The 55,000-nt window shown below is 37.4% G+C and overlaps 1 long non-coding RNA gene across 1 annotated transcript; it reads right to left on the reverse strand.

Moving 5' to 3' along the window:
• Positions 1–11,217: 11,217 nt before the first annotated feature.
• On the reverse strand, positions 11,218–20,515 carry LOC106884154 (uncharacterized). The gene is made up of 2 exons (XR_001411206.3): positions 18,588–20,515; positions 11,218–11,462 (listed from the first exon to the last, which is right to left on the reverse strand). It is a non-coding gene; the product is annotated as an uncharacterized LOC106884154 (long non-coding RNA).
• Positions 20,516–55,000: the final 34,485 nt, after the last annotated feature.

Genomic DNA, 55,000 nt, shown 5'->3' on the forward strand with positions numbered 1-55,000 from the left:
AAAACATTTGTAGAAGTTTTTCCTAAACCTCCATGCTTGTTTTCAGATTTTTAATTAGCTATTTTTTAATTTACGCTTGTTTAAAGTTTGCTTTTATTTCTAACGAGTCGTCTCACCACATTAGAGGCTTTACTATTGGGCTCTGTTATTGTTTAACCCCTAGGTAATGATCAAGGACCAAAGCACTCCGACTTTAACTGCTTAGTCTTTTTAAATATCTCGATTTACATTTACTACAATAGAGTATAAGTAGAGGTGGGCAGTTTGAACCTTCAGTTTGAGGCTGTCTCGTTCTGTACGTATCATTGTTCTTGTACTTTAATCCCAAGTTTAATTATGATCAAGGGCATTCCAGCCGTAACCATCCAGTTTCTTTATGAGTATATAAAAAGTATGTCAGGAGAGTATAACTGGAAGGAGATTTGGCTGTTATTTCTAACAGTTTGAATTACCGCGTAGATCTACCCCTGTCGGGTTTATCCCGTTGACATCGTTCATTAAATTAGGAGTTAGCCATGATCTAGCAGAGCTATGAAAAAAGGCGTTATATCCATGACCATACCATCTTTTTCTTTCCTCCTGAGATGGCAGGTTGTTTTTTGAGGAACATTTAGCTGCTGTTTCTAGCGTTCGAGTGACAGCGTAGAGACCGCACTCGTTGGCGCACATTCCGGTTGTTGTTGCTGTTGATGCAGTGTTTTGGGGAAATGTAAATTCACTGAGAATTATGCTGGTGCCAACACACAAACACAAACATGCCCGCACACATATTTATAGTATGCATGACATAACTTTTATAGGCTTCACTGCATCCTGCCGCACATGTTAATATTTTCTTGTGTGAGTGTGCACTTGTGTGTGTTCGCTGCTAGAATCTGACAACATTCAACATGTGTGCAGTTATATAACCATTCTAAAATGATGTAATACACTCACACACACACTCTCTCTCTCTCTCTCTCTCTCTCTCTCTCTCTCTCTCTCTCTCTGGTTTAAGATTTTGTGGTTGGAAAGTGTGAAACCAAGAAGAACCAAGCACATTATTAAATACACTTTGTCAACAATTTTCGACAACTTACATCAAATTATTTCTTATTTCTTTATTGCCCACAAGGGGCTAAACATAGAGGAGACAAACAAGGACAGACAAAGGGATTAAGTCGATTATATCGACCCAGTGCGTAACTGGTACTTATTTAATCGACCCCGAAAGCATGAAAGGCAAAGTCGACCTCGGCGGAATTTGAACTCAGAACGTAGCGGCAGATGAAATACCGTTAAGCATTTCGCCCGGTGTGCTAACGTTTCTGCCAGCTCGCCGCCTTAGATTATTTCTGATGATGAAGGAAAGGCGCCTTTTAAGTTACCCGACGAACTCGGGCCTACCCTATACAATAACTGTAATCTCCTTTATCGTACTTTCTTTCCTATGTATCTTTCACTTGTTTCTGTCATTGGACTGCGGACATACTGGAGCACCGCTTTGAAGAATTTTTAGTTAAATGTATCGACCCCAATACTTATTGTTTTTAAAGCCTGATATTTATTCTATTGTTCTCTTTGCCAAACCGCTAAGTTAAGGAACGTAAGTACAACACCAGTTGTCAAGCGGTGGTGGGGGACAAACACGGGAACAGAGACTCTCTCTTGTATTTATATGTATGTGTGTGTGTGTGTGTACATATATATATATATGTATATATATATATCATCATCATCATCATCATCATCGTTTAACGTCCGCTTTCCATGCTAGCATGGGTTGGACGATTTGACTGAGGACTGGTGAAACCGGATGGCAACACCAGGCTCCAGTCTAATTTGGCAGAGTTTCTACAGCTGGATGCCCTTCCTAACGCCAACCAAAATATGTATATGTATATATATATATATATATATATATATATATATATACATGGGTACAGGACGTCACCAACTGTGCAAACAACATGAAATACGTAAACAGACAGGTTAAATATGTAAACAATGAGAGAAAAAAAATGGAAAACAGGACAAGTAAACACAGAGAAAGGACCCTTTGTCAGTTGTCAGCTGTCTATCTACTCCTCATTTCGAGCATTCATATATATATATATATATATATATATATATACATGAGAGGAAGTCAAAAAGTATCTGTACTTCTGCGATAACATATCTTTATTATAGTCACACTGCCGTCTGTACATGTGTGCTTATAGTTGGTACTATTGTGGTCACGTGATCGAAGTTTGAACCTGATCATGCTGTTTTTCTTTCTGGTTTTACTAGCATTGTGCACCATAGAAGAACAAAGAGCAGTGATGCGAAAGATAATAATGGTGAACCGGTTCACCATTACCATCTCTCGAGCTTGTTGAATCTTCTCATCAGTGGTGGAGGTTGACAGGTGACCTGCTCCCTCTTCGTACATCACGTTTGTCTGGCCACTTTTAAACATCTCAGTCCACTCATACTCATTTTTGTGTGGTAGTGCACTGTCCCCGAATTGTGCTAAAAGCTTCCGAGGAATTTCACCTTTCAACCAGAGAAACCTGATCACTGCTGTTTGTTCTTCTTCGGTGCACATTGCTAGTGAAGCAGCCATGCTTACAACTGTAAAGCCAGAAAGAAAAATGTAGCAACCAGCTTCGAACTTCGATCACATGACCACAATAGTACCAACTATAAGCACACATGTGGAGAAGGCAGTGTGACAATAATAGATATGTTATGCCTAAAGTGCAGATAATTTTTGACTTCCCCACATATATGTATAACAGGGTTCTTTCTATTTCTGTCTACGAATCCATTCATAAGCCATTGGTTGGCTTGAGGGTATGGTAGAAGAGACTTGCCCAAAGTGCCACGCAATAGGACTGAAAACCAGACCATGAGGTTAGAAGGCAAGCTCCTTACCACACAGCCACACCTCTGCCTATATGTATACACACAGGCATATATATATTCATATGCACAATTATACTATATAATATAATATTGTGATTGAAATCTGGAGTGGGCTGAAGGTTGATGACCAGCCAATAAATATAAAATTATGCAGCAGTAAGCAATAATAAAAATCCAGCTATCTATATTAAAGTTATTCATTCTAATAGGCAGGCACTCACACACACACACACACGCTCTCTCTCTCTCTCTCTCTCTCTCTCTCTCTCTCTCTCTCTCTCTCTCTCTCTCTCTCTCTCTCTCTCTCACACACACACACACACAGATATATGTACAACTACATTACAATGCATAAAATCTCTGTGTCGGTCTGCTCTTTCATCTTGCAGTTAGTTTTATTAGAAACTCAAGTTACCTTTTGTGTGGATAGTTATTAACTTCTCAATATATATATATATATATTATATGTGTGTGTGTGTGTGTGTGTATCTGTGTGTTATATATATATTGTTCTTTGACAAAAATAGTATTGACAGTGACTTCAAAGTTTTTTCCGGCTAAGCCATCATCAGACTGTAATGCAATTTAATTCATCTCTGCTTTATGTAGACTCTGTTAAATTAAAATTTTCTTGGGTAACCTGAGTTCTGTTAGACTGTATGGCAGGTTGTGGTGACAATATATGGAGAATTTTTAATGATTAAATTTGCAGCAGTGCTAATTGTTAGAAATTATTTATGCATGTTGAACTTTGTAACTAGGTGTGTATGTTTAGGTATGTCAGCTTCAGGTCATAAGAATTCACAAAACAATGTAGTTAGGTTGTTTGGTCAACAAATCTGTCACTTGATTTGGTTGTTATTTGTTTTGTTTAGATTTTTATAGGATATTTACCATTTGCTTTGAGAATGTAGTAATTAAATTATGTATTATGCAGTTTATTAGGTTTTTTTTATGCACATCATTCCCCATCCATGGAAAAATTGTCTTGCATAAAACTACTGTGCAAAAAAGTCTGGGGACTGCTGCTCTGGTGATGTAGGCTTTACTCTTATGACAGTGAATACAATATGACTTAATATATTGTAGGCAGAATGTTCCTCAGAGAAACCACTTAGTATATACCCTCTTTGTTTCAGTTTCTTATTTCATTATTGCCCACAAGGGGCTAAACATAGAGGGGACAAACAAGGACAGACAAAGGGATTAAGTCGATTACATCGACCCCAGTGCATAACTGGTACTTAATTTATCGACTCCGAAAGGATGAAAGGCAAAGTCGACCTCAGCGGAATTTGAACTCAGAATGTAACAGCAGATGAAATACCGCGAGGCATTTCGCCCGGCATGCTAACGTTTCTGCCAGCTCACTGCTTTCTTTGTTTCAGTTTCTGTCTACCAAATCTACTGACATGACTTTGGTTGGCCTCAGGCTATTGTAGAAGGCACTTCCTAAGGTGCCATGCAGTTGGACTGAACCTGGAACCATGTGGTTGAAAAGCAAGTTTCTTACCACACAGCCTTGATAGTTCAATCTTTTCTTTTTTCTTGCCTATGTCATAGCACATCCTTTTTTTTTTTTGTTCCTCTTTTCCATGCAGTTACCTTCCCAGATCAGAGCAGTCACATCCACCAAATAATTTTGTTTTACCTCTTGCTTAGACGAATTCACACCAATTTTGATCTTTTTCTTATGCATGTGTTTTCCATATCCGTGAAGAATTGTTGTTCTCTACTTTTCTCTACAATTCATCAATCACTGTTCTGCTATCTTTCCCAAGTCTAATTTCAACAGGGTTATGTATGTAGTTAATCTAGCTACAAATTCAACGTGTATTCCGTCTTCACTGGAAACCCCATACACAATAATTCTCACACAACTTCTTAACGTTTTAGCATCCAAATTACTCTGTCAAATGTTATGCTTATTCATTCACATTGTTTTGGGAGTGCAATGATGTGATTGTTTAATTTTTAGAATGGCATTGAAGGGTAGGTGTGAAAGACCAGATCTGGTCAATTTGAACACAAAACAGGCTTAATATTTTGAGCCAGATTTAGTCAGTTTGAACATAAAACAGATGAAATATTTTGAGCCAGATCTGGTCAGTTTAAATGCTAAAGTGTTAAAGAGTCCTCATGTGACCACTCCAAAATGCTTTCCCTGTGATGCCATCAGTTCTTCAATCAAAACTATTTTTGTCAAGCAACTGTCAACTTCTTTGTTAATGCAATATTTGGTTGGGAACACAAGCGCTTCCTCTAAAGTCACCCACACCTATTTGGACAATTTTTATTCCAATGTTTTATTTATTTATTTTTTCTAGATCTGTTTACCATACTTGCTTCTATGTAACTCCTACCTGTTTTTGTAATATGTGTTGTAATGTTCATTTCATTCATTGTTCTTGTGGCAAACAAAAGTGTAACTGGATGAATAAATACTACTAATATAATTTTAATATATACGTCATCATCATCATTATTACTATTATTAACATTATTTCACTATTTAAGGTGGCGAGCAGGCAAAATGCCACTAATTATTTCACCTGTCTTTACATTCTGACTTCAAATGCCACTGAGGTCAACTTTGCTATTCACCTTTCTAAGGTCAATAAAATAAGTACCAGTTGAGTAATGGGGTTAATCAACTTACTCCCTCTTCTTAAGTTGAAATCAATATTATTTTAGGATATACATCATCATTATTGTTATTATTGTCAAGTCACAACAAGGACCTCAGACAGAACTTTAAGCAATATGTGCAATATGCGTGCAGTTCCAAGTAATACTGACTTTTGAAATACATCTAGATTGTAGGGTATTTCTAAGGTTTGCAGATGATTTTTCAGATTGGGTGGTATTGAACCCAATTCTCCTATATCAATAGGGGTAACCTTTATATTCGACTCTTGTAGCTGCCACATCTTAGCAATTTCAATTCTCAGGTCTCCATATTTATCAACATTTTCTCTTTCTTCCATGATGATATGTTGATCTCCTGGCACTGCTACATCAATTATTATTAGTCACACTTGTTTGTCCCTCCTGAAGGTTACTATATCTGGCCTTTGGTACTCTAACACTTTGTTTTTCTGGAAATCAAAGTCCCAGAGGATTTTTGCCTTCCCCTTTTTGTCCATTACCTTTTCCGGTGTATGTTGGTACCAAGCACCCGTAACCTCATATCCATACTTATGACATAGTAGCCTAGCAGATTTGTTAGCATGCCGGGTGAAATGGTTAGCTGTATTTCGTCCATCTTCACATTCTGAGTTCAAATTTTGCCGAGGTCAACTCTGCCTTTCATCCTTTCAGGGTTGATAAATTGAGTACCAGTGAAACACTGGGGTCAGTTTAATCGACTTATTCCCTACCCACAAAGCAGCTACCTTTGTGGCAAAATTTGAAATCATTATTATTAATTATTATTATCATTATTAATATCTGGTGTTAGGTTTCTTGTTTTTGCCCCTTTTGACTTAGCATTTCAGCAAAAAACGATTGACAACAATATAAGTACCAGACTTCAAAAAACAAATTGTAGCAGGGGTGGGAATGGTAGTGGCAGTTTTTCTGACTGAACTTATCCCAGCATGGTCGCAGTCCAATAATGGAAAGCAAGTAAAAGATACAAGAATTTTTGCCTTCCCCTTTTCATCATCACCACTATTCTCCAGCCCTTTAGCATTGACATTATTCTATCGAATGTAATGCTTGTTTATTCACATCGTTTTGAATTAATCATACATTATTACCCTGTAGCTTCAAGACTTCAATGATATGATTGTGTATTTTTAGAATGACATTTTAGGGTAGGTATGAGAGACTGGATCTAGCCAGTTTGAACATAAAACAAATAGTAAATTCAGGCACGATACGGCTGATTTAAATGCTAAAGGGCTAGAGAAGACCTTTCTCTCAGTCACAATCCTGATCATTGAAATCCTTTGTAAATTATCTCTGCTATCTTTACACCAACCACCTGTATACACACCTGTATACACACACACAGCTTCCCTGGCCCTATTTTCTTTTCATTTCATACATACCTCGTTATCCTTTCTTACCCCCCCTCTCTCTCTTTAATAATTTGAATTAAATGATATGCAGGTTATTAATATTTTATTGCAACCCCTTAAAAACACTGAGTTTTTTTTTCCTTTTTTTCTTCTTTTACTGCTGTGTTTTCTTTTTTCTAATTTAGTAGGCAGGGCTGTGTCCTCATCCAGCTTGACAAGCAACTACCTAATAATATCACCTCCTACCTCCACCCTTCATTGTTTCTTCTCCTTTTCCTTTCCTTTCCGTCTATGCCAACTACATCCTAAGTTAAAACATCCAGCTTCTACAGCCAAATGAGGAGACCCTTAAGAAGTGATCACTTAGATAGCTAGAAATAGCAACTATATATACCTCTCAAATCACACCTGTTCATGCATGTACATACAGACACGCAAACGCAAACACACACACAGACTTAAAGGAAAAAGAAAAGAAAGGACACATTGGATAATGGAGTTTTAGATCCACCATAGGCAACCTGTGGCCCCATGGAATTCTCAGAAAATTTACCTTTAATTATTTTTTTCGTAGGTGCAGACCATCTGATAATGAGCTCGAGGGAAGGTTGCCCATGCCTCTTTTAGACATACACAGTATGTCTAAAAGAGGGTTGTTTTTGCTGTTTAAACCTAAGGTCAATCCTTATTGAGCAGTGCTGTCCTTCATGATCTTTAACATTCCTACCATGACCAATCCTTTGAGAAGACATGATGGTCATAACTAGGAATATCTTTGATTGTAGGTTTCCAAGATCAAGATGTATTGGCGGCAGAATGGTGTCTGTGCGTGTGTGTGTGTGTGTGTGTGTTGGACCTGGGAATTAACAGCCAGCAAAAGCGACATCCAACGTCCCTGCCCCTCTCCCCCACTCTTAACACCACCACTACCACCACCACCCCCGTTTGCATTAGACTAAAACTGCCTGAGGTGTGAGGACTAACATGGTAAAAGCAACACGAAGAACAATAACAACTACTACAACTACCACCCAATGAATGCTATTTATGATAATCACTATAAATACCTTCACTGCGCCCGCCCCTCCCCTCCTCCTTCTCCACCCCCAACCCTAACTCTTGATTCATCTTTAATTATCCATTTGCTACTTCAGCTCTTTGTCTCACACCTTTAAACTCTTTTTCTTCTTCTTTCTTCTTCAAGTCAGTCAGTAACTGTGTCACACCAACTCTTTCAAAAACACCACCCTGATTTACTTCCCCTTCCCTTCTTTGACTATCTGTCTGCCTGCTTGTCTGTCTGTCTGTCCGAGTCTCTTCTCTGTCTCTGCCTGTTTCTCTCTCTCTCTTCCTTTCTCTCTTTCTTGCTCATTCTCTCTGTTGCTGTTAATATACACACAGCTTATATTATTAATAACCTTTGCATTTCAAGTAAAGAAGAAAAAAAAAGAAAAAAAGGAAAGAAAATTAATGACAATTAATGATGGTTGATGATGTTTCTTAGTAGTGATGATGATGATGATAATGGCTAGAGTTGATGATAATGAGGGTTGTTTTTGCTGTTTAAACCTAAGGTCAATCCTTATTGAGCAATGCTGTCCTTCATGATCTTTAACATTCCTACCATGACCAATCCTATTTAGTTCCAGTCTTAGTGTATGGTTTGAAAGATATTTGGCTGCTATTTCAAGTAGCCACATAAACTGATTCTTTCCTTGTCTTATGACCATTATTGAGTTAGCTCCCAGGTTGCATCCTGATTGAGCAGACAGATGAATAAAGGCACTCCAATAACCCACCAGTTTTTTCATTTACATATATTCACCATATTTCATTCCACAATGACTACCTCTGATGAGTGCAAGGTTACATAATTGGACTGTTAACTAACACTCTGTTGAATCCCTAGCATGAAACTGATAGGTAAAATCAGCCATAATGAATATATAGTACTTCCATTGATATATATATATATATGTACACTTCCCACATTCGAGCAAGATCGTTGCCAGTGCCGCTGGACTGGCTCCTGTGCAGGTGGCACGTAAAATACACCATTTCGAGCGTGGCCGTCGCCAGTACCACCTGACTGGCCCTCGTGCCGGTGGCACGTAAAAGCACCTACTACACTCTCAGAGTGGTTGGCATTAGGAAGGGCATCCAGCTGTAGAAACTCTGCCAGATCAGATTGGAGCCTGGTGTAGCCATCTGGTTCACCAGTCCTCAGTCAAATCATCCAACCCATGCTAGCATGGAAAGCAGACGTTAAACAACGATGATGATGATGATGATGATGATGACTTCCATTGATATATATATATATATATATATATATATATATATATATATATATATATGTATGTATATATATTAGAGAGAGAGAAAGAGATCATTGACATCATTTAACATGTTTTCCATGTTGGCATGGGTTGGATAGCTTAACAGGAACTAGCAAGGCCAGGGGTTGCACCAGGTTCCATAGTAGGTTTTGGCTGTTTATTTATATAACAGGAACTACATGTTCTTTCCTTTTTTTTTTTTTATATATCTTTACACTACCATATTTCAACTGAAATACACTGCTTTCTTATCAATTAATTTTGTTAATTATGAGCAATTTAGTAAAATAATTTTGTTGTTATTAAGCTGGTGTTTAGAACACAAATTAACCAGGAATTTTGATGGAACGTTTTAATTTACAGAAAGTTTTGTATCACAGAATCAGGCGGAGTCCTCTTGGGCATCCAAAAGAGTTTTAAAACTGAAGGATGTAATTTGATGATTATTTTGGTATTGTTCCTGATTTGTGAACTTTTAACACCACCGCCTGGTCCTTGAGTGCTTTTAGCAGAGTCTGTTATGAGAAGTCAAAGCCAGGTTTCCAAGTTGAGAATACCTTTCTCTTACCTTTTGAAAGGTTCTGAAAAGAAGAATCACAAGGGAGAACACTTCTTTCTTTGACTAACCCTAACCCCCCACCAAAGAAAAACAAAAAAAACCTCACCTAACTAGGTTTGCTTGAAAAATGATTAATTTCTTTTGTAATGATAATCTTTTTCATTGTTCACCTTTGTCTATATCATTCATGCGTAACCTATGGCCTACATGTCTTTCTAAATGGCATGCCTTAATGGCACCTTCAATTTTGTTTAGTAGTGCGGTTTGCTCCAAAAAGGCTACTCATGCCTGCTCTATATCAATCTCCACTCTCATTTCATGTGCCAGGCCTCTTTTACAGGCTCAGTGATCATGGGCCGCCATGTTGGTGCTTGAAGATTTATAATTTTTTTCTTTTCTTAAGAAAGATACAGCATTGACTTTCTGTGTCATTTATCTTTTACTTGTTTCTGCCTTGAAGGATTTTTATAGAACAAATTGACCTTTGAACTTAAAAGCTTAGTACTTATTCTATCAGTTTCTTTTTGCCAAAAAGCCAAGTTACAGGGATGTAAACACACTAGCACTGGTTGTCAAGCAGCGAAAGTGGGACAAACACAATGACACACACGCGTGTGTGTGTATATATATATATATATATATATATATATATATATATACATGATGGGTTTCTTCTAGTTTTCCTCTACGAAATACACTTACAAGGCTTTGATTTATCTGAGGCTATAATAGAAGACACTTGCCCAAGGTGCCACATAGTGGGACTGAACCGGAAACCATGTGGTTGGGAAGTAAGCTTTTTCCCATACAGCCATGCCATCGACCAATTTTGTTAACTCTGCTAAGTCTCCTACTTGCTCAAGCTTACCCTGAAAGGACCCAGTATTTGATAGCTTATATGGTTCGCTATATATATCATTTACTTGTTTTAGTCATTAGGCTGTAGCAATGCTGGGGCATCACCTTGAATGAATTGACCCTAGTTCTTATTTCTTTTAAGCCTGGTTACTCAATTTATCAGTCTCTTGTGTCGAACAGCTAAGTTATGGGGGTATAAACACACCAAAACCATTGACAAACAGTGATAGGGGACAAACATACACATTCACACATGCATATATATATATATCTTCTTCTTAATCCTTTTTGTCCCTTGTGGAGAATAGGGCCTCAACAGTTATTTTCCACTTTTTGTGGCCATTGGTGTGTTTCTTGACTGCTTCTCATGTCTTGGCTGTCTTACCACACAGCCATGCCTGTGCCTAAAAAAAAACAAAATATGCTAGGAACTCATTCTGCATCTTAAAACATGCAGATAGAGGGGTTTTAAAAAAAAAAAAATTTTTTTTTTTTTTTTTTTTTTTTTTTTTGTTACTGGCAAGTGTTGGTTCATAAAATGGCCTGATAAAACTGATGCACGTTTTATAAGCTCATGTGGTTTACAAGTCGTCAAATACAATATCTTTGAAGTGGAAGCAAAGAAAACAACTATTGTCATCGGTAAATGTACGAAGGATTTTTACCAACGCCATCAGGGCTAAGTTAGTTGAAGTGACAGGTGAATTGACCTCTGCTTCATGGCTGGCCAGTGAATTTGTTTAGTAGTTTTTGTAAATCGTTCGTTGCAATGCTTTGTGTGTCTGAGTGCTGCTGGAAAGAGGAAGAATAAAGACAAAAATTATTAAAGATCTGATAGGAACCAATTCTTTACTGACGTTAAAATATTCTGACAATAAAAGAAAGAAAAAATCTATATACAGTCTGATACTAAAACTCGATAAAGCTTCCCCTAAGCCAAAACACGTTATAATTCTCCCATTTGCATGTACCATCACCAGAATTCTTTTTCTTCTGATGAAAACGTTAAGTCAAAGCTGAAGGGGTTGCTAAATTTTTCAATAAAATAAAAATATAAAATAAATCAAAGAAGCTGCTCTGTCAGTTACTTGATCAGCTAGAAAAAGTGACCAAATCTTCAAACTTTTTATCATTTATTTTTTTACTTATTTTAGTCATTTGGACTGTGACAATGCTGGAAGGGTTTTAGTTGAACTAATTGATTCCACTACACTTTAATTTTTTTTTTAAAGCCTGGTGATGCCACATAAAGAACATCCAGTCCACACCGTAAAGTGGTTGGTGTGCCATGCTTGTGCCATGTAAAGATCATTAAGTCCACTCTGCTGGGTGGTTGGCATTAGGAAGGGCATCCAGCTGTAAAAGCCCTGCCAAAACACACAGAATCAAGGTGCAGGCTCCTGACAAACCGTCTAACCCATGCCAGCATGGAAAGCGGACGTTAACAATGATGATGATGGTGCTTATTCTATCAGCCTCTTTCACCAAACTGCAAGTTACGGGGATGTAAACAACCTAACACCAGATGCCAGGCAAGGTGGGAGGCAAACACAAAGTCATATGATCAATGTTTTACACCTGTTTGATACCTGTTTAAAATTTTACCTGAACATGGTGGATTATATACACCATTTTGAGCGTGGCCGTTGCCAGTACCACCTGACTGGCCTTCGTGCCGGTGGCACGTAAAAGCACCCACTACACTCTCTGAGTGGTTGGTGTTAGGAAGGGCATCCAGCTGTAGAAACTCTGCCAGATCAGATTGGAGCCTGGTGTAGCCTTCTGGCTTGTCAGTCCTCAGTCAAATCGTCCAACCCATGCTAGCATGGAAAGCGGATGTTAAACGATGATGATGATGATGATGATGATGATGTACACATCAGTAAAATTCTACAAAAACAGTTGTAAATTTTAAACCCCATTCATCTCCCTTTTTTTATATCTACATTGAATGATGATGATATAGAAACACATAAAAGCAACCTTGAATCAGATTCCAAAAAGAAAAATCAAAGAAGCCTGCCTGTCAGTTACTTGATCAGCTAGAAAAAGTGACCAAATCGTCAAACCTTTTATAATTTATTTTTCACTTATTTTAGTCATTGGATTTGGTACTTATCCACCAACACTTACAATAACCCACCAACACTTGATATTTTCATTGTTGTTTGACCTCACTGTCAACCCTATGTTGTTATACCTATTGATGTGCCAAGATTATATTGAATCCTATAACTAATTTATGCGTGTGTGTGTGTATATAGGTGGAGGAGTAGCTGTGTGGTAAGTAGCTTGCTTATGAACCACATGATTCCGGGTTCAGTCCCACTGCATTGCACCTTGCGCAAGTGTCTTCTACTATAGCCTCGGGCCGACCAAAGCCTTGTGAGTGGATTTGGTAGATGGAAACTGAAAGAAGCTTGTCATATATATACATGTATATGCATCTGTGTGTACATGTTTGTGTGTCTGTGTTTGTCCTCCTAACATCGCTTGACAACCAATGCTGGTGTGTTTACGTCCTCGTAACTTAGTGGTTCAGCAAAAGAGACCGGTAGAATAAGTACTAGGCTTACAAAGAATAAGTCCTGGAGTCGATTTGCTCGACTAAAGGCGGTGCTCCAGCATGGCCATAGTCAAATGACTGAAACAAGTAAAAGAGAGAGAGAGTATATGTGTGTGTATACACCTGTGCCAGTGACATGTGAAAAAGCACTTTTGAGCGTTGGGCCTCACAGAGGCAATGACAAAAGACCGAAACCTTTGGCAACATGCCAAGCTTGCGTAGAAGACCCATCAAGCCAAGTAAAATTGTAGTCATGGCAGATACTGGTGGCACGTAAAAGCACCCATTACATTTTCGGAATGGCCGGTGTTAGGAAGAGCATCAAGCTGTAGAGACCATGCCAAATCAAAGTGGAGTCTGATGCTGCCTCTCAGCTTACCAGCCCTGGTCAAACCGTCCAACCCATGCCTGCATGGACAACGGACCTTAAATGTTGATGATAATATATATATAACCATCATCATCATATATATATCCAATATATATCTAAAAAGGAAGCATATTCCAAAGGATAGAGCAGTAATGTATTTATATGCAGTTAGATATATGTCTGGTCATGTATATGTGTATATGTATGTGTATATATATATATATATATATATATATATATGGGAGAATTTACAAAAAAACAACAGACGAAGACAGGTGGTGTAAATAACAAATGGATATTCACACACACACAACAGACTTCCTTCAGTTTCTGGCAACCAGATTCACTCACAAGGCTTTGCTTGGTTCAGGGCTATAGTAGAAAACACTTGCTCAAGATGTCACGCAGTGGGACTGAACCTAGAACCATGTGTTTGGGAAGCAAACGTCTTACCGCACATATTTTATCTCTTTTATAGGGAGATATGGCGGTTTCACTCTTCCTTCAATTCTAATTGACAAGAAAGAAATGTTAAATTCAATAATCACACTGGATAATATACTTCGAGGTTAGACTTTCTAATGAAAATGACGCCTTTGATTATAGTTCCGCTCCCTGGCTGAGCTGCCCTAGGGCTAAACACCAACATATTTACAAGCCAATGAGGAAGCTTCCGTAGTCTTTTCGATTAGCTAAAACCAGCAGTCAGTTCTTCCTCAATTCATGTTATTGTGATTAAAAAAGGAAATTACATTAGATAATGTAGTCCAAGATACAATTTGTCTGAAAGATGACTTGGTCATGACTGGAACGTCTTTAAAACTAAAACGTTTTCATTCACAACAAATACAGTTTCCTTCGGAAGATATCTTATCTTTTACTTGTTTCAATCATTTAACTGCGGCCATGCCGAGGTTACCACTTTGAAGGGTTTTAGTCGAATGAACTGACCCCAAAACTTATTTATTATTTTATTTATTTATTCACTTTTTGTAAGCCCAGTACTTTTTCTATCAAACTCCTTTGCCAATCCGCTAATATCTGTTCTATACCACAAAATATGCAAGTATTCGAAGTTTGAAAGTGTTTCGGTACCAAAAACACTACATAAAAAAATGTTGCCCGTCAAATCACAAAGATCCTTAGTTTTAGGATTACGGTTAGGGTTATGATTATTTTTGCCATAACCTTAACTCTAACCCTATAACTCATAACCATAACCCTAACCCTAACCCTAAAACCCTAACCCTAAACCCTTACTAGGGAATAATGATATAATTAAACAGGGAATAACACACTTGACACCGAACAGCACTAACTGTATTCAGCTGAATAGACGTCAGTGATTGGTTGAAATTACAGAAATACGACAACTTTAACATGAAATAACTTGCGATGTACAATTTTTTGTTAAGAAGGTTAAGAGAAGTTGTTTTATATGACACATTCTACCAGTGTCCCAAGTTTGAAAGTGTTTCGTTAAGAAAACAAGTGTTGCCCGTCAAATCACAAAGATCCAAAACTAACCCTAACTCTAAAACCCGAACCCTAACCCTAAAATCCTAAAGCTAAAACCAGTACAAACGCACGAACGATGTCATAAATAACAGTGACACGGATAGTTTTTGTTGACAAACAACGGCACTAATTTTATTCAAGGGAAAAAATCCCGTAACACCGTTGTTTACATTCCACGGCATAATTGTTTTCACATCAATAGAAGTCAGTGATTGGTTGAAATTACCGAAATACGACAATTTTTTACATGAAATAACTTCGAATACAAACTTTTTTATCTGTTCTATACCACAAAATATACAAGTATTCGAAGTTAGAAAGTGTTTCGGTACCAAAAACACTACATAAAAAAATGTTGCCCGTCAAATCACAAAGGTCCCCATTCGTTTATGCATGGACTTTCAGTTAAAAATTATTAGGTTTTTTTTTTTTTTAAATCATGAAACTGACTGTGGTTAGAGGATTTGTAGTACTTTCTTTTTTTTTTGTTCGTAATAAATATATTTTCGTTTGCACTTTAAGTGGAAAATATATATATTTATTTTTTTTTTGTAGTCACATTTTGTATCCATAATAAACAGAAATTTAAAACAGCAGCATTTAAAAACAAATTTTTGGAAAGTTAAACAATTTAATGTTTTTAAATGCAAATAAAATACATTCATACATTACAAATACGAACGAAATATATGAACAACAAAGAAAAAGTCAAACTGCTATAAACCCCCGAAGCCTAATAAATTCCTGATTTAAAATAATAACACATTTTTTTTAAAGTAAACAAATTTTTAAAATTAAAAAAAACAAAACATATAACTTTTTTTTTAAGAAAAACATTCTTTAATATATATACATATATTTTGTCCGAGTCGCTAGTATAAAAATACCAAATACTTGTTCTAAAGGCATAATTTTTAAAAATCGGGACACCTAAAATATTGAAGAGTGTACCGGTAGCTTTAGTATGTTTCCTTAAGACAGGCATTTCCTGAAAATGGGTTGCACTATTAAGAAAAAAAATTCAGGGTAATTTTTCGTTAGGCAAGTCCCATGGGCCGCAGTTAGCCATCACAGCTATAAAGTATGCTAGGTATGAATGGAATTATAATCCTTTCTTATTTTGGTACAACGCCAACAATTTTGAGGGGTGGGGAAGTCGATTCTCCAACCCCCGTGCTCAAATAGAACTTATTTTGTAGATCCTGCAAGGACGAAAGACAAAGTCGACTCGGCAACAAAAGAAATGCTTAAGGATATTATCCGGTGCAGTAACGATTTTGCCTGCTCGCCGCCTTTTATTATTATTGTTATTATTATTATAGTTCCAAAACTGGAATTATAATAAAAGCAGCGGAGCATTAATAGATACTATAACTGACCTAGTGCGCGTTTATTTAACTCTTAACGTCATAAACCGCTCCAATCCGCCACTCGTCACTAGGTACACAAACGGGTTGCGCAGGATATGACCCGTGACATTTCAAGGTCACTTATGCGCACATTCTAAACATACCTATCCCTTTTTAGTCTCTCTAGCCAAATCCTTCTATAAACAAGGAGAAATGTATATAAGTGTAAGAGTTAAATAAGCGTAACAATGTTAGTCCTTTAAATTTGAAATAACCGAAACTGTTTTATCAAGTTAGAGAGTTGTCTTAACTCCACTTCCTCCTACTTATACTTCAGCCATCATTTCAGCTCCATGCTTGGGACAGGGAAAACCCTTGGGCACCCGGGGACAAATTCCAAATGTATAAAAGAATCTGTCCGATTGATAAGATTTAAATTATAACCATACAAAGCCCTTTTATGTAGCTTATATTAAATTACTGTATTAGCGTTAACGAGCACTTTTAAATTTGAATGCCCACGAATGTAGTGTTCCTTGCCCTCTCTTACATGGTAGAAATGGCATTTAAATCTTCATCGTACCACCTTTAAGAAAGGACTCATTGAATATGGTATTGATGTACTAGTCCGTTGGTGAGGTGAGGTTGGATAGTCATGACTGAGATGTCTTCGATTCGGAGCGACCTGGAGTCAGCAATGAAAAAAGGAAAATATTATCATGATCGAACGATCGTGGGTTCCATTGTCGGACCGGGCAGCGCCTCGTGTCTTTTTGAGCAAGTCACGTTATTTGATGTTGTTCTGGTCAATTCAGCTGAAAATGAGTACCAACAGGAGCTGAAGAGAGAAGATAACCTTGCGACGGACTGTTATCCTTTTCAGACTCGAGAATCATACTAACAGTTGCTTAAACTTTACAGAAACCAAGATAAACTCCAGCCTCAATGGGCTCCAAACAAACTAACCTTCATCAAATCTCGACTTTGTGGCAGTCTGCTACCAATACAGTTTTGTCTTTGTCACAACGTACTTCATCATCTGGGAGCCGGGGTCAGTTATTGCATCCTAGATTTAACTGAAATTCAATTTTGTTACCAGTTGAAACATACTTAAAGTATATTCGAATCCGTAAGCAAGCCATTCACTCTATTATGTCATGGAGACTGAGATTATATATCAGTCAACTATTGTTATCACTTTCGCTACCTCCACCTTTGTTACAGCCTCCTACCACCTTTACCACTCCCCGGCGTCGTCACCTCCTACCATCTCAACCACCTTCGACGCCGTTTTTACCTTAGCACTGCCTTTGAACCACTCCCGACTTTGTCACAATTCTTAGGATCACCGACGGACGGTCTAACAACTTTTCAAACAATTCCATTACTACTACAACATGATGAAAATGTTCCACTTCTTTGAATTATTTCATGATGAATTCTTCAATTCATTATATCATAGTAAATTCTTCAGTTTCTTTGAATTATCTCGTCCTTGAACTTATCTCTCCAGTAAAATCTTCACTTCTTTGGATTATCCTCTTCTGCTGTACGTATATTTTGTATCCCTTTTGGTAACAAGTTTAATGTTTTATTAAAATTAACGAGTTGTTGTTACAATAAGACCTTTTGACTCACAGATCTAGAACTTTTGAGTTCTGTATTTTAAATGGACTAATCATGTTCCTTATGAACAGGTAACCCCTCAGAACTTAGCCATTATATTTGTTTATTTTATATCGCAATTGGTGAACAAGTGTGTTGTTGGTTAAAGCTTGCCAACGGGTCGCTTGTATCAAAATCGTGTCACTGGTTTTTGCGGTGGCTTCTCGATTTTTAAAATCTTCCATCAATATATATATATATATTAGAGAGAAACACTTGTTAAAAATATGCTGTGCAAAAGGATAGAACCCGGAGCCTGGTGTCTGCGAAGCAAACTTCGTAAATAATCATTTCTGCCATCCTACAAATACACATATTTACAGATTAAATCCTCGCAGATACATACATACATACAGGTACGCACATCTGCAAAGCATTTTTGTTATCCCTACTCTTACAAACTATACACGGGTTCACATAAATGTATAAAGAAATATAATCATTGTTACCTTTTTAAAGTAAGAAAAAAAAAACCTTCTCAGTTCAGTGGTAACACCTGGACCGTTGTGTATAAACCAGGAACGGGATAGTCCTGGACCAAGGTAGATTTTGTTTTTCTAGGGTCGATAAAATCTGTATTTCAGCCAAAATATTGGCAGAGATTAAATCGACTATTCACCTTCGCTTTTAAATCATGTTTTCTTAGAGAATTAGCGAGGGAACATCTTTTAGTTGCCAGAAATAACAGCTAAATTTTCCTCGAATCACCCCATTCCGTTTTAAAAAGCATCGTCACGGCGTGAAAGTCCTTGATCACAGGTCTCTATTTAGTCAGGAGCTGACCCTGGAGGCTTGAAGGATAGAATATTTATGGCCTTCTGTACTCAAAGTTGAACTTTCTCATCACTCACAAACCGTGAATTTACCTGAATCCGGTGCAGTACAATCAATTCTTTTAAAATAGTTTTGCTTCCAAATGGTATAAGTACTGAGTCTATGTGACTCCCTGAATCCTATGTTAAATGACGAGATATGAGCTAAATATGAAATTATCGTTATCATATTAAATGCTGGAAGCATTAGTAGAACGCTCAACTATATATATATATATATATATATATATGCGAGAACCTCTACGTAATTGTTTGTCTTGCTAGAAATAGCAGCCAAATACGCCTCAAATCATTACTAACTTACGAAATAAAATTTTTAAATCCAGGAAAATGAAAGAATACATGAGACATTACATGTAGTCCTAGTTATTATAAAAATCGGGATGGTCGCGAGCAGATCACATTCTATGGCAGGCCCATCGCCAAACTTTGGTATCTGGGAGTGCTTCAGAACACAAGCGTAGCTATTCTGTGTGGGGAGGGGGGCGGTCCGCGCCCGGGTGGCACTTTTGGGTCTGCTGTAGGCAATATGTGTTTCTTGTGGGGTCCGGGTGCTGCAAACGGAAGCGTCGCCCCGGGTGGCACACACTGTAGCTACGTTAGCGCTTCAGAATATTCTGGGTGGGCACTAATTTATAATAATGTTTCGAAATAAGTATATCACTGTAAATCTGAGGTTCCACCGTCGCAGAGGATTCACTGATTATCGGAGCAGATATAGCCTGGGTTCGAAAAGCTAACAAATACCCGACTCCCATTAACCCGAATTTTCTGAGGGCCTTTGCTAGTGCTACATCAGATTCATCCATCCTTTTAAGTTACTTTCTAAATTCACAATCTGGTATATATCATCTTTTCGTCCTTCTAAGGTTGATAAAATGAATAATAGCTAACGACAAAGCCTCTTATTTGTAGCTTGACCTGAAACTTTGCAGAAATAGCAGCTAAATCTTCCTCAAATTACACACACCTTTGTCTTAAACAACGGAGGGAGAAATTATGTAATGATGTTCTGGATGTACAAAGAAATTACGTTATCATGGCTTGGAAGCGTTTGATCATAGATCTGCTTGTCCAGGGTCGATTTGGTAGACCAATCAACCATAGTTACAAATATATGCAAGTAAAAAACTGTACACCCGGCCTTTTCCTATCACTATTAGAAAAGTTATATTATTTTCTTAATTTGCATAATGTTTATATTGTATTCGTTATTATATTTACGAGATTTGTAAGGAAAATGCTGCGAAGTTCAGATAAATGGTTTGAAAATGATTTAAAAGCAGATATTTGAAACATTTACATACTATAGAACTTTATAATTTTAGGACATTATTATTATTATTATTATTATTTTTGCTGTTATTGTTGCTGCTGTTGTTCTTTAGCCGCAGGTCAGCCACGATCGATCTCATTTATGATCAAAGGGATTCCAACGGTGACTTCCTTTGTCAACTTGTAACTGTCAGAAAATTAACAGGTGAAACCATAGATTAAATACGTGAGAAGAGTGTAACCAACCAACGGCAACTATTATTCTCGTATTAACTATAAAACCTCGCCATCCCCTTCCCCCCAACACAAGCGCGCGTGCATATTACTTCAGCCCCCCCCCCCCCCCGACACCACCACCACCACCATGACGTGGCTCATTTGGTGCCGGGCCGCACAAATAGAAAAAGTTCTTTCATTTTATTTTTGTTTTATTGACTGTCGCAATCTACAGGGTGTTTTTTTTTTCTTCTTTCTTCATTGCATATGTGTTATATATGTAGCAGTTACATTACATATTATGCACTCTGTGTTTTTATGTGCTGTATCCCTCCGGTCCGTGGGAAAATTGCTTAGCATGAAACGGAGTCGCAGTGCAAAAAAGCGGTTGGAGACCGTTGTATTATTACATGACCGATACTTTATTTTATCGATCCCGAAAAGTCGTGATACCAGCGGGATTTGAACCTAGAAAATAAAGGAAGCGTATCATTTCTCTCTCTTTCTCTCTCTCTCTCTCTCTCTCTCTCTCTCTCTCTCTCCCTCTCTCTCCCTCCCTCTCTCTGAAAAAAGAAAAGTTTTGCGTGAAGACTTCGTCTGATTAAAAATATATATATATTTATTGTTTTACGAATTCAGTGTGCACAATCGCATTGCGTGTTCATACTTCGTTTTCCGGCTCCTACTCAAAACTGTTTACAGATCACAACCATCTCACGAACTTGCGTTCGTGATGAGCGCTTCGCGCTCCGATAGTGGCGAAAATGTAGAAAGATAACAGGGAAAGTTTGTGAAACCACACCGTTCGTTAGGTATAACGGCAATTTCACCACCACCATTATTAGTGATCACAGTCTTCAAACCTTAAATCTTATTACGATTAAAATGCATAAATAAAAGTACACATTGCTTAATGTAATCCTAGAGAAATTGTTAGAAAATATGATTGAGATGGTCATTATTGGAACCCTTTTATTATAGTTCTTTCTAAACCAATACCAAAAGGAGCAGCTGTTTTGAACAAACAATTTTAAAAATTGACTATATTTTACACATATATACGTATATTTTTTTAAATATAAATATGTATACATACTGAAGGCAATTAAAACAAATAGATATGCAACATGTATGCTACCAGCCTGTCATTAGCCAGCTGATGCCATTTATGAGAGAAAGGAGCCACTATGGAGCTCTCGGAAGACGTGTTAAAAATAGCAGACAAATCTCTCTCAAATTGCAAAAGCTCTGCCATTTTAGATATTTTTGCCCATCCAAGGCATTTTAGACTTTTTAGTCAGCCCTTGTTTCATGCGTTCTGAGTAACATAAAACTTTCCTTTACAGAAATCCTAAATTACTCTGGTGGTGAGTAAACAAATGGAAACATGTATCGTATATGATGCATGGATGCTAGGGAAATATGTCCTGTGTATTACATGTATTATGTAGGACAGCGAAGGGTTAAAAATAAACAAACATACGTACACTAGGTTTTCTTCCGAGCATGTTACATTTGCCACCTGATGCCTTTTACGAGAAAGAGAGAGCCTCTAGCACTCTTTTTATAAATTGCACATGAGATCTGTTAGGAATAAACAAATCTCACTCAAATCAACTTGTTTACTATCAGTCCTATATATATATATATATATATATATATATATATATATATATATATATATATATATATATTTGTTTTGCAAGATTTTTGATGTGAAATCGTGTCTTGAAACAGATGTTGTTGTACTTGGGGACGGTCACTTGAAACAGATGTTGTTGTACTTGGGGACGGTCATATTGCCAGTTTAGCCAATAAAAACACACGCACTGTATATTTGGTGTTAATTTGCTTCAGCTTTATATTACATTACATTACATTAATCCTATTTCGGCCAGAGTTCTTTCGTCACACTTCTGTGACCTCATCAGTGGCCCTTTGCTTTCTTCTTTCTTATGTGTGTCCCACCTTGCTAACTATCAGCCATTTTGTATATATATATATATATATATATATATATATATATATATATATATATATATACTCTTAAAAAGTGACACGATGGTTAACGTTGCTCTACCTATGGTTATAGATTCATTCAATAAGGGTTGATTTGGATCTAAACACAAACATCAGTTTAAATCTTTGGGACAATAAACTAACTATATCACAGTTTATGGGAGCCTCAGATTCTTGTGGTCTGAGACAAATCTTAAAAAAAGAAAAAAAAAATTGACGAGCTGATTGATTTTGGTTTTTCATATCCAATTTACGATGCAAATTGGTTTGGGACTGGAATTAGATTAGTGTTACGACTTATGTAACGAGATGATCACAGCTAGAAAGTTCTAGCTTAGTTGAAGCTTGTGTTATATTATTGACTCATATACGCCAAACAAAAATGAAATAGCCGTTATTTGTTTTATCTTTCTTACTCGTTTCCGTCATTAAACTGTGGTCATGCTGGGGCCACAGTCTTAAGGGTTTATTCGAACAAATCAATCTCAGTGTTTGTTATTTTTTTTTTTAATAAGTCTCACTCGTTTGCCGAACTGCTAAGCTTCAAGGACGCAAAGAAACTGATACTTGTTGTCAAGCAGTGGAGATGGAGGACACAAGAACACACATACATATAACAAATATGTATACACATATACACATTACATGTATGTATACACACACACACACGTGTGTGCATACACATCCATGCACTCATATGACGGGCTTCTTTTCAGTTTCCATCGACCAAATCCACTCACCAGGATTTTTGATCGGTCCGAGGTAAAAGTAGTATGGCACCTTGGGCAAGTGACTTCTTGCCCAAGATGCCATACTGTGAGATTGAACCCATGACCACATAGCGTGGCGGTTATATATACCGTATAACTGCCACGTCTGCGCCAATTTGTAGACGAAAGACATATTTAAATTTTTTTTCAGAACGTTAAATCTGGGATATTCCATAAATCTAATTCCTCTGTCCCATACGTTGTGTATTGAATTATGACTTCACTGGATGTAGTAGAGGAAGAGGGCCCTTAGCTCCCATGATGGTCACATTAGTACACCTTATCTCGCTGTTATACGTGCGTGTACCATTAAAACCCAGGTCCAAAATTTTTTACCAACATGGTCGATTTTATTTTTTCAATCAAAATAATCACAGGTATAATAATAGCAGTAATTATTATTGTATTTGTACATCAGTCTAATCAGATGAGTCCAATAATGGGAAATTAATGTTTCAAATCAATCCAAAACTGTTTCTTCACTCGTTCGTTTTGGCGATGAAGTTTTTAAGAGGCTCTTCAAAGCGTTTTAATTGTCCCATTAATTGTCCCAAATAAGGCTGTATGCTTGCACCGTCTCTTCCCGCGCTAGTAGCGGGTACATATTTGTGTATTTGGGTTACGTTCTAGTTTGAGCGTTTTATGAAAGTTTTTATTTTATTTTATTATTTCTTTGTGTTTGTATTATGTGTGTTTGTTGGTATGTCTCAGAAGTTAACAATTATGTTTACTGAGTTTTTATCCGTATTAAAAAAAAAAATACGCTTTCAGTTTCGATTCTAGTTTGTTTTCATTTTCTTTCTCTTTCTCCCAACTTTCTTCCACTGGGTTTTATTTATTTATTCATTTATTTATGAGCATGATGTTTCTTAATTGTCTTAAATCTTTCAGATTAACACTGTTTGACTTGGTGAAACCGATATTCTTTGATATGTGTAGTCGCTTTCTCCCCTCGGAGGGCCACAAGCAGGGGAAGTAAGTGATGGTGACAGAGGAACATTTTAAATAGGGAAACAAATCGCACATAATCACATGAATGCTCTCTCTCTCTCTCTCTCTCTCTCTCTCTCTCTCTCTCTCTCTCTCTCTCTCTCTCTCTCTCTCTCTCTCTCTCTCTCTCTCACACACACAGAGTCATGTGTACACGCGCAGAGTCTTGTGTATACTCACAAACATGCACACACACACCACTCCACAAATCACAAGCATGCTGACACATGTACACATACGTTCACTCACACGCATACCCACATTCACTCTCACACACGCAAACCCACTGTCACTTGCGTACTCGGACGCACACGTTATGTTGTCTAGGTACCTATACCCTGCTGGATATAGACAGTATGGGAGATTCAGAAAAGCCAAAAGTTAGTGGAATTAAAGGCGTCAACAATTTAAAGGAAATATAATGTTAAAATAATCTAGGTATCTTGCTTCCCAATCACACAGTTCCAGGTTCAATCCTCAAGGTGGTGTCTCAGCATGGCCACAGTCTAATAACTGAAACAAGAAAAGCTAAAAGATATCTTATAAGGATCTTTATCTTTTATGTAATCTTCTTACTAAGCAATGTATATTTCTTTTATACCAGTCAATGAAGAAGTCTTACATTATACCACAAGGGAATTTTGGCCTATCTATATCTTTATCATTTTAATGTCCACTTTTCCATTCATGCATGCATGTGTTGGGTGGAATTCATTGAGACAAATTTCTACGACCAAATGTCTTTCCTGTTACCAACTCTCACCTGTTTCCTAGCAAGGTAATATTTCTCTGTTGTTAGAAATATTTTACCACAGAATATTTGAAATGAATGACATTGCTTGTATGACATTGACAGTAATTTATAATTCACACAATATCAAGACATTCACACACACATACACAATGGCCTTTTTTTCAATTTTCTTCTACCAGATCCACTCATGAGGCTTTGATTAGTTCAGGGCAATAGTAGAAAATGCTTATCCAAGGTGCCCTGCACTGTAACTGAACCTGGAACAAAGTGGTTGAGAAGCAAACTTAGCACACAGGTATGCATATATATATATATATATATATATATATATATATATATTTATATATGTGTGTGTGTGCATGTGTGTATACATATATATATATATATATATATATATATATATATAGAGACATTAACCAAGAGGACATGTGTATGAAAAGGTTAATTGAAAGTGCTCACACACACACACTAAGAAAAAAACTTCTTCCATAAAGGTTAGTAACATCCTGATAAAAGATCTGATAACTTTTTTTTAAAATAATTTTATTTAAAAATCCCCTTTATATATATATATATATATATAGTCAAATCGTCCAACCCATGCTAGCATGGAAAGCGGACGTTAAACGATGATGATGATGATGATATATATATATATATACATATATATATATATATATATATATACATATATACACACACATATATATATATATATATCTATCAAGAGGATGGGCACAAGATCACCTCCTCCAATTCCCCCACTCATCTCTTAAAGGATTTTTGTGTTGCGAGTTACTTGGTGGCCCTGCCAGTGCTGGTGCCATGTAAAAAGAGTATCCAGTTCACACTGTGAAGTGGTTGGCTTTTGGAAGGGCATCCAGCTGTAAAAACCATGCCAAAACTGGCCTCACATGTGCTGGTGTTATGTAAAAAACACTAAGTCCACTCTGCTGGATGGCTGGTGTTGGAAAGAGCATCCAGCCATAGAATCCATGCAAAAACAGATGCAGAAGTTAGGTGTAGTCTTCTGCCTGGCTAGCTACTGCCAAACTGTCCAACCCATGCCAGCATGGAAAGTGGATGTTAAGCAATGGTGATGACACAGCTTAGATTTTAACCTGCCTTGATAAATATACACACTACACTGTTCTATGCATGTCATATATATATCTATATTACTGGGTGTAGATAATGTATTCATTCAACCACAAGCTTATATATAGATATATAGATCAAACAGAAAGCTTGAAATGAGACCATTAACTCCACCCTAGTTTCATAAGTACAATTAAAGGAGTGCCCATTAGAGAGTTTTCAACAACAACAACAGAAGTTTATTTCCTTTCTCTTGTGTTGCTGTGAAATATTGTTTTTCTACAATGTATAAGAGACAAAAAGGTCAAACAAATCTTTCCTTTTCATGTTTTTAAAAGTCAGTATTTTGAACGTCATTTTTTATACAATGAGTATGCATGTGGTATATAAAATAGCATGCACACACACACATACACACACACACACACACACACACACACACACACACACATGTATTACACTTTTTAGTTATTGAATATGCGTGGAGGCGCAATGGCCCAGTGTTTAGGGCAGCGGACTTGTGGTCGTAGGATTGCAGTTTCGATTCCCAGACTGAATGTTATGACTGTTTATTGAGCAAAAACACCTAAAGCCTCACGAGGTTCCGGCAGGGGATGGTGGCGAACCCTGCTGTACTTTTTCACCACAACTTTCTCTCACTCTTTCTTCCTGTTTCCGTTGTACCTGTATTTCAAAGAGCCAGCCTTGTCATGCTGAATCTTCCCGAGAACTACGTTAAGAGTACACATGTCTGTGGAGTGCTCGGCTACTTGCACGTTAATTTCACGAGCGAGCTGTTACGTTGATCTGATCAACTGGAACCCTCGTCACCGTAAGCGACGTAGTGCCACAACATTGAATATGTTCTGTATGTATATTGTGTAAACTACTTTCAGTGCTTGCCAAATGTCCAGTGATAATGAGAAAAGTTTGTGTGTGTGTGTGTGCGTGTGTGTAACTTGTTCTGTTTCAAATACTTCAGGGTTTACATAGAAAATACAAAGAGATCTCGTCTCTTGCTCTTTTGCCTCTGTGTATGTATATACTTGTATATGTGTTTATATGCGTTTATGTATTTGTGTTTATATATGTGTATGCTTGTATTTATGCTTGTTTTTGTGTGTGTTTATGTATGTGTTTATATATATTGTGCATGTGTATATATTTGTGTATATTTGCGTGTGTTTATGTATGCGTTACATAACTCCTTTAGAATTTAAGATCTAAAAAGAAGCACATAAATAAGATAACATCAATAAGATCATGTGATCAAAATTTGTGGCTGATACAGAGAATGAAGTTAAGAGTGGATCTGGTCTTTAAAGACAACTGGTGAAAATAAGACATGTTTCACTCTTATTAGACCTTTTCAGTGAAGGAGATTTAATCTCCCTATTTGTCTTGTCTATTTAGGTTTTGCATTTATTTTCCTATCTTATTGTGCATTGGACAGGAGCATATATGAAGCAGAATATTTGTGCGACCAGATGCCCTTCCTGTCACTAACCCTTACCCATTCTCCAAGAAAGGTTTTTTTTTCCCTGTCTTGTTATTTTATTCACGGAGCTTTGAACGTGTAGGATAACCAGTAACAATACCAATAGAAGATATAAATATCACATCACCATTTTCTTCAAGCACATCTGCACTTAACTCTTTAGCATTTAAACCAGCATATATCCAGCCCAGAACCTGGCCTCTCACACCTACCCTACAATGTCATTCTAAAAATAAACACTCACATCATTGCAGTATCAAAGCTATGAAATAATGCATGATTAATTCAAAATAATGTTGACAAATATGCATTACATTTTGCAGAATAATCTGAATGCTAAAGGGTTACACACACACACACACACACACAAACACATGCACATGATGGGCTTTCAACAGTGTTCTTCTACCAAGTTCTCTGACAAGGCATAGTTCTGTGCAGTGTTATGATAGATGCTTGCTGCACAGTGGAACCAAACCCAAAACTATGCAATTTTCAAGGTGAACTTCTTAACCATACAGCCAAGCTTATTGTGCCTATGGTGGTGGTTTCTGCAACTATTAGAGTTTCAAGTAAGACAACATTATGATATGAGTCCCAACTCTTTCTCTGCTCCATGTTTTGCTTTCCTTCCTTCTTTTCCCTCCTTTTTTCTTTCCATCTCTGCCATCTTTCCATCACATCCTTTTCTTTTCCTTCCTTTCCTCTGTCCTTCCCTCCAGAGTTGATGATGTACCAGTCAATTATTGAGGCTAAGAAAAGCTTCATTCACCAATCCTTCTAACACAATGAAAAAAGGCAAGAATTATATATTCCAGGACCACTAACCTCATCTTTAAGAGTTTATATTCACTGTATATTTATGACTACTCTAAAGGAGGTACACCAGCATGGGCACAGCCTCTGGCTGGAACCAATAAAAGTATCTATAGTGCATGTACATGCCTACAATACAGGGTGGGGCAGAGAGAATGGACGTTTTTGAAAAAATTCACAAAATCATTCATTTTAGCTGCAAATAAATTTTATTGACATCAATGTGTTTGTATTGAATTTAGCATTTGTTGAAATCAAGTGGGGGAAAACAACATCCATCATGTGGTGTCTGTTTTCATTGATGCATTTCTAAAGGCGTCCTTGGAAGTTGGCCTCCACTCTCTCCAGCATTGCTCTGTTGATATGGGTGACTTCAACACGATTAGCTTCCTTCAAATTGTCCAATGTATGGGTCTTATGTGCATATACATGTGTTTTGAGGTTTCCCCACAAGAAATTATTACACATAGACAAATCAGGGAACCGGGGGGGGGGGGGGGGGCAAAGAATGTCAGCAAACCTGGAAATGAGGTGGTTACCAAAGTGAGGACGTAAAAAGTCCATTGATGCTCTGTCTGTGTGGGCCACTCACATCAAATAGGCATAATTTTTCGTTGTAACTCAGGCACAGAGAAGTTGTTTATCATCTTGATGTAATGCTTGGAACTCACAGTAACAACATTTCCATTATTGTCTTAAAAAAAGTAAGGAACAATGACAGCAGCTTTTTAACAGCACACTAAACCATCACTTTTGGGCTGTGCAGTTCTCTCAGATTTTCAAGAGCCCAATGACAACCATTTTCTTGATTCACCATACCATTGAGATGAAGATGAGCTTCATCTTTCCTTAACAAAATGCGGTTGTCATTTGCCTCAAAAATTGCTTCCATTTGATGTGCAAAGCTAAGCTGATGTGCATAGTAATTCCATGGTTTCAACTGCTGCCCAAAGACCAATTTGTCCAAGTGGAAATGCAGGTCTTCATACAAAATATGCCTTACCGATTGATTACCAATGCCAAGTTAAGTGGAATGCCTCCAGAGTGATTCAGACTCCATATCAAAGCTTGTCTGATTCAGTTCACATTTTCCAGGGTCTGTACCGCTCATAACACCCCCATCGGTTTCTTATTCATTAGTGTACCTCGTGTATGAAGTGCATTCACTGAACGTAAGATTGTATTACTGGTGGGAACAGCCTGATTTCAGTGAATGTTGAAGTGGCACCAAAACTCACGCTGAACTTCTGTGACAGACTCGTTATTCTTCACGTAACTGCCATAGGCAAACACGCTATGCTCCATCATTCACACCACCATGTGTAAAAAGAAATGCTAAGACATCACAGACCGAATGGTACTTGTCAGACATATGTCCCTTCCCCTGGGACTGAATAATAGCCATTTCCAAAATGTCTGTCCTCTCTGCCCCACCATATATATATATATATATATATATATATATATATATATATATATATATAGTTTTAGGGAAAAGAACCAAGGTTCATAAACTCATTGATGAAAATCCACTGCCACATATAGAAAAATTAATAATTAAAATAATTAATAATATATGTATATATATGTTTGTGTGTGTGTGTATAGGTGTGCGTGTGTGTATATATATGTGTGTCTGTATATATATGTGTGTGTGTGTGTGTGTATATATAAGTATATGAGTGTGTATGGAGAGAGAAGTGGAGGAGATGTAATGATGCCTATTATGAATATCCTAATAATTAAGCCTGAAGAAATCTCAGAGGAATTTTTATCATATAGATACAAGTACAATAGTGTCTCACATTTATAGGAGACTGCAATCAGCTGGATGTTATCTATGTGATTAGTATGTAAAAACTTCCAGAGATATTTAAAATCTTAAAAAAAAAAAGCTAGCAAGAGCTATAACTCCCAATAATAAGATCATTTTTTGAGTCAAGACACTCATTTCCTAAGTATAATTGACTACAAAGAAAATAGTCTTATTTATTATTTTTAAAAATCTTATTTTAGACTTCTTGGTGAGTGGGGGACGAGCTATTGTGATGTTCATTCATACCTTTCCCTGGTGCAGTGGAACTGAAATAAATATTTCGTTTTAAAATGTTGTTGAAAAACAGTGGCCTGCCAAGCAACCCTTGATATATATATATACAAACATATATATATACAAACATATATATATATATATATATATATATACCTATACCTTCTTGCTCTCTTGCAAAATCTTGCCGTAGTTACATTTAAGAAAGTGGAGAGGATGTTTAAAACCCAACAAACAAGATAAAATTTTCTTTCTATTGTTTTTAATTGTTCTTTTTTTTTTTTAGTTTTCCTGTTTATATATCTTCTTGTTTATGTGTTTCTAGCTTGCTCTCTATCTATTTTTTCTTTCTTTCTCTCTTTCTGTTTCTATTTTTACTCTCTGTTTTGTTTCTCAGTCTCTCTCTCTCTCTCTCTCTCTCTTTCTCTGTGTCTGTCTCTATCTCTTTCTGCTTCTCTCTCTCTCTCTCTCTATCTCTTTATCTTTGATTATATCTCTCTACCTATCTCTTTTCCTTTCTACCTATCTCCCTCTCTCTCTATTTTCCTTTTCTGTGAGTTTGCCTTTCTCTCTCCCCCCCCCTCTCTCTTATACACACATGTCAACAGACTCATCATCATAGCCACCATCACCTGTGATGCCGCTTTTGCCAATGTTGGTGTTGTGCATGTCAGCAGCACAGAATCAGCAGAGCTGCATCCTTAAATACCTGATGAACTTTTCATTAACATTCTTCTTTTAATCTACTTGTTCACATCTGCCACTGCCACATTAGCAACAGGCTTCTTTCTTGGCTCTCAGGACTTTCCATTATAAATTGCATGCATACACACACACACACACATACCCAAGCAATGCACATGCACCATGCATCAGTCATTCTTGTTCAAGCATCCAGCACTAAATATTACAGGAATTATTGCTCATCTCTTTCTCTCTCTCTCTCTCTCTTGTACATATTTCTTCTCTTTCTCTATAGATGTTCATATACACATGTGAATGTGTACATGTATGTATTTATCTACGTTCTGTTGTTGGGTGACATTTCACAAACTGCTGATCTAAATTTTTCACTTCCAGTCTTCAAAGATGGGATGCAACAAACTCAGAGTAACAATTTGAAAAATTTGTAGCCCTTCTCTCAGTATAAAAACAGTACTCTCTTCTCTTGTAGTTCACACTCATGTGTTTTCAAATCATACGTAAAAATACATATGTACGTGTGTGTGGTAATGAAAAGAAAAGTGAGTTATGTAATTACATTTCATTACCTTACTTGTATTTCGACTAAAAGAACATAGCATATGGTGATATGTGTCACTCCATACTCTCAATAGTTTTGTCGTATATATTACTTAAGCTTGCGATGGCCTGTCCAACCCATACCAAGGAATATATATAAATGTGTATGTATGTGTGTGCATGGACCAGTGAAACTAGAAGCAGATAAAGCTATAAATCTGAACTATATATATATATATATATATATATAGTTCAAATTTACAGAAAACAAAAGACGAAGACAGGTGTAGGAGCAACAAGCAGGTGTATTAGTTTAACACTCGGGAAGAATGGTAAAGTCTTTTACGTTTCAAGCTTATGCTCTTTGACAGAAAACAATAAGAGGGGAAAAACAAGAAAATATGTGCACAGTTCAATGGTCCAACATGACGAGATCTATCTATCTATCATCTTATTTCTTTATTACCCACAAAGGACTAAACATAGAGGGGACAAACAAGGACAGACAAACGGATTAAGTCAATTAGATTACCCCAGTGCGTAACTGGTACTTAATTTATCGACCTCGAAACGATGAAAGGCTAAGTCTACCTCGGCAGAATTTGAAATCAGAACGTAAAGACAGATGAAATACTGCTAAGTATTTCACCCGGCGTGCTAACGTTTCTGCCAGTTTGCCACCTATCTATCTACCTACCTACCTACCTACCCGCAAAGAAGCTTCTCTGCGGTTACTTGGCCTACTAGAAAGGGCAGCAGTTACCACTTCCTATTGCGGTTTGTTCCCAACATTTTCTGAGTAATTACACATTTTTATGTAGTAGCATTTTTATGTTTTGAACATATCTCCAAGACCAACAGTTGTCTGTGAAACCCAGATTCAATGCTACTGCCCTACTGTCTTAAAACAAAGAATAATGGAAAGGTCACATTAGTAAATATAATCCAAGGTATACTATACCTAAAAAAAGATAAAATCCAAAACACCAGATGGAGATGGTTACAGATTGAATAATTTTGGCCCTAGCTTTGTCTCAATAACAGCTGACTGTATTTTGATTTTATTATGTCTGCAATTTAATTGCTTTTGACGGAAAGGATTGCGAGTGTCTGTGGCCTTTTCTGAGAGGCTCAGAAACTGCTGGAAGTGAAGAAGTTCTTCTTAAATGAGAGACCTTGCGTCTTTGATTGCAACAGAGTTTGTACCTTTGCTACAAGGTGATCACTGAAAGGTATGGCCCAGGTGTAGTCCTTTGGTGGTGGAAGCTAGGCTACAAGAAAAACAATAATACTGTGTGTTATTATTTACGTTTCACTTGTTTCAATCATTGGATTGCATCTCATGTTTAAGGAACTGTGTAGGGGGTGGGGGTATTATTAGTCAAACAAATCAGCCTCAGTACTCTTCCTTTTAAACTAGGCATTTAGTCTGTTGGTCTCTTTGCTGAACTGCTAAGTTACAAGGATGTAAACAAACCAACAGCAGCTGTCAAGCAGTGATGATGAGTGTGTTAACACACGCACACACACAGTTCAAGTTTACAGAAAACAAAAGACAGGTGAAGGGACAAGCACGTGTATTAGTTAACACACACACACACACACACAATGAGCTTCTACACAGTTTCCATCTGACATTCAGTCATACAATAAGGTATTGGTTGGCTGGAGCTATAGTACACGCCCAAGGTGCTGGGCTTGGGGACTGAACCTGAAACCATGTGGTTACAAGGTGAGCTTCTTCAATACACACCCATGTCTGCGCCTGTATCTGTTTTCTTTTCCGCTTCTTTGTTTTTCAATTTTTGAAGGTGATACAACTGACATAGTATTTGTTCGGTGTAACATATACTACAAAGATAAGCTCCACTGAGCTGACATACATAAACGCACGCATGTGCACTCACACACACACACGTGTATATATATGTGTGTGTGTATATATATATATATATATATATATATATAGATTGCTTAATAAAGAGAATGAATGGGAGGAAGAGAGCCTGCCGTATGTCGACCCAATAGAGGGACCAGCTATCCGAGTTGATAGTACCGGGGTAGATAAAGCAATTAAGAGTATGAAGACCGGGAAAGCCCCCGGCCCATCAGGAATCACTGCAGAGATGCTCAAAATATCTGGCAGTGTTGGCTATAGCCTAGTCACCCGTATTACGAACCAGGTGATACACAAAGGAGTCATACCCAATGACTGGTGTAGCAGCACCATAGTCAACTGCTACAAAGGTAAAGGTGACGCTTTAGATACAAATAATTACAGAGGCATCAAGCTGTTAGATCAGGTTATGAAAGTTACAGAGAGGGTCATAGCCCAACTAATTAGGGAGCGAATCAATTTAGATGAGATGCAGTTTGGGTTCGTGCCAGGTAAAAGCACTACTGATGCCTTATTTCTAGTGAGACAGCTGCAGGAGAAATACCTAGCTAAGGATAAACCTCTGTACCTGGCTTTCGTTGACATGGAGAAAGCCTTTGACAGGGTCCCCCGATCCCTTATCTGGTGGTCAATGAGGAAACTTGGGATAGAAGAATGGTTAGTGAGAGCAGTGCGAGCCATGTACAGAGATGCTGCCAGTAAGGTGAGGGTTGGAAATGAGTACAGCAATGAATTCCGGGTAGAGGTAGGGGTCCACCAAGGTTCCGTCCTCAGCCCCCTCTTATTTATCATAGTCCTCCAGGCAATCACAGAGGAGTTCAAGACAGGTTGCCCCTGGGAGCTCCTCTATGCTGATGACCTTGCCCTAATTGCGGAGTCACTATCAGAACTAGAGGAGAAGTTTCAGGTGTGGAAGCAAGGTCTAGAATTGAAGGGCCTTAGAGTCAACCCAGCTAAAACCAAAATCCTAATAAGTAGGAAGGTAGATAAAACACAAACCCCTTCAGGTAGATGGCCCTGCTCAGTATGTAGAAAAGGAGTAGGTAGTAACTCTATAAGATGTACCCGGTGCAAGCTATGGACACATAAGAGGTGCAGCAACATCAAAGGCAGGTTAACTAGCAAGTTAGTTTTTGTTTGTGGCAGATGTTCAGGTGCAATAAAGACTGTAAACAAACAGGAAACAACTTCTATCTCATTCCAGGGTGAAAAACTAGAGGTAGTCGATAGCTTCCGCTATCTGGGCGACCAAGTTAGTAGTGGGGGTGGGTGCGCTGAAAGTGTAGCTGCCAGAATAAGAATAGCCTGGGCAAAGTTTAGAGAGCTCTTACCCTGCTGGCGACAAAGGGACTCTCACTCAGAGTAAAAGGCAGACTGTATGACGCATGCGTACGAACAGCCATGCTACATGGCAGTGAAACATGGGCTGTAACTGCTGAGGACATACGTAAGCTCGCAAGGAATGAAGCCAGTATGCTCCGTTGGATGTGTAATGTCAATGTGAATACCCGTCAGAGTGTAAATATCTTGAGAGAAAAGCTGAACATTAGAAGCATCAGTTGTGGTGTGCAAGAGAGACGATTGCGCTGGTATGGACATGTGGTGAGAATGGATGAGGATAGCTGCGTGAAAAAGTGCCACACCCTAACAGTTGAGGGAACCCGTGGAAGAGGTAGGCCCAGGAAGAACTGGGCTGAGGTGGTGAGGCAAGACCTTCGTACATTGGGCCTCACCGAGGCGATGACTACTGACCGAGATCTTTGGAAATGTGCTGTGCGTGAGAAGACCCGGCAAGCCAAGTAAGATCGTTGCCAGTGCCCCTGGACTGGCTCTTGTGCGGGTGGCACATGAGATGCACCATTTTGAGCATGGCTGTTGCCAGTACCGCCTGACTGGCTCCCGTAGGATTTTCGAGTGAGATCGTTGCCAGTGCCCCTGGACTGGCTTGTGCGGGTGGCACATAAAAGACACCATTTCGAGCGTGGCCGTTTTCGTGCGGGTGACACGTAAAAGCACCCACTACACTCTCTGAGTGGTTGGCGTTAGGAAGGGCATCCAGCTGTAGAAACTCTGCCAAATTAGATTGGAGCCTGGTGTTGCCATCCGGTTTCACCAGTCCTCAGTCAAATCGTCCAACCCATGCTAGCATGGAAAGCGGACGTTAAACGATGATGATGTATATATATATATATATACATACACATGTGCATACATCTCGCATTGCATTCCAACACAGACATAAAAGGACAAAAAAAAAAGAAACAAAGAAAAATAATTCTTTCTGTTGCTTGCTTTATATTTCTTTTTAAATTTTCTCAATCAAAGCCTTATCAGTAAGAAAATCCAGTGGACCATGAAACGTCTCTGCTTCTCTATCTCTCTCTCTCTCTCTTTTCCAGTCGTACATGATATGACACAGAAAACAAGTTACCACACCTGTTTCAGCTATCTGGATCGATCTGCTTCATTAGCCGGTGATATTTATTAAGTACATCTGGCTGGTGCTAAACATAGATGACCCCCACCTAGTTGTCAGTCTTCTTTTAACCTATGCCAAATATGAATGAACAGAAATAATAGAACACTGCTACTGCTGCGGCTGCAACTATCGCTGCTATTTTGCTGCTGCTGTTGTGACCATCACTGCAGTTGCTGCTGTTATTGGCTGTTGTTACTGTAAATAGTTTTGTGCATTAATTTTCCTTTTTTTGTTACTTTTTAATAATTTAGGTGCAAGGAGAGCTTGTGTCGTCCAGAAACTCACTGTCTAACCATGTGGTTTCAGTCCCGCTGCACGGCATCTTGGGCAAGTGTCTTCTACCACTGCCATGCACCTAGGCTGACCAATAATGCTTTGTGTGTGGATTTGGTTCATGGAAACTGTGGAATCCCATATGTGTCTGTGTGTGTATATATGCGTGTGAATGTGTGTATATATATTTCTATATAATATACACACACTTTATATATATATATATATATATATATATATACGCATGCATTCATTCATACACATACATGTATGTATGCTTGCTTGTTCCCCCATTCCACTGACAACTAGTGTTGGTTTGTGAACAATTTTAGAGCAGATTTATTTTTTTTAAAAATATCTTTAATCTTTTTCCCATTCAAGTCATTATGCTGTGGCCATGCTGGGGCACCGCCTTGAATTTTAGTTGTTAAATGAATTGACCCAAGTACTTATTTTTTAAGTCTAGTACTTATTCTATCAATCTCTTTTGCCAAACTGCTAAGTTACAGGGATGTAAACACGCCGACACTGGTTGTCACGTGGTGATGGACACATGCGCACACACACAGAGATATATATATATATATATATTAGGTTGGCAACTAAGTTCCCGCCATTTTTTAAAAATTTAATTCTTTCAAAAGGTTTAATAAAAAATAACTAATTAATCAATAATGTATCCACCCTTGTTGTTTACAATTTCTTCGCAACGTTCAACAAGATTTTCAATACCTCGTTGGTAGGAATCACCCGATTTCGACTCGAAAAATTGATCCAACCAAGCTCTCAATTCTGCAACAGTATTGAACAAAACTTCATGCATAGTATTTGAAAGAGATTGAAAGAGGTGGAAATTCGTTGGTGCCAAATGAGGAGAGTACGGTGGGTGTGGCAGCACTTCCCAGCCATGCTTTTTAATGGCTTCTTGATCATTTTGGCGATATGAGAGCGAGCATTGTCGTGCAGCAGAAGAACTCCATGCTGCCGATTAGGTCTTTTCTCTTGAATAGCCGTGTTGAGTAGTTTCATCTGTTGAACATAATGTTCCGTGTTGACCATTTGGTTCTGTTCAAGCAATTCTTAATAGATAATCCCTTCCCAGTCCCACCATACGCACAACATCGTTTTACGCGGATGAAGATCTTATTTCACGCGCGGTGTCACTTGTTTACCAGGGCTAAGGCATTCCTTACGCTGCTTCATATTGATGTACAGGCACCATTTTTCGTCGCCAGTAACAATTTGGTAAAGAAATTGTTGCTTGTGTCCATGAGTTGAGCGGTGACGAGCAAACCAGCGGAGATTGTGGGTCGTTGATTTTTGTTGTTGCCACTTAAAACATGCAGAACCCATGCTCCATACTTCTGAACCTTTCCTATCGAGCAAAGATGCTTCTCTATAGCAGTGTGGGAACATTCCATTTTCTCTGCCAGTTCCATTGTCGTTTGACGAGAATTTTCGTGCAAAAGTTGGTTTAATTGCTCTTCATCGAACTCAACTGGACGGCCAGAACAAGTTGCGTCTTTGAGCTCAAAATTTCCATTTTTGAACTTGGCATACCAATCATGAGCAGTTCTTTCAGGTATGGCACCCTCTCCATACACAACACAAATGTCATTAGCAGCTTTTGCGGCCTTAAAATCTTGATTAAAAGCAAAAAGGAGGAGGTGTCGAAAGTGTTCGTTTTTCTTAACTTTACATTGCATTTTAATAATCTAAAAATAAACTAAAATTAACTAGAGAAAAAACAAAATAGATTCCACAATGCAATAAATACCAAAATTTAAAGAAACGGCAGGAACTTAGTTGCCAACCCAATATATATATATATATATATATATATATATATAGTGAGAATTTACAAAAAAAAACCCCAAAAGACTAAGACGAGTGTGTAAACAACAAACAGATGCATTTGTTTATATATGAAGGGCTTCTTTCAGTTTCTGTCTATCAAATTCTCTCAAGGCTTTGGTCAGCCTGAGGCTATAGCAGAAGACACTTGCCCAAGGTGCCATGCAGTGGGGCTGAACTTGGAATCAGTACTCATTTTTTAATTTTTTTAAAGTTTGGTACTTAGCCTGTTGGATTCTTTTGTCTAACTGCTAAGTTATGGGGATGTAAACAGACAAACATTGGTTGTCAAGCAGTGGTGAGGGAAACCACCAAGACACACACACACACCCACACACAATGGGCTTCTTTCAGTTTCCATCTACCAAATCCATCCACAAGGGTTTGGCCAGCCTGGAGCTTTAGTAAAAGACACATATCCAAGGTGCCACACAGTGGGACTGAACCTGAAACCATGTTGTCAAGAAGCAAACTTCTTACCACACAGCAATGCCTGTGAAGAAATTCGCCACCCCCACCAAAATGATAATATTACAAGTGGATGCTTATTTTGAAATTATGCAAAATCAACAACTTCAGCTGGAAAATAATTGAATAGTTAATTATCCTGTGAAAATTAATTCACAGGTGGTTTTTAAAAACCAAATTGACAAAGGAATGAAAAGGCATTACGATGGAAAGAGGGATGGACATCACAATGAGGATAGTCATGTTTAGATTTGATTGAAAAGGGATGAAAGCCACATCGAGGCATTCGAGATAGACAATAGAAAAAAATTATATTTTTATGATAATATACTCAAACTGGAATTCTTCCTGTTTTACTAACTTCATTTCATAATAAACATGAAGCTTCTGTAGTTTTAGCTACATTATAAATATAGAAATATTTTAATTACTTCTGTCTCCTTTATAATTAGGTGTCTTTCTTTCTTGCTTTCTGCTTGTCTCCATTTTTGAGGATTGGGGAAAGGGAAGTCTTTCGTTTTCCCTATTACCCTTAGCAGCTTGCCAGTCCATTCTCATATGGGGTGATTGTGACTGAGTTTAAATATAGACACTAGTGTCAGCGTCACCTTTTTTAGGGTCCTTGTGTTATTACATTGGCCTATGTATTGTGCTACGAGCTTATGGATAGATGTGTGGCACGCCAGTTCAGCCTACTTACGTACTCTCATTGTCAATATAGTCCCATCTGCCTGTGCCCAACATACTCTCATTGTTAATATAGTCCCATCTGCCTGTGCCCAACATACTCTCGTTATCAATATGGTCCCATCTGCCTGTGCCCAACATACTCTCATTGTCAATATAGTCCCATCTGCCTGTGCCCAACATACTCTCGTTGTCAATATAGTCCCATCTGCCTGTGCCCAACATACTCTCGTTATCAATATGGTCCCATCTGCCTGTACCCATCTGTCTGTGCCCAGCTCATATTATTAATCGAGCACTCGATGTGCTATACATCTTTTAGAAGGGGTAGTAAAGTCCCATTTAGCTCTGGCAAAGTAAAAGCATCTTGCTTTTCATCTTTAAGTTCCCTGGAGTAGGAAGTACACACCATTGTGACATAAAGCTTTCTTTTTTTTTTTTTTTCTTTCTGTCTGTGTGTCACTGTATTCATATCTGAAACAACTTCCCTTTGGCTTATGATGCTGCTAGAAATGTTATAAACTTGTTAATATCTTATAAGTTTTGTTGTTATTGTGTTAACACTCCTGTTCATGAGGAAGTTTGCATTTTTGGGTGTCAAGTTCTGACTTCTTAGATTTGCAAGTACATGTATTTGCTTCACTATAATTTCCTTTTTTTTTTTACATTCAGCATTTTTTTTTTTGAATTTGCATTCCTGTTCCATTTCTTCGTAGTACCTCTGCCTACTCCTCCAGTACAAGAAACCATATTGCATAGTTAAACAAAAAGAAAGAACCAAAAAATTTCAGAAAAAGACAAAACAAAACCGATCTTTTATTTACTTCAGATATTGGAATAGATGTCTACGCATTATGAAGTTCCTTGTTTGCAAAAAAAAAAAAAAGAACCTCCTCTCAAAACAAAAATAATAATAATAATAATAATATTAATAATAATGCTTTCTTTATTGATAATTATAATTTTTGCCCAGTAATATTTGGTAATGGCCCAATTCTGTCAGAGCAGTTTGACATATCGCTTTATTATTATTATCAAGTGAGGGAGCAGTGCATGCCACCAAAGTGACACTGGGGTACAAAAATACAAAGCCCAGTATACCCATCATGACTACCCGCCCGATAAGGGTATACCAGGCTATTGACATTTCGATGTAATAACAACAAAAAGAGCAACAGTTTATTATCATTATCTAAGATTTTAGATTTGAAAAATTATTATTATTATTATTTTCAAATTCTTGCCAAGGTCGATTCTATCTTTCATCCTTTCAGGGTCAATACAACATACCAGCTGGGTTGGTGTAATCAGCTTACCCACGACCCACCTCAAATTGCTGTCTTTATGCCAAAATTTGAAACAGTCATTATTATGGCGGTGTGCTGGCAGAATCGTTAGCACGCCAGGTGGAATGCTAATCGGTATTTCATCTGTCGCTACATTCTGAGTTCAAATTCTGCCGAGTTCGACTTTGCCTTTCATCCTTTCAGGGTCGATTAAATAAGTACCAGTTACGCACTGGGGTCGATATAATCAACTTAATCCATTTGTTTGTCCCTGTTTGTCCCCTCTGTGGGTAGTAAAGAAATAAGAATCATTAGCATGCCGGGCAAAATGCTTAGCATTGTTCATTTTTATGTTCTGAGCACAAATTCCAGTGAAGTCAACTTTGCCTCTCATCTTCCTGGAGTTGTTCAAATAAGTACCAGTTGAACACTGGAGTCAATGTAAACGATTTCTCCACCCCTCAGAAATGCTGGCCTTGTGCCAAAATAAAAAAAAGATTATTATTATTATTGAGTGAGAGGGCAATGCATGCCATCAAAGTGACGCTGGGGTACAAATATACGGAGCCCTATATAACCATCATGGCTAACTGTCTGATAAGGGCACATCAAGTACATGCATCATAACCATATGTGCAGGACATAATGACCTTATATCAAGATAAACAGCGCATGACCTCACAGGTGGGGCCCAGTTAGAATTTTCTTCAGGTTGAGTAGCCCATCCTACTCAAAAGGTATCAGAATGAGGATTGTTTAAGGATGATGAACTGAACACCCATGTTTCCAAAGGTGAATTTTTCAAGCCCTAAAGAATTCCTCTCAACACATGGCTATGATGCTCCCTCATTAGTTCTACTTGTGATCAGAGATGCACATATCATCAGCCACCAAGGGACATGCTCAACTGGTTAAGGTCAAGCAACTGACAAGCAAATCTGTGGTATTGAACTGAATATTTATTGTAGCCCATCTTTTATACCAAGACAAAACATGTACATGATAACATTTCCAATCAGTTAAGATCAGAAGCCATGAGAGCTACTGCCTGGTATTATTATTATCATCATCATTAATATTATTATTGGCAAAAAGTCAGAAATTTTATAGGCGAGACGTACACAGTTGATTTAATTGATCTTACTTACATTACTAGAATTTAATCTATTAACACCACAAAGATGAAAGCCAAAGTGAAAGCCTGTGAGATTTGAACTTAGAATCTAAAGGGATATGATGCAATAATAATAATAATAATAATAATAATAATAATAATAATAATATTGGTTTTAGATTAATGTCTGAGATGTTAGTCTGTACAACTTATAACCTTATTGTTTCTATAGCTCATCTTTAGTTGTTTTATGTTATATATATATATATGTTTATATTTACATACTAGACTACCTGTGACACGTTGGGTCACCTGGAAAGTCTGAGTTTCCTAGCAACGGAGTTTTCTTTCGTAGGTTTTTGTTGTTGTTGTTTCCATGTTATTTTGCATGCTTTCAACAAATGTGACATCGAAATCAAATGTGTAAATGGCTCCTTTCCCCAGAAAAAGGAAAGATTTGGCTGCTACTTCTTGCATGCCCTGCTACCATGTAACAGGTATTTTGGGTTTTTTATTGCAAATAGCTGTTATGTGGTAGCAGGGCATGCTAGAAATAGCAGCCAAATCTTTGGAGCTGAGATACGTTGAATGCACTTGAAAAAAATTTTGTAATGGTATTCCCTTGGGGTGATCTTACACTTTGACTCTCAGAATTGTCATCTGGATCAGCTGGTTCTGTTCGTTAATTTCCGTAAAAAATGTTTATTTATTCACTTTTGTTTCCAAGTGAAGAGAGGAGAAAGTGAAAGATGTATGAACATGTATATGAAATGGATATGTGTGTATGAGAGAGAGAGTGCCACTTACACATATATGAGAATGCACAAGTTCACTCACTCTCTCTCTCTCTCTCTCTCTCTCTCTCTCTCTCTCTCTCTCTCTCTCTCCCTCCCTCCCTCTCCCTCACAAACATGCACACGTACCAGCAAAAAAATATACGCATATGTTTTGATGTATATACATATACATGACAATATATGCTTCACTCTCTCTCTCGCTCGCTCTCTTCCTCTCTCTTTCACACACACACACGTACATACATCTTTCACTTTCCTTTTTCTTTCAATGTGTGTATATGTCACAGATAGTAGACGTGTGTTTGTGTTGAATGACACACCATAACATTTATTATATGTGTATGTATTCTTATGTGTCAACGTCATGGAAGCCATGATTTTTCTTCGTCAAGAAATAACAAATAAAAATTGTGTTTAATCATTTTTGTTAATAAATAGAGGTCCAAATATCACAGAAATTTGTACTGCACTGCTGAAGGTAAGTATGAAAATAAATATGCAAAAAAAAAACATTAAATAAAATATACTATTTCTCAGATATTTCGGGTACACACAGACATCTCTAGAATTTTAGTATTATTGAGATATATATATATATATATATATATATATATATATATATACTAGCTTATAAGCTGCCCAATTGAGTAGCTTTTAAGCTGGTTCCTGTGGAGGGCTCTTCATTGGGCCTTGGACCCAGCAATAACACTTCATGCATTGGGTACATGTTAAATTTTATTAAACTTGACCAACATTTTCCAAGCAATGAATAATTTTCATCAAAACAATGATATAATTTGTCGACTTGGAATTTATTGCAAAGCTACATGATAAACAACACTTTGTGTCTTCCCATTGGGGGGGGGGGGGGGGGGGGGGGGTCAGTACAATTTTTTTTTGTCTAACTTCTTTCTTTCTCTTTCTGTTGATTGTTTTCAACCATCACCAGTACCACCACTATCACCACCACAACTGCCACACACACACACACCATTCAGACTTCTGACGCCACTACCATCAACACCTTTGACATCGCCACCTTCCCCTCCACCACCATCACCATTGTCTTTCACATCCCTTACTATCACTGTCATGCTTGACTGCCTCGGCTACCACCACCACCACTACTACCACCACCACCACTACTACCACTACCACCACTACTACCACCACTACTACCACCACCATCATCACCGTCGCCTCCACCTCTATCACAACTACAGCTCATACTATTACTATCACCCCATTATCATCACAACTGTCAATCTACTACCACCCTCACCATCTCTATGCCTACCATTACCCTCGCCCCAGAAAGAGGAGTAGAAGAAGTGTCATTGAATAGTGAGGAGGGGGGTCAAAGTGTGACACACTGACACACAGAAATTCGTTTTGGCATTTATTATTATAGATATATGCATATATATATATATAGAGAGAGAGAGATATACATTTATGTTTATATATGTGTGTGTGTGTTTATATATATATATATATATATATATATATATATATATATATATGTATATATATCATATTTATGTATTTATGTTTATATATGTATATATTTATGTTTATGTATTTATGTTTATATATATATATATATATATATATATACACACACACACACACACACACACACACATATATACATATACACACACATTACTTACCACGTTTTGATACTTTTTTTTATATATATTTTGAGAGTTAAGAAAAAATCTTATGGATTTGTCAGAAAATGAATGACAATCTTCATGAGCCCTTTTGTCTTTCGAGACAACTGAGAAGAAAGAAGAGAGAAAGTTATTCTTTCTGTTGGTGCCTTGCTTGAATACGTTCAATAAAGTGTATTCTTTTTATAGACCTTGGTTGACCAAAGTTTTGTAGGTGAATCTGACAGTTGGAAACTGAAAGAAGCCCATTTTGTGTGTGTGTGTGTGTATGTCTGTTTTTCATAGTGTTTGACATCATGTATTAATTGTGAACATGCTTTACTGTCAGTGACTTTTGTTCGCAATCTTCTGTGAAAACATGTCTGGACTACGGATAAAAATACTACTTTGCTTGGAAACAGTTGACAGTTGGTCACAGGAACAAATATCTATTTCTTTATTGCACACAGGGGGCTAAGCATAGAGGGGACAAACAAGGACAGACAAGGGGATTAAGTCGATTACATCGACCCCAGTGTGGTAACTGGTATTTAATTTATTGACCCCGAAAGGATGAAAGGCAAAGTCAACCTCGGCGGAATTTGAACTCAGAACGTAACGGCAGACGAAATACCGCTAGGCATTTCGCCCGGCGTTCTAACGTTTCTACCAGCTCTCCACCTTCCTGGTGACAGGAACAAATATCAGGCCATAGAAAACTTGTCTCAATAAACCTCATTTAGTTTCAACTCCTGACCTCTCAACAAGGACTTAGGCTGCTGATGTTTTCTCACCCTCTGGGTCATACATGATTAAACAGACTAAAGATTAAAGATCTTTCAACCTTGACTGTCCTTTGTCTCTTTTCTTTCCTTCCAGCCAGTATATCTAAGATTATCATTATTATTACCCAGTATGTTCTTAATTATTTTGTTAAATTTTTTCATCAGTAAGCTAATGAAACCAAGGAGATTTGACTGCTATTTCTTGCAAGTTGACAGACAACAAAGCAAGACTCCCTCATCCTGTTAAGTACAGAGGCAGTTAATTTCCATGTAGAGTTTAGTTAAAGGATAAGTAACATTAGCAGCAGTGATAGGAATACAGCATAAGTGTGTATATTTATTTGCTTGTAAATATATCTACAGTGAGTCTGTTGACAGTATATCAACTGCTGGGTGTTAAAATTCCCTGTCCGTGTCCTGAATGGGTTTACAGATTTTGTTGTTTAAACAGGATATAGATATTAATCTCCTACAGCAGAACATTCTTGGTTGGTGCCAACATTTTGCTTATGACATTGCAGACCTGGTTTGTCCAGTTGTCGGTGGTGGGCATGGTAATATTGGCTCACGTTAAGGACTTGATATGGCACACACTGTATTTGTTATGATAAACAAGTTTCCCTGATTCTATTGTAGCAGTTACCTTGTGTCTTAAATGTGATTACGTACACATGCATGTATGCAAAAGCACTTACATACATCGACAGCTACATATGCTAAAATGCATTTTATTTATATCTATGTCTCTCTCTCTCTCTCCCTCTCTCTCTCTCTCTGTCTCTCTCTCTCTCTTTCATATTAAGGAAAGTGGGTCATGCAACAGTATAACAGATGCTAAACCCAAACCAACAAGGGAGTTTCACTCTTGTCTTGTGACCTGCTAGATGTAGCAGCCATATTTCTTCCAACACACACACACACACACACACAGAGGCACATATACACATTGGGTGATGTGTGTGTGTGTGTGTGGTTGAGTGGTTAGTGCACTGAGCTGTGATCGTAAGACACAGAGTTCAATTTTTCCTGCACCAAGCAGTGTATTGTTTTGTCTTTGAAAGCAAAACACTCAATTTTGTGTCGTTTCAGTCAACTCAGGTGTACTACACTATTACCAGTCTAGAACCGGTGAAGCCTTCTCTCTTTTCACCTGTCACATCCTGGATATTCCACGGATCCCTGAGGATATCTTGTGTTTGCATGTGACTGCACAGGTACCAGAAACAATTAGCAAAAAACATGATACATGTTACCAAGTTATCATTACTTCATTGTGAGTGACATATGTATACACATATATACATATAGGCACAGATGTGTCTGTGTGGCAAGAAGTTTGCTTCCAAACTGTATGGTTCTGGGTTCAGTCCCACTGAGTGGCACCTTTGGCTAATGTTTTCCACTATAATTCCAAGCCAACCAAAGCCTTTGTCATTTAGATTTGATTGACTGAACTTGAAAGAAGTCCAAAATGGAGACAAGTACCAAAGTTCTCATGTGGCTGGCTTAATAATTGTCGAGAGATTCCACTTTACATGAAACCATGGGTAGCCTTGTTAAGTCTCAAATGAAGAATATTTATCCACCGATGCCATGTTGAGCAATCATTCTCACTGTTTGACATTAGTGTGCATGTATACACACATACACACAAACATGTGTGTATGTTTGTGTCTTGTTTTGATATTTCACGATCGTTGTAAACGAGTGCCATTGTCATACAGGCAGTGTCAGTCATATTCTCTATTTTTGAAAAACAAATCCATCTGTGAGGAAATATTACCTCACATGGAAACCGGCGAAGGTTGGCAACAGGAAGGGCATCATCTTTCCATAGAAAATCTGCCTCAGATTCCATCCAACCCATTCATCATCATCTACATCATCATTTAATGTTCTGCTTCCATGCAGGCATGGGAAGCATGGAAAAGTGGATGTTAAAATGGTGATGATTATATGATCAGGAGCAACTCCTTGTACTTAAATCTGAGTACACAAATTAAATTTTAAAAAGCTCAATCAAGACCATGTAAATGAAGCAGAGTTAATACAGCATGTGTGTACCCTTCTTACAACTGTTTCTCTTAACCCTTCAGCATTTAGAGTCCTCTGTCAAATGTAAATGCTTACTTATTTACATTGTTTTCAATTAATCATGCATTATCTCATATCTTTGGTGTGGCTGTTTATTTTTAGAATGGCACTGTAGGGGATCTGGCTGGTTTGATCATACAGTAAGGTAGAACATATGGGCTGGATATGGATGGTTTAAATGTTAACGAGTTAAAAATGGATTTATTTCGAAGTGTGATTTGTTATTTGCATTCAATCAATCACTTATCCCAAAACAGTTTGGTGCTAATCTATGGGGAGTAACTTTTCCTTTGGCAATCTAATTTCTATTGATGATGAGAATAAACAGTAAATAGAAGTACTTCAAACTGCAAACACTGCATTTTAAGATTTGTCCAGAGTAGTTATAAAGCACATTATCTCTTGATCACTGTAGCAAAGAATCTTGTATGTCCTGCCCTACATTACCACAAAGCATACTTACATAGACAGTTAATTCTTGATTGTCCAAATGAGATGAGCTGAGAATATGTTGTTTGGATAACTGATCTGATTGTGACTTAAAAGAAGGCAAACTGAATTTAATAATGGAACTGTGAGACCTTGTCCTGATAGTCCAAAATTTGAATAATTGATGTGTTGATTACTGAAGTTTGGCCATATTCTTCTGTGTTCTTTTATTCAATATTCTGCTAGCCATTGCTCATCATCTCTTTTTAACCAAATTCAGTGGCTATACATATACACACAAGAATACATGCATAATGTCTGGCTAAAGGTTAGGGTATTCAACTCCTTATGTGTTCATAATATTGGTGGTCGTGGTACTGTGAGGTCAGTTCTTGAATCATTAAGGAAAAAACAGTCTAATTGTTTGTATGTAGACAACTGGACAGCTGTGGAAACATCTTTTCCTGAATGGTGTGTCAATTTTGAAGAAATTCTTGATATTGTATCACCCTATTTGGAATTGGTTGCTATCACCTCAAGGCATTTGTTTAGTCTTCTTCCGAAGAGAAGATAATTTAAATACATCAGGAATTTTAGGAATGGCATCCAACCATAGAAACTATGTCAAAGCTGATATTAGAGCTCAAAGCAGTCCTGAAACTTGTATATTCTCTCAAACCATTCAACCCATGCCAGCATGGAAAACAGACATTAACAGATAATGCTGATAGTGTGTGTGTGTATATATATATATATATATATATATATAATGATGATAGTGTAAATGTGTGTGTATATATATATATATTTGTATGTATATATACATATGTATGTATGTATACATGCACACATGAAAACATATATAACATAAACATAGACACAAAGATAAGAATCAAAGATGATAGTGACCTATTGACTTGCTTGAGGTAGCAGCTAAATCTTCAAATAACACCCTACTGTGTCTTCAAAAAAAGAGCACATTGTATAATACAGTTTTAGATACACTATCTGAAATCAAGACAGGATGGTCATATCAGGAACACCTTTGGTAAAAAGTCTCCTCTATCAGACAAGAACAAAATAGTTATTTGTCTTTCTCTTTTTTTTTTTTGCAGATATTCCTCACTCAGTACCAATTCCATTAGAAACATTTTGAAATGCTACTTTCCAGTTTTAATTGTTTGTTTTAAAAGTTCCTGTTTTCTTCCTCACATACCATATACGTATTTTCTAGAGAGGTGTGGTGGAATGTTACCAAAATTTCTTTCTTCCTGCATTTCCAAACTTCCTCAAGTCTTTCTCAGCTCACGAAAAGTTGGCAATGGTTCACCAACACATTAGTCCATATATATATATATATATATATATATATATATATATATATATATATGTGTGTGTGTATGTACACACATGCATACATACATATATATACACACACACACACACACACACACACATATATATATATATATATACATACATATATATATATACTTTTATATACACATATATATATATATACACACACACACACACATATATATATATACTCACACACAAATGCATATGTATTAATAAGAATTAAGAATACTTTTGTTTGTGAGAAGCATCTTATTACCTCCTTCTCTCCCTGTACATACATGTGTGTGTGTTTGTCTGTGTTATTGTGTTTGTATATGCGGCAGGCATAATTTTCATTCACATTCCATCACAAGACTCTTCCTCTTTATCTGTTTCTCTCTTTCTTCCGCTTCTTTCATTGTCTTTAGCTTAAAAACAAGATATGATTGTGCTGATAATAATGGTTTCAAATTTTTGGCACAAGGCCAACAATTTCAGGACAGGGGCATGAGTCAGTCTGACCCCTGAAAGGATGAAAGGCAAAGTTGACCTCAGTGGAATTTGTACTCGGAATGGAATGGTAGACAAAATGCTGCTAAGCATTTTTCCCAGCATGCTAATGATTCTGTCAGCTGGAAATTTTGGATGGCGGGGGGGGGGGGGGGGGGCGGAGAATAGTCGATTACATCAATCTCAGTGTTGCTCTGGTACTTAATTTATTGACCCCAGAAAGGATGAAAGTCGACCTCGGCAGAATGTGAACTCGGAATGTAAAGACGGATGAAATACCGCCAAACATTTTGCGTGGCATGCTAATGATTTTGCTAACTTGCCAACTCAGTAGTAGTAATAATAATAATAATAATAATAATAACCCTTTCTACTTTAGGCATAAGGCCTGAAATTGGGGGGAAGGGATTAAGTCAATTACATCAACCCCTGTGTTTCACTGGTACTTAAAAACAAGATATGATTGTGCTGATAATAATGGTTTCAAATTTTTGGCACAAGGCCAACAATTTCAGGACAGGGGCATGAGTCAGTCTGACCCCAAAAGGATGAAAGGCAAAGTCGGCCACGGCAGAATTTGAACTCAGAACGTAGCGACAGTCAAAATGATGATTACAATAATAATAATAATAATTGTCTGGCTTCCGTGCCAGTAGCACATAAATAGCACCATTTGAGCGTGATCGTTACCAGTGTCGCCTTCCTGGTACTCGTGCCGGTGGCACGTGAAAAGACATTCGAGTGAGGTCGTTGCCAGTGCTGCTGGACTGGCTCCTGTGCAGGTGGCACGTAAAATACACCATTTTGAGCATGGCCGTTGCCAGTACCACCTGACTGGCCTTCGTGCCGGTGGCATGTAAAAAGCACCCACTACACTCTCGGAGTGGTTGGCGTTAGGAAGGGCATCCAGCTGTAGAAACTCTGCCAGATCAGATTGGAGCCTGGTGCAGCCATCTGGTTTTACCAGTCCTCAGTCAAATTGTCCAACCCATGCTAGCATGGAAAGCAAACATTAAACGACGATGATGATAATAACAATAATAATAATAATTATAGTTTCAAAATTTGCCACAAGGGCAGCAATTTTGTGGGGTGAGGGGATGAGTTGATTATATCAAACACTTTTCAACTGGTACTTATTTATTAACCCCGAAAGCATAATAATAATAATAATAATAATAATAATAATAATAATAATAATTTCTTTTAATAATAATGTTTACGCATTTACTTTGAGGATAACAGTGGACGCTACCCTTTCATAGATACCCATTAACCATCCATGGAAACATTGCTTAAATAGCCTTGCAACCACGGATACAGCAAGATATTGCAACCACAGATATGGCAATGGCAAAATTCTGTGATGGAGAAGACCTGTTGAACCCATACAAGCATAGGAACAAATAAGAAAAAGGATATAAAATGATGAGAATGTGGATGTCTTTATACAGTGGGTGGGTTGTTTTTTTTATTCTTTATTCTGTTAAATCCTTTACAAGGTAATAACTTCTCCCTTTTATATTTTGTCCTACTCTCCTCTCTGTCAGCATGTCTTTGCTTGCTGACAAAAGAAAGTCTTTCTTTACCTCCTAACATGTCAGTAGGTAGAATGGTAAAGACTTGTCTTTACCTACTGTCATGTCAGGTCTTTCCTTTAAATAACACGTCAATCATTGCTTTTTTCAGTTTATTTTGATAGCCATGTCATTTTCTATTTTCTGATGTTGTGCTCGCTTCAATCAGACATTCGAAGAAACGAAGTAAGTCGTGTATGAGTTAAATACACAAAACCAGTTTAAATACAGGCCGCCGAAATTTGCTTAGTTGTTTTTATAATTCAGCCAGGAATGTGTGTGCGTATTGTTTAACTGTTGGAAAAGGAATACTCAATATCATAGTTATTTTGGTCCAATCAGTCTTTCGTTGCTCTGAGCTTCACAAATCATAACTTGGTCTAAAGATCCCACTACACCTACAGGTGAAACTCAGAAGTGGAAGACTGTTCCAACTAAAATAAAATATATTCACACGCACACACACACACACACACACACACACACAAGCACACACACACACACACACACAAGCACACACACACAGAAGTTTGAGATTCAAATAGGAAAATATAAACTCAAAACATAATTTTCAATAAGTACCAACATCTGAAACTATCACCCTTTGAGTCACTCTGTAAGTTCTGCTCATTATTAATCAAAACACACACATGCACACACAGACATTCAGTCATCAGACTGCTGGGGGACCGCCCTGAATTTTTGATTGAATGAATTGACCTCAGTACTTACTTTTCGAAGCTGGTACTTATTCTGTCAGTATCTTTTGACGAATCACTAAGTTACAAGGACACAAACACATCAACACCAGTTGTCAAATAGTGGTGTTGGGGGACAAACACATACAGGTACACACACACACAGTCAAGTAAAACCAAAATCGTAGCTGTGGCCAGTGGCCCCTGACTGGCTCCCATGCCAGTAGCATGTAAAAATCACCATCTGAACTTGGTCGATACCAGTGCCCCCCGACTGGCTCCCATGCCGGTGGCACGTAAAAAGCACTATCCGAACGTGATCGATGCCAGGGTTGTCTGACTGGCTCCCATGCTGGTGGCACATAAAAAGCACCCACTACACTCTCAGAGTGGTTGGCATTAGGAAGGGCATACAGCTGTAGAAACTCTGCCAGATCAGATTGGAGCCTGGTGTTGCCACTGGCTTTCCAGACCTCAGTCAAACCATCCAACCCATACCAGCATGGAAAACAGACATTAAACGATGATGATGATACATATATATATACTATGGGCTTCTTTCAGTTTCTGTCTACCAAATCCACTCTCAGTTTCTGTCTATCAAATCTACCAAATCCATTTTCTGTCTACAAATCCAAGGCTTTGGTCGGCCCGAGGCTCTAGTAGAAGACACTTGGCCAAGGTGGCATGTAGTGGGACTGAACCGGGAACCATGTGATTGGGAAGCAAGCTTCTTACCACACAGTCATGTCTATGCCTATTCATATTCTTGGTGGAATTATAAAATAAATAAATAAATTATAATGGTATTTTAAATGGTTTTATGTATTTAAGTAATACAACTTCCTTTGTTTTTTCAAAGGATTGATGGATGCTAGTGCTAGCACACTATTAGAAAACAGGAATGACATTACTCTGGATGTGTGTGTGTTAATACATATATGTATATGTGTGTAGTATGTATGTATGGTGACTGTGACTTATTGTCATTTCTGTGAAATGTCACAATGACACTAATTATATCAATATCACTCCAAAATTTCATTAAGAATTGATAGAAAATGCATGAATGAGAAAGCAAATGAATTTTATCAAGCTTTGCATTGAGAATTTACTTAAAATGAATACCTGTTATTCTTGGAGATTTAATATATAATTATTTTTGTTTTGTTGTTTCTATTTCTGTTTTTGAATTCTTTTTTTTTTGTATCTGTTTTTCATTTTAATTTTACACTTTTCTAATTCCATTCAATGATTTGTAGATTTTAAAATATATAATATCTTATAGAAGATAAATGTAGTGATTAAATTTGTTAAATTAAATAATTGCTTAATTGCTACCATTTAATGCAATAAAAATAAGATGTTCTTGTAAATTACTACATCCAGATAATACAATACACACACACACATATACACATACAGACATGCTATTTGGATATACTAATTTATAGGGTGATATGTGTGTATTCTTGTATATATATTTCTGAGTGTAGTGGGTGTAACCAATCTAAGTTTTGTATGGAATCTTGCAGTCTCTTGTTTGATCCTATTCTGTGGCATTTTGGGGAAATGTCTTTTACCAAAAACTTTGTTGCGCCTATGCTTTGCAATTTGAAATTGAGTTGATAAAAATTCTCTGGAAGTTCATTGGGTGGACTGTATTTGTAATTCAGAGTCTTTGTTGCATTACATTAATTCTTCCAGCAGTAGATACTTCTATTGGTGGAATGCCCAGCTGAATCTGTGAGCCAGCATTTCATTTCAGTTGACCAACCGACCAGAAGATTCATTTGTCTTTGAATCTAACAAAGACTCTTGTATTTTTACTTCAATGGCGTTACATTTAAAACTAGTACACCTTCGTTAGCTTCATTTTTTTTATTTACCATATTTACTCACCAGTATTGTGAGTAAATTAATTCTAAACATCAGGACCAAAAATGGATGTGTACCACATGATAAAGCATGCAGTGTCACTATCACTCTTGAGTGTGTTTGTCCTGGTAGTAGGCATTGTCATCATCATCAATTTAGCATCCACTTTTCCAGGCTTGCAGTCAAACCATTCAACCCATGCCAGCATGGAAAGCAGACGTTAAATGACAATGATTATAATGATGATGATTATATATATATATATATATATATATATAAGTTCAAAAAAAGGAAAAAGACAAAAAACAATAACAAAAAACAATGTGAGGACGTGATACAGATAGTGTTACTAGACGCTCGGGAAAGGAAAGAGAGAGAGTATGACGTTTCAAGTGGAGCTATATATATATATATATATATATATATATATATATACACACACATACAACAGGCTTCTTTCAGTTTCCATCTACCAAATCCACTCGCAAGACTTTGATTGGCCCAAGGTTATAGTAAAAGACACTTGCCCAATGTACCATGTAGTGAGACTGAACCCGGAACCATGTGGTTGGGAAGCAAGCTTCTTACTGCACAGCCACATCTGTGCCTATATTTTCTTATTAATATTTAGCAGAAACAGCTGACTGACTCTGGCCACAAATTCCATGTGTTGGCACTTATCGCTTACATATATTTGGATCTACTTGTCATACATGAGGTTTTACTTTGGATGTGTATTCCACTTAAATTTACTGGTGCCTGATTGCTGGATATTGTTAACCAAATTCCTTAAAAACTGAGTGCTTTATTGATATCTGCCTGGATTTTTTAATCCCTTTTTTTCTTCTAACTAGTAATATTTATAAGTTAACAGGGTGAAATATTTACTCACTTTTAGGCTCAGTGTGGAGACCACATCATGTTAGAGATTGTATTGTACTTAAATAAATACTGTTAAATTTGCTTGTTTTCTATTTACATATTTCAGCATAGAGATGTAGATCTCTTTCTTTTATATCCCTTCATTACAGAGAAGATGTCAGTTGTTATTCTTATATAACAAAAACATTACTGTCTAAACAGCAGCCAGTCTCTGGTACTTTAAATACACTTTTGTTTGTTGTTACAGTCTGGTTTTCTTAACTGCTGCTCATTCAGGCGTAACACATTCTTGTGTAATAAGCTTTTGATCTTTGGTCGTGGTACACTAATGAAGCTACATGTCATTTCCTTGATAGGCTCTTCTCTCACCTCTAATGAATCGGTCTTTTTTCTATGAGTTTGTGTACCTCTGCTATTACCTGTTTCTCATCTACAGTCAGATTGTTTTGAACCTTGTCTAGTGCAGTCTTGCATTACCCTACTTTGCTACAACTACTAGAAATAACAGCCAATGTCCCTCAAATCACATCTTTCTGTCCTCCTCATCATCATTGTTTTAACATTTGCTTTTTCTTACTGGCAGCCTCACAAAAGTTG

Source organism: Octopus bimaculoides, chromosome Z (assembly GCF_046866305.1).
Source record: "Octopus bimaculoides isolate indiv1 chromosome Z, ASM4686630v1, whole genome shotgun sequence".
NCBI lineage: Eukaryota > Metazoa > Mollusca > Cephalopoda > Octopoda > Octopodidae > Octopus > Octopus bimaculoides.